Here is a 71405-nt window from a genome sequence, read left to right as displayed (position 1 = left end):
GAATGCATGTATGGCACACACTGACCAGTTGCGGGGGCGCCTGCAACCCCAACGGCTGCAGGGGGCGCCCTTCCTTACCTGCCTGCATAGCGACACGTGGCTCCCACTTCCGCCCAGTGCCGGAAGTCGCCGTGGTCATAAGGCCCGCCAGGAGTTCTAAGCGTCGTCGCTCTAGCTTTCGGCACTCTATGGCGGAACCGCTTCCTTCCTTCCTTCTTTCCTTCCGAAGCCAGGAGATTCCGTGCTCGGTTCGCTCGTTATTCGCCGGATCCTACGCAGAGGTGCTGGACCGTGGCTCCGGTCTCTGCACTGAGGCTGTTTCCATCCACCTTGCGCGTTCGAAGCCGAGCCGGAACGGTCGGAGTGGGCACCTGAGGCTCACCGGAAGGCGTTGGGAGCCGGACCGGAAGGGGGAGCGGATTCGTTGGGGGAGCCCCTCCCGCTTGACTTGAGGGCCGATCGGCTTCTGACGGTCCTTGGGGGCGGCCGCCCGGGGGAGACGCCGCCGGCATGTCCGCCTTCGTGGTAAGAGAAGCCCGGGCGCCGCACTACGATGCCCATCTTCCCCGGGGGGGCGGAGGCGGAGGATGGGGCTTGTGATCCGAAGTGGCGGGGGAAAGCGCGAAAGTCGGGAGGAGCGAAATGGGGGTTTTCATTGATGAAATGTCTTCCGTATATTATGTTCATTATCTATCTACGTGTCTCCCAAAGGGGCTTTTTTCCAAGAGGCAACTGGACTTTCTGGTTTTTTTCTTTAAAGACGTTTCGCTTCTCCTCCAAAGAAGCTTCTTCAGCTCTCTCTCTCTAGAATGTTTTTTTTAAAAATTTAAATTGTTTTCTTACAAAAAATAAAGATTATTTTTAAAACATTTGTTGTTGTTAGTTGCGAAGGCGTGTCCGACCCATCGCAACCCCATGGACAACGTTCCTCCAGAGTCCAGGCCTTCCTGTCCTCTCCCATCCTCTGGAGTCCATTGAAGCTCACGCCGACTGCTTCGGTGACTCCATCCAGCCACCTCATTATCTGCCGTCCCCTTCTTCTTTTGCCCTCCATCGTTCCCAGCATGAGGCTCTTCTCCAGGGAGTCCGTCCTTCTCATTAAGTGGCCAATGTATTTGAGTTTCCTCTTCAGGATCTGACCTTCTGAAGAGCAGTCAGGGTGGATCTTCTCTAGGACTGACTGCTTTGATCACCTTGCAGTCCAAGGGACTCGCAGGAGTCTTCTCCAGCACAAAGAAATATCTGTTTTATGAAGTAATGTATTTTTTCCAGCAAAAATAGAATAGTATTCTTTATTGCCCAAGTGTGATTGGACACACAAGGAATTTGTCTTTGGTCCATATGCTCTCAGTGTACATAAATAAAAATAAAATAGAATACATTCGTCAAAAATCCTAAGGTACAATACTTACTGATAGGCATAGGTTACTAATAAGCAATCTAATAAGCTGGTGTGTGTGTGTGTTGTACTGAGCCACAAAATTATGGTGAGTTCAGAAAATGATGGAATTATATAACAATGTTGGATTTTGTGTGAAAAGAATCAGAATGTTTCTCTACTACTTTTATATGGTGCTGGAGCTAAAAATGAAGGAGGAGACTGTTGAAATTATAAATATTTACATTGCAGTTTTTCTTTTCATTGATTGGGAATGTAGTAAAGAAGCAAAGGATGGCTAAAGGAGAGAGGAAAATGGATTGTGGTATTAAAAAAAAAAGGATATCAAAAACAGTTAATGATGTGAGGAATGTACAGTAGAACCTTGGTCACGAACGCTTCTGACCACAACCAAATCGGGTGTGACCAAAAAACCATTAAATTTTTCACTCTGGTCACAAACACATCCTCAGGTGGCGATCAAACACAGCCCCGTCAATTTCCCCTGCCATGACATTTTTTTGTACGCACATGCGCAGTTAGTCTTGCTCCCGGTCACGACCAAATTGAGTTGCAACAGAAGTCCTGGAATGGATTACGGTCGTGACCGGAGGTTCCAGTGTTGTTGGTTATGTCTCATCCATGTTAAACTTTCAAACGGTTTTTGTTAAGGGTTTCCCTAGGTGGCAGCATCTGCCTAACCTTCGGCAGGTTCAAAAGTTTAAAAAGACTGCCTCACAAGTGGCTAGAAGGGACACTGCAAGGGAATCCCTTGACTTTCACCCAGCAATGTCTATAATAATCTATGGTGACCTCAAACTAACCTTATTGGTAGGAGTTACCATTCTCTCTCCACCAAGGCCCGCTTTGGAGAACATGATGGAAATTCAGAAACCTCCCAGGAGATGGGATCTAGGAATGCAGTCTGGTTGCATTGAAAACAGTGTTGCCTTGCTTGATTGTCCAGCAATTGTTTAAAGTCGATCTCATATAAAAACCATAATGGGGGGAAAACCCACTAAGAATCACCCAGAAAACCCATTGTGTTGCAATCATTTAATTTTGTTTGATTTGTTTTGTGCTGATTTGTTGTTAGTTACGAAGTCGTGTCCGACCCATCGCGACCCCATGGACAACGTTCCTCCAGGCCTTTTTGCCTTTTGATACTGTCCATGAGGTTTTCATGGCAAAGATACTGGAGTGGGTTGCCATTTCCTTCTCCAGTGGATCACGTTTTGTCAGAGATCTCTGCTATGACCTTCTCTGTCTAGGGTGGCCCTGCACAGCATAGCTTATAGCTTCACTGAGCTACACAAGGCCCTTCGCCACAAGAAGGCAGCAATCCATGAAGGGGTTTTATTGATTATATGCCATCAAGTTGGTGTAAATTTTCGGCGCCCACATAAATAGGTTTTCTCCATGATGATGTGTCCCTAATTTGCTCTTTTAAAGGTGTGTGCATGGCAACTGTACCCGAGTCAATCCCACCTGCTGCTGATTGTCGTTTTCCCTTTCCTTCCATCTTTCCCACCAGGAGAACCAGTTCCATAATAGGATAATTTGACTCTGGTTATTTTCCTGTTAATGCACTTTTTACTGGTTTTAATATACATATGTATGTATGTATTGTGTCACAACCCCTGGTATGCCCAAACATGGCAGGGAACACACTGTTTCCCTTTGTCTGTCTTTCGGCTCACTCCGGGAGACCATCCAGGCAGAAAACCATATTTTTAATGTTGCCTTTGTTATATTTGTGTTGTATTTGTGCTGATAAATAATAAAGTGTGTGTGTGTGTGTGTGTGTGTGTGTGTGTTTTACAGGGTTGTAAAATGGGAGTTTTCTCTCTCTCCTAGTAGCAGAAAACGAGGTCACAATCTGTACCAGGTTCAGTATATTTGGAACCCATTTTAAGATCTAGATCAGCGATGACGAACCTTTTTTGGCTTGCGTGCCACAAGTGGGGGGAGCGCAGGGGGGTTGTGTGCAGGCGTGCCGCACCCATAATGCAATGCGTGACCCCCCCAGTGCGCATGCGCACACAAAAGGTACCCCCCCATTTTACATGCTTTTTTCGCCCTCCCCAGGCTCCAGAGGCTTTATAGGAGCCTGGGAAGGGGAGAAGAGCCCCCCCCCCCCCCCGGAGGCCCTCCGGAGGCTTCAGGGACCGTCCGGAGGCGCTCCGAAGGCTTCAGGGAAGCCTCCGGATGGTCCCTGAAGCCTCCGGAGGGGCGGGGGAGGCTCTTTTCGCCCTCCCCAGGCTCCTATAAAGCCTCTGGAGCCTGGGGAAGGCGAAAAATAGCTTTTAAAAATGGTGAACTCAGCTGGCCAGCGCGCGCATGCGCGCTGGCCAGCTGACAGGACAGCGCCTTGCGTGCCCTGACAAATGGCTCCACGTGCCATAGGTTCGCCATCACTGATCTAGATAATTTCCAGGACAGTTGCAATGGCCTTTTTGTGGCAACAGAGCAGCCTATGTTGGCTCCAAGTTAGTAAGTGACGGGGTTTCTGTACCCATGCGAGTCAAATTGTGACACAAAGGCCCACATGCCCTCTGACAGTTGAACATGGGTCAGGTAGCACTTGGCAGAGTAGAATGGCTAAATCTGACTAGCATACTATTGATGTCCCTGGAGGATAATTTCATTTCACTATGTGGGTTTATTTTAGGACTTCAAAGTCTACGTGGATCAAGCATGTAGAGCAGCAGAAGAATTTGCAAATATTTATTATGAAACCATGGATAAAAGAAGACGGGTATGTAGATTTCTAATAGCCATTTTGTTAGTTAGGAATGCATGGATCCACATGTTTTTATCTTTCCTTTATTACTTTTAGGAATACCTCACTGTTTATATTAAATTAAGAGTCAACTAGAGCCAGTTTAATATAGTGGTTAAGGCATTAGGCTAGAAATTGGGAGACCGTGAATTGTAGTCCCACCTTGGGCACTAAGTCAGCTGGGTGACTTGCACCAGTCACTTTCTGTCAACCCTAAGAAGGGGACCATAGCAAAACCCTGCCAAGAAAAATGCAGAGACTCATCCAAGCCATCTCTAAGAATCGGTTGAAGTGTCCTAGGTTCTCTCTTTACTGGAGATGTTCTGAAATTGAAACAACCTGTTCTAATTTAGAAACATTTTGCGCACTTCCTCTCTTTAGTTTCATAGTTCTTATCTATCAGTTTATTGGGAGCAGATGTTCAACTGAGCGGAGTTTTCCCTGAGAACCTCTTTAAGAATTCTTTGAATGTTTTTTTTTTTAAAAAAGCAACAGGTTGACTGTGGGACAAAGTAGATTTTTCAATGAGGGTTTGCAACTGGAAAAGACAAATCCAGCTGGCATTTCACACAATGTTTTCTAATGTTCTGCAGGTATTAACCAGACTGTACACTGATGATGCAACTTTAGTTTGGAATGGGAATGCTATATCTGGCCAAGAAGCCCTTGCTAAATTCTTTGAGATGTTACCATCTAGTGACTTTCAACTGAACACATTTGATTGCCAGCCTGTTCATGGTAAGATAACTTAAGAAGAGAGTGCCACTATCCACAAAGTTACAAATACGCAGTACCGTGGGTAATCTTTTCCATAATATGAAGGACAAACGGCTCTACTCTGAAATGCAATTAAAACATTTGAATTTGTATAGCTGGGAGCTGTATGAATGTTTCCACATCATTAGCGTGATTCTTACTTATTCTTTTAGATTTTAGAAAGTAGCGTAGTAGACTACCATCCTGCTTAGTCCTTTTGAACGCACCCTCCAATTCTGCATTTCGCTCCAACTGAGGAACAAACTTTCTCATAGCGCAGAGTGAGACGAGCGGCATATAAATTAAATAAGTCTTCATCCGCAGTGGAAATCCTCTTTTCCTCAGTTTGCCTGAAGGTTAATAGCATGTGGTTTGAACGATTGGCTCCCAAGAATGTGTCACAAAATGCTTGCAGTTGCAGAATAGAATTGCTAGCTTCGACGTACTTTGATGGGTTTGAACGAAAGAGGCAAGGGGATACCAGCAGCATCTATGGCTGGGAATGCATTTTTTAAGAAGGCAGGCGGTTGGGTTGGTGCATCCCTATGTACGCTGCAATGTAGATATCTCTTTGCTCAGATGAATAATGTGATAAAAAAAGCTGCTGAATTTTCTTCTAAGTAGGTAGGGTAAAGATAAGGGAGTCCCTGCAGATTTTACTCCGCTGGTCATTGCCAACTACCCTGTTTCCCTGAAAATAAGACCTCCCCGGATAATACGCATGCGCTAAAATAAACCGTCCCCCCAAAATTAAGCCCTCACCGAAAATATTTAAATACATGTGCAGCTGGTCCCGGCCATTTCCTCTGGTTGCTTGCCGCAGAAACAACACAAGGTGAGGCAGCGAGGCCCAGAGTAGAGGGGAACATGCTCCATGCACCCCACATACCCTTACCTAATGGCCACTCCCACAACCCTGGCCTCTTCTGCCACGTTAATGGCTGCTGCAAAAAGAGTGGCAGGTCCAGCCACGTGCAACACAGCAGCAGCCATGAGGTGACCACGCTCGCCGCCTCCTGCACCGCAAAAATAATAAGACCTCCCCCCAAAATAAGACCCAAGCGCTTATTTTCGGGATCCAAAGAAAATAAGACCCTGTCTTATTTTCGGGGAAACACAGGATAGGAGGCAGTAGTCATCTGTGTTTCCAGGCCAACATTTCCGCGGTCATGTAGTCAGCATGACATTACGCAGCACTGTTACCTTCCCACCAAAGTTGGTGCCTATTTATCTACTCGCATTTGCATGCATTTGAACTGCTAAATAGATGACTTCTAAGTGCCGGGAAAGAATTGGAATGAGATTGAATGCCTTTAAAGAAGACTTTTTCTTAGAAAGGTCCATGCTTGTGTTTAAAAGTAGACTTCTGAGGAGCGATTGTGTTTTAGCATCTTTCTCTTTCTCTTTCCTTTTTCAAGAGCAAGCGACCCAGAATCAAACGACTGTTCTTGTTGTGACCAGCGGGACTGTCAAATTTGATGGCAACAAGCAACATTACTTCAACCAGAACTTCTTGCTAACGGAACAGACCACAAATAATAACACCGTCTGGAAAGTCATGAGTGATTGTTTCCGTTTCCAAGAAGCCCCTCATTAGAAAGAGGAGCAAGATATTTTCTTCTGGATTATTATTATTATTTTAATAGCCTTGGTTTTGGGGGATGAGCCTGTTGAGTATGGAAATTCACTCGTCCCTCCACACCTCTTTGTACATTTCATAGTTATAGCATATGTTGTTTATTAATGAAAGAACTTTCCTGTTTTCAAGATTTCATCGCAGCCACGTTTAACTCTACTTGATTACCTCTTTGGGTGGCAATGGACGCATTTTTATAAGCGTTCTGTGCACTTTCCGACTTTAACAGATTTCAGATTTAACACATGACGGACCTTTCTCCTCCTCTGAATAATATTTTGGGAGAAATGCTATTAGGCACAAGTTTTGTTTACTTCAGTGAGAATTAAAATGATGGTGGGAAAGGGACCAAGATTGTATCTGTGATTCATGAGAACTTCTGGAATTTGTGGGCCTCGTTGAAACAAGTACAAGAATTTTGCTACAGGTTGGGTGAAACCTGAGCATGTGGCTGATTTATTCCTGTGGAATTTCCCCATGTGTTTATGCTGTTTTTATACATGTTTGCATTTTTCACCTATTCCATAGCAGCAATTGCTTCAGGTTTCAATATTCGGAGAGAGAGAGATTAAAGGTTTTATTAAAAGGGGAAATCCATCTAAGGGAATATTTTTTCTTTGTCGTTTTTCACAGTGAAAACATTTCTGAGCAGTTAGGGATAAATCAATTTAATGGGATAGAAAATACCCCACGTTACTCTGTTCAATCTTGCATTGGTTCCCCAGTTTTTCCCAATCTGTAGGAAAAGTGCCCAATACTTGTTTTGCTGCTTTCCCATGCCACAACATTGTTATGACCAAATCTAGCCGTGGATTTGAATCTTGGTCATGCTTGTCCCAAAATGTGGCTTTTCAACTGGAATTTTTTTTCTCCTTGAAAATGTTTCTTTTGGCATCCCAGAATCTTCTTCAGCTCTCTTTGACAATCTTGGTTAAGAGATTCCTGTATCATGTTTTGAAATGTCAAACATTATATTCTCCCCCTTCTTCCGTGCCACAAATTTGAATGGTAAGAAGCATTACAGGAAGAAAATTAACACTGAAAGCTTTCCACTAGAATCTGTTAGGCATCTGTGATTTTATCCGCTAAGACTCTTCATTCATGCCTATGTACTACAAGTGGCCCTCGACTTCAAACATTCATTGGGCAACTATCCGAAGTTACGACAGCACTGAAAAACGCAATTTAGGACCACTCCTCGCATTTATGACCTCTGCAGCATCCATCCCTATGGTCACGTGTTTGAAATTTGGGCACTTGGCAACTGGGGATGTATTTGCAACTGTTATAGCATCCCGGGGTCATGTGACCGTCATCTGTGATCTTCCAACAAATGGCGGAGGCTATATTCACTTAACAACTGCGTGATTCGCTTAACTGGCGTTTCCTGTAGCCCCACCCCCCAAAAAAGTGGCATGAGCGCAACTCACATAACAACCATCTTGCTTAGCAATGGAAAGTTCTGGTCCCTGTTGTGGTTATAAGTCAAGGACTACCTGTAGTGCAAAGGTCATTACTGGGAAATAAGATCCAGGTTGTTTTGGTGGTTGACAATATGCCCATGGATCTTATTCAGACGCACTGGTGCTTTTCTGAAGGGGATGCTGGACTGTTTCCATGGCACTTATAAACCTGCAGTTATAAAGTGCCTTTTCCCAAAATGCAGTCCTGAATTAATCTGATTAGTGCCATAGAAACGTGTTTCGCCTAAGGCTGTGTCTACTCCTTCATAGTTGCAGGACCTATCTTTTATATGCCTCCCAATTCAACAGAATCTTGGGAAGTTATTATTTAAAGGGGCTTGGTACTCTGTCCAACCAGTGAGCAATTCATCCAAAACACAATGGGGACAGAATCAAATTGGGTGTGGGAGGAAAGCCATCAAAATACAATACAATAAAATACAATAGCAAAGTTGGAAGGGACCTTGGAGGTCTTCTAGTCCAACCCCCTGCCTAGGCAGGAAACCCTATACAGTTTCAGAGAAATGGCTATCCAACATCTTCTTAAAGGCTTCCAGTGTTGGGGCATTCACAACTTCTGGAGGCAAGCTGTTCCACTGATTAATTGTTCTTACTGTCAGGAAATTTCTCCTCTGTTCTAAGTGGCTTCTCTCCTTGATTGGTTTCCACCCATTGCTTCTTGTTCTGCCCTCAGGGGACAAGATAATGCCTTGGAGAATAGTTTGACTCCCTCTTCTTTGTGGCAACCTCTGAGATATTGGAAGACTGCTATCATGTCTCCCCTGGTCCTTCTTTTCATTAAACTAGACATACCCAGTTCCTGCAACCCTTCTTCATATGTTTTAGCCTCCAGTCCCCTAATCATCTTTGTTGCTCTTCTCTGCACTCTTTCTAGAATCTTCATATCTTTTCTACATCATGGGGACCAAAACTGGATACAGTATTACCAAGGCCTTATAAAGTGGTATTAACACTTTAGGAAAGGAAACACTTTAAGGAAAGTCCCAGTCTGAAACTGGTAGGGGGCTATGCACAGGGGTGAGATTCTACCGGTTCTGGCGAACTGGTAGCTCTGCCGATCAACTGGGAGCAAACCAGTTTCCTCTGACGATCAAGTGGGCCCTCCTGCTTGTCCCTGAGCTTTATTGACCTTTATCTTCTCAGCCGAGTGGCGCAACAGAGTAGATTGCCGCGCCTCCAGTTTCCCTGCCCAGCATTAATGCGGAAGGTAAGTCTTCTCAAAACTGCACACGGATATGCAGCGAACCAGTTGTTAAACTGGTGGGATCCCACCCCTGGCTGTACAGGAAGTAGAGTGGGCTGTTTGTGCAGCAGCTTGGGATATTGCTGGACTGTGATGGCAAACCTGTGGCACGTGTGCCCGAAGTGGCAGGCAGAGCCATGTCAGCTGGCACGCACGGCGTCGCCCGCTCCTCTTCCATATTTCTGCCGCACGTGTGAGCGATGATCAGCTGTTTTTTATGGCAGTGCCAGAAACCGGAAGAGCTGCTCTTCCGATTTCCCTTGTGCGCATGCCAGCTGATCGTCGCACACGCATGCGTGCCAGTAACCAGAAGACTGGCTGGTGCACATGCGTGTGCCGGAAACTGGAAGTTCATTTCCCACTCATCCCTGACGAGTGTACATGTGCACAATCCCTTTTTGGCACTCAGTGCCAAAAAAGGTTCATCATTTTCTAAGCCCTGGCCCCATGACCCAGGGCAGCGCATCTGACAATTACCGTATTTTTCAGAGGATAAGACGCAGCTTTTTCCCTCAAAAAAGAGGCTGAAAATCTGGGTGTGTCTTATACACTGAATACAGCATTTTTTTGCCTCCCGAAACCCCGTCCCCTTCAGCAAAATGGCCGTGCATAACCTTTAGGAGGCTTTCAGAGTGCTCCTGTGGGCTGGGGAGGGCAGAAATGAGCAAATCGGCAATGAGGGGCTGATTTGTGCCCCTCCAGCCCCCAGGAGTACTCTATAAGCCCCCTAAAGGCTATGTATGCCCTTTTTTGACAAAAAAATGGGCCCGTTGTCACAAAAAACGGGTTGTTTTTTGCTCCCCCCCCCCAGGTGCACTCTACAAGACTCCTAAAGGCTATTCATGCCCTTTTTTTGACAAAAAATGGGCCAGTTTTCATGAAAAATAGGTTGTTTTGGGGAGGTCTGCAATTTGCCTCTTCAAAATCTTGGTGCGTCTTATACTCCGAAAAATACGCTAGTGCTTCCTGGCATGTACAATCTTCAGAGACCCACATACCACATAAAAGGAAAGCAGGCATGCAGAAAGACAGCAGAAGAGACACCTGCTCTGATTAGTCCATGGAGTGGAAGGGCACGTAATAAAGAGAGATAGTTAAATAGAAACTCCATCCCTGACCTCAGCTGCATTCCAAGCAGAGGCTCAAGTTCTTGCTACTCTTAACAGGAAAAAAAAGATCTAAGGGCAATAAATACCTAAATATCATTTCATATCCTATCCTTACTCCACAGCAGCAAAGCTTTATTGGTAATGGGCTGCATTGAAAGCTTTCTGAAATCAGCCAGTATGAGCTTTGGGAGACTTGCGCATACCCTGGGCGTTGGTAGAATTCCCAGCAACTATAAACCACTCAGGTATTTATTACCAGTGGATTCCACTCAGTCCATGAAGAGATCTTTGCAGGCACCTTTTAAGGTTTTATTTTCAGTGTGTAACTATTACAATCTATAACCACTGCCACCACTCCGCCATATGTTCATATACCCTACTCAGTGGTGGGATTCATCCAGTTCGCACCACATTGGGAGAACCAGTTGTTAACTTTCTGAGCAGTTGTGTGTACTGGTTGTTGGAAGAAACCATTAGGGAAGAGAACCGGTTGTTAAATTATTTGAATCCCACCACTGACGGCGCTTATGTAGAAATTGTACTGTGTCCTTCTGAATGCCTTTGAAGGTGCAAGAAGAAATCATCCTTACTAAGATGAAAACAAAATAGGTCTAAAGAAGGCAAAAGTTGTAATGTTTTAAGAAAAAATTTGGGGGGAAAACAAAACATGTTCTCAGCCATCTGCTCAACTGTGAAGGAGCCTCTTTCCACTCCGGTCGAAATTTATTCTGTAATATTTGGGATTAATCAATGCTGAAGGGAAACATTTAGAAGGGAGAACAGCCTATTAAATGTTGCTGCCCGAGTTACGATGGAAGAAGTACCATTGCAATAAATATTCCCACCTAGGGGCATTTGCAAAGGAAGCTTTGTTGGCGGGGTCTGAAATTTGCACAGGGATATTAAGGCCCTTTGTGGATGGATGAAAATGGGACCTGCCTCTCAGAAGACCCTATCTGCTATTCCAGGGGTCGGCAACCTTAAACACTCAAAGAGCCACAAAGGTCCTAACCGAAAGCCCTCTCAACTGTGGAGCCGCAGCAGAGGGATGAAAGAGCCACATGTGGCTCCAGAGCCGCAGGTGGCCAACCCCTGTGCTATTCTAAGAAGGATGGGAAAGCAAGGAGACCTCAGGAAAGCTCCTTAGCGTTCTCTGGAGTTGCTTGTTTTCTGGCAGACATTTCATTACTCAAACTGGGTCACATCATCAGTGCTAGTGATGAGAGGTCACTCGGCACTTGAGCAAGCACCTGGTCACCACAAAAGTGCATAAATATATTTAAGACTGCAAATCACAACTGCCAGTTCTTTAGCTGTTGTTACCTTCATACACATCAAACCCTTCCCAGGAAAGTGGGATGTCGTACCGCAGTGATAGCGAACGGCCACGCGGAAACATTGCTCTCGTGCGCGTCCGCTCGTCAGGGCCACACTCCAGAGAAGCCGAACGTCTGGGTTCTAGTGCGCATGCACGCCCGATAAGCTGGCTGGCATGCATGCATGCGCACCCTGGTTTTCAGCACTGCTGTGTGCTCAAAGGGATCACGCCCCAGAAAAGCCGGACTTCCAGGTTCTGGCACACATGCTCACCCGACAATCAACTGGCTGGCACGCATGCGCACACTGGTTTTTGGCAGTGTTGTACGGGTGAAGGATAGTTCATCATCGCATGCATATGCATGCCAGGAACCCAGAAGATTAACAGGCAAGGCTGCCCGTGCCAGGAGACATGGCTCTGCTTGCCACTTTGGACATGTGTGCCATAGGTTCAACCTCACGGTCCTATCGGCATAAGATTCATCGCACCCTAGAAACAAGAATTGTTCATTTAAACGTTATTTCATTTATACTGGAAATCTACCTCTCAAAAATCATTAAAAGATGGACATCGTTTTCATGAGCTCTACTTCTCTGTTAACAAAGTGATAGCATTTATTTTATTTGAGACAACATCTAGGCAACATTAGGCAAAGACAACACCTTTGCTAAATTAAACAAGAGGTTTCTATTTGATTAAAATTGGTTCATTACAGAAATGGCCTCTCCGCCGAAATACTGCTTATGGGATTTGATGATCATCTGAAAAGTGTTGTTTTTTTTTTAAGTAAGAAAACAGGTAAGGCACTGCCAACGACACAAAATCCTAAATGTTCGGCTTTGGATCAGCCCTACTTTTCAAACAGATCCTTCCATCTTCTCATACCTGGGTTTGTCCTCCCCTACCTATATTTTTCCTCTTAAAAACAATGAGAAGCCAACTGGATCCATTAGGGGAATCGTGGATGGGGCTTGAGGCAGTTCTTAAGAGCAGGCGTAAGAGTCCTGCTTTAGTCTTATCCTGAGATCTTGAGATTGTCCTTTTCTGATGATTTGGGAGCATTCGCACGCTTGAGTTTTCTGAAAGCCAGCATCACAGCGTTCTGAAATCCTCAGCACTGGAGTTGGCCCACTCTTGCCTTAAATAGATGCTGCCCTGCATCCTGTGACGGAGGCGCACTGATTTGCGATTGTGAAAGCAGAAAAAAACAATGGGCACCCTTTGGAACTGTAAGGCTCTGAGCTCTCTTGCAAGACGAAGCTTTGCATTCTCACCCAGTTCCTGGATGCAGCCGTGGCCTCTTTCTGCCTCCTTTGACAAAATCCAGCCCTGGCAGCTGCCAGGAGGGATGAAGAAGAGCGAGAGCCTCCACTGCGTCAGTCCTCCACTTTCATGCTGTTTCTCCTCCTTCTTCCAAAATCCATTGCAGAATACACATTTGGCAGACAAGGTGCCTTAAAAACCCAACGGGATGGATGAGCAAGGCGCTAGTTAGAGAACTCACCTATTTTGCAGAGCAGAGCCAGATGAAGCAAGCAGGTTGGGTGGGAAGCAGTCAGAATGGGGGGGGGGTTCCTCTTCTTTCAAAGCCACCCATGATTTTTGGGGTGGAGGTGTTTGTATGTGTGTGTGTGTGTGCAAGAGCCATATTCAACCCAACCTGTTGTCCTCCTTTACGCACAATCTGTCTAATGCTGCAATTCCTGGGTGGGGGGCTTCGAAAGCCAGTGAGCCGCCTTCCCCACGCCGAGGAGTCGTCCTGTTGAACCCTGAAGCCCCGCACCCTTTGCAAGGGGTCTTACCCAGGAAGGCTGGCCCCCTTCGGCCGGGATGGTGGGTGGTGGGCAGTGGGGCTGGGCTGCCTGCTTCCCCCAAGCCCTCTCACTGGGGGTCGCTCTCTCCGCTGCTGCTCCGCTCGCCCGGGCTGGCAGGGACCCCCTTCCCGGCCGCCTCCCAGTCGCGCTCGATGTAGAGATGGTAGGGGTCGTGCTTGGACTCCAGCTTGCGCGAGCGCGTGTAAGCCAGGATCAGCCCGCCCGCCAGGCAGCCGTAGAAGATCATGATCAGCAGGATGTACAGGTAGGCGTCGTCCTCGCCCGGGGCCCGCGCGGCGGGGCTGGAAGGGGCGCTGGTGGCGGGTCCCGGACCCCCGGCGCGCAGCTCCTGCCACAGGCGGCTCAGGAGGCGCTGCAGCCGCCGGCTCTCGCTGCAGTTGGCCTCCGGTTCCTCTTGCATGGCTCCCGCAGCGCCTGGGGCTTCCTCCTCCTCCGTCGGAGACAAAGGCTGCAGATGCTGCGCTTGCCGGCTTGCAAGGAGCCGGGGGCGCGCCCCCTCCTTCCCCCGGGTTTGGAGGGTGGGAGGTGGGTCGAGACGGAGTTTCTCCGCCTCCCGGAGGCGCCTTTGTTCCTTAATGGGAAATCCTGAAACCTGAGCTGCTTTGGGAGGGATTCTGACCCCCTCCTCAAGGAGGAATTGGAAGAAAAGCTGGGGGGGGGGATGCCATCTGGGCTTTGTCTGTCCTGGAGGGGGGGTGTCTTGGGGGGAGCCTGAAGCAGCGCTGCAGTTGGAGTTTCTCCTGGTTTGGGTTCGAATGAGAGGAAAAATTCAGCAAGTTCTGACAGGTTCTGGAGAACCGGTGGCGGAAATTTTTGAGTAGTTGGGAGAACCAGAAAATGCCACCTCTGGCTGGCCCTGGAGTGGGATGGGAATGGAGACTGTAGTATCCTTTTCCTACCACGCCCACCAAGCCACACCCACAGAACCAGTAGTAAAAAAAAATGAATTTCACCATTGGTTTGAATCCCTAGCGTCGCATAATGAAGCGAGCTCCTGTTACTAGTCCCAGCTTCTGCCAACCTAGCAGTTTGAAAGCACGTTAAACATGCAAGTAGAAAAATAGGGACCACTTTGGTGGGAAGGTAACAGCGTTCGGTGCTTGAGTCATGCCGGCCACACGACCACAGAGACGTCTTCAGACAGCGCTGGCTCTTCAGCTTTGAAACGGAGATGAGCAGTGACGGATTAAGGCTCATTGGTGCTCTAAGCACTGACAAATCTTGGGTGTCCCCCTCCCTTGTACAAACTGTACAGATCTTCATTGGCGGTTTTTCTTTTTCTCAACTTTGTGGTTCTCCATTTGGGCCTGGTGCCCTAAGCATGTGCTTCGTCTGCTTAATGGTTAATACGCCACTGGAGATGAGCACCGCCCCCTAGAGTCAGGAACGACTAGCACATATGTGCAAGGGGAACCTTTACCTGGTTTGGGAGCAGCTGTTGGATTGGAATGGCAACTATGATAAAGGATTGTGTTGGAAAACGAGATTTAGTTGATTCTTCAGTACCATGGTTTTTTTTTTAGGAATTCGAACCGCCAAACTGCTGATCTTTCTGATCGACAAGCTCAGCATCTTAGCCACTGAGCCACCATGTCCCCCGACATAACTAGAAGGCAATAAAATTGGAGGGGGCTTCCTGGAGTTGAGAAGCAATGCAGGAAGAGCCACCAAAGTTTCGGATGCCTTTACTTTTCAACAGAAAGTGGTGGCTTCGATTTTACTGGGTAATATCCCCATATTTTTCTTTGGGAAATCTTTTTTTTTTTTTGGTCTGGGTATGTTTGTGGTAGAAGAGAGGTGGGATTTTTAGAGCACATGGTCAAAGAAGAACAGGTCAGCTTGATCTGTTTTCCGTCAACCAATTCAGAGTCGTTCCACTAAAAACAAGTAATCCAGAATGACCAAAAAAGGCTCAGGCTGAAAACATACTAGAATCTGTTTCTTATAAGGAATGACATCTTTCTTGAGCTAAATCCGAATACACAATTGTGGGTTTTTATTTTGTCCGGCTTCCAAAACAGGAACTGAGCCTGAAGTGGCTCCACACTGGACGATGGAGGTAGATGATGGTTTGATGCCACAATCTCAGAAAGGCTCAGCAGTCTTTTAGCGATATTTCAACTCCGGATGATTTAGATATAGATAGGATTGAGTTATTAATTATACATTTTAGAGATGAGACTGACAATCAGCCACCCTGTTTCAGCAAGAGTAAGAGATGTGAGCCAAGGACATGTTGACAAAAGTTGACAGCAAGCAGGAAATCTTACTTTATGGATGCTTCAGGCAAAGTTATTTGGGAGGAGTGAGGCCTCACAAACAGTAACGTAAGGTAAAGGTTCCCCTTGCACATATGTGCTAGTTGTTCCCAACTCTAGGAAGCGGTGCTCATCTCAGTTTCAAAGCCGAAGAGCCAGAGCTGTCCAAAGACATCTCCGTGGTCATGTGGCTGGCATGACTAAACACTGAAGGCGCATGGAACGCTGTTACCTTCCCATCAAAGGTGGTTCCTATTTTTCTATGTGCATTTTTACGTGCTTTCAAACTGCTAGGTTGGCAGAAGCTGGGACAAGTAACGGGAGCTCACTTCGTTATGCGGCACTAGGGATTCGAACCGCTGAACTTTCTGATCGACAAGCTCAGCATTTTAGCCACTGAGCCACCGCATCCCTCACAAACAGTAAATACTCTCATTTCCATCTTTATTTTTATTCCAAAATTGCACTGCTGAAGATTCAAGAGTTTTGCCATTTCCCACAGAACAATTACACAAGAGCTTTAAAAGTCTTCTTTGTGAATCACAAGGTATATGATCTGTCTGTTAGATGTCTCCAGAAAGCAACTTCCAGGCTGCTTTAAGATGATCCTAGATCCATTCTATTTTGTTTTAGTCAAGCTGCAAAGAATACCAGATCTGATTCTGGCCCAACTGTATGTTTTAAAACTTTGCACATGATGAAAATAGCACTTATATACCGCTTCCTAGAAAATAGCACTTATATACTGCTTCCTAGTGCTTTACAGGAGCCCTAAGTGGTTTACAGAGTCAGCATTTTGACCCCAAAAATCTACTCCTCATTTTACCAGCCTCGGAAGGATGGAAGGTTGAGTCAGGATCGAACTGCTGGCAGTGGGCAGAGTTAGCCTGCCATATTGTATTCGAATCATCTGCGCAATCATGGCTCTTATAAAACTGGTGTTTGGGATAAAGGTGGCATTTAAAAAAAAAGTATGGCCAGTGAAGTCACTTCTTGCCGGGCTTAGTGAATTTATGCAAATAGGTTGGTTGCTCATCTTAGAATTGCACACTTGTACATATTATAGTTAGTCCTGCTTGCCTGAGAAACAAGTTCACGAGAGGAGACACACAGGATATTTTCTCAAGATAAGGCACTTTGTTGACTTGTTCTAACTGAAAATGAGGGAGTTCTAACTTAACCTGAAAGTTGAAATCCGTTCCAGCTTTTCTAGAATGGGATGACTTCCTTGTTCTAGTTGTCGCTTAGCATCTCTTGATAGGAGAGTGTGGTATTAATTTGTTCCGATAGGAGAGTGAAAGGCAGGCGTCTTGGTGTGCAGAGATGTGTTTCCCAGTTCTAGAAAACTTCTCCACAGTAAGGAGTATGGTTGTATAACCTAGCTCCGTGATGGCAAACCTATGGCACGTGTGCCAGAAGTGGCATATAGAGCCCTCTCTCTGGGCACATGCGCCAGCCAGTTGGTCTTCGTGGGCGCCGGAGTGCCAGAAAATGGCCTGAAAGCAGCCCCCAAAAATAACCTGACAACAGGTATGCGCTCACCAGCCAGCTGGTCTTCAGGTTTCCGGCATACGCACATGCGCACACTTGCATGTGTGTTCCGGTTTGGGCACTCGGTGCCGAAAAGTTTCGCTATCACTGACTTAGCTTATTTATGGGACAGCAATGTAGTAGACTCTCACTAATGAACTACACATATTTAGACTTGGAAAAATCCTGGAAAATTGCAGCCTTAATGACCATGTGAATAAAGAAAAGAAAGCATGTTTTGTTGACCTGAGTAGGTCATCCGCCATCTTGGAAAGTTTGTTCCATCTGCGCCCCTTCTGAAAATGATGCTAGTTGAGAAACCAGAAGAGAAAGATCTCACAGGGCGGCAGTACCCTGAATGCACACACATAAAAGGAAGAGTGAGCTGCTGAAATCTCCCCTTCGGCATTTCCTCCGCATTTTCTGTTTAACCTTCCGTTATGATTTAAATCGAAATATCTTTCTACCTCAGAGTTTTGTCTCATGTTGAATGAACTTGTTTGGCGGCGGGGGCGGCGGGGGGGGGGGATAAATGGTAGGGAGAGCATTTGTTGCTTCTGTAAATAAGGATCTGTGATTGGGTGAGCTCTTAAGAGGCATTTCTCGGGGACCGTATTTTCTTTGCGGTTGGACTTGTTTTGAATGTTTCCATTTTCAGTCAAAAGGAGAGGAATCAGGTTGCCCAGAAACTACTGTATTTTTCGGAGTATGAGACGCACCTTTTTCCCTCAGAAAAGAGGGTGAAAATCTGGGTGCGTCTTATACACTGAATACAGCATTTTTTGGCCTCCTGAAGCCCCGCCCCCTTTGCAAAAATGGCCGTGCATAGCCTTTAGGAGGCTTCCAGAGTGCTCCTGGGGGCTGGGGAGGGCTAAAATGAGCGAAAAACAGACTGTTGTTTGCTCCTTTTTGCTCCCCGTCCCCAGGAGCACTCTATAAGCCTTCTAAAGGCTATTCATGCCCTTTATTTGACAAAAAGGGGGCCGTTTTCATGAAAAATGGGCCGTTTTTTGCTCGTTTTTGCCCTCCCCCCCAGCCCCAGGAGCACTCTATAAGCCTTCTAAAGGCTATTCATGCCTCTTTTTTTGACAAAAAGGAGGCCGTTTTCATGGAAAATGGGCCGTTTTTTGCTCGTTTTTGCCCTCCCCCAGCCCCCAAGAGCACTCTACAAGTCTCCTCCGTTTTGACAAAAAACGGGCCTGTTTTCATGAAAAACGGTGCAAAAGCTTTTTTTTTTTTTTTTTAATTGCCTCTTCAAAATCTTGGTGCATCTTATAATCCGAAAAATACAGAATCTCAAAAATACTCCTCATGGCTTAAAAATGGGTCCTCATGAACAGCCAATTCTGGTCAGGCAGTAAGATTCACCAGGATTAATGATCTGTTGTTGCTGTAGAAGCTGGCTCCCCCGCATGACTACCTTGCAAAAGGAAAAAAAAAACCGTCTCCAACTCGCGTTTAAAACTGCTGTGTATTGAATAACATCTCATACAAAATTCCTTCATTCTCCAAATAATATCCAATTATTTTTCTTTTTTCAACCATAATATACACATTAAAGTATAATGAATAAAAGAGAATCTATTTTATAAATACTTTAGAGCCACCAAAAGGTAACACAATGCACCCGAGAGCCACATTTGTACAAAAATGGAAGCCACAAACAGAAAAAGATCGAAAGTGCACAGTAGAACAGCGTCCCATCGTTGCCACGCTCTTCTCGTTCTTTGTTTCAAGTGTGAACTACTAGTATGTATAGAGAGGCCCCGTGCACAAGAGACATTCTGTGGAATAATGCACTCAGCAACACAGAGCAGACTGCTGCTCCCTCCCGCTCGCCGTATATCGAGGAGTTCCAGTTTTTAAATAAAAATAGCAGACAAAAAAAAAATCCCTTTGCAAACACTTTAAAACACAAAGTTGCCACGGCTACGTCCATCACTCGCACAGAAGAGAAATTCATTTTAATATAAGATTTTGTTTTATGTGATATAGTCAAAGATAAATTAAAATGCCCCTTTAAAATAGAAAAACAAACAACAATAACCAAATATTTTATCTGTGGTGGGGATGTGCTTAGAGACGCGACGCAAACATCCCAAAAAGCATAACACTCTGCAAAAGCAGACAGTACTTTAGCTACAGGACTTGTTTTGTTCCACTGATTTTTTTTTTTTAAGTAGTGAGTGCGAATAAATAAATGATCGGAAAAGATGCCGGCTTACTGGTGGCAGTAATGCCAGCGCTCTTAGTACAAGCCAAAGTGATGCTAGACACGGCCAAAGTCATCCCCTTGTCTTCTTCCAAAAGACGGCTTGAAATGTTTTGATTGGAATGTCTTAATTTACCTCTGATCGTCTGCGAGAATAGTTTTTTTTTTTTTTTTTTAGGCACTCGAAATGTTGAATACTATCTCTTCCCTCTTTCTGTACGGAACACAACAATTTGAAAGAAATAAAAATAAATACGAGATAATCTGTCTGTGCTAACCAATGGCAGTGAAAGGGTGTTTTTCCCCCTCCCAACGCAGCAGCAAACGTGACTTTTAAAAGTACCGCCAAGTAATCTCTTGAGCAGTGGAAACTATGGCCAAACGGCCTAGGGTGCCTTTTTTTTCTGGAATGAGTAATTTAAAAAAAATATCAGAAATTGCAGGAATAATTTCATGGCAGAGATGGGCAGAATGGTGCTGCAGAAAGCAAGGAAAAACTTGGCACGTGGTTCAAGGACCCGATTGGGCGTTGTTGCGTTGGACTGTCAGTTTTTACGGCTGGGTGAAAGTACCGTTTTTCACAAGAGAAATCCCTCTTCCTCTCTTCGTGCCTCCAACGACAGTCACCTTCAAATGAGCCATTCAAGCAAAGGACCTGAGAGAGCCATTTCCGGAGCAGCGTTTTGGAAAGGGCCCAGTTCAGCCCAACACCTCTTCCAACGCCTCTTCCGTGTCGCCTTTGCAACCGGCTTCTTTAACTCATTTCGAAAACATCGCCCTGGACTCAGCCAAGATGATCTCACTGCTTTCGAATCAGAGAAGAAGACGGAAGAGAAAGGTAGAAATATTGGTTTATCTAGTGAGGGAGTTCCATACGAACTGGAAGTGGTCTAATGAAACCATGGCAGTGGGTCGGTGTTTTTGACAGCATCTTGGAAAACTGCAGGCCAGAAAGCCAGCGCAGCCGTTCCTTCTGGGATAACCGAGAGAACATTTTCAACTGTTTTATGAAAACACAGCTTCTGTTTGGAAATACAACCGCTCTTTGGGAAATTCATTCCTCGTTCAATTCCAGAAGGAAACAACGCAGGGTTTCTGACGCAGGGCGATTGGGAGGCCTTACTTCCCTCCGTACATCCGCTCGATGTCATTGAGGTAATGGTTCTTCAGCTCCTTCCTTTTCAGTTTGAAAGCATCGGTGACCAAGCCTGTTTCGGGAGTCCAGGGCTCCGGACTCAGACGCACCTTGATGGGCACTTCAAATCTTTCCAACTTCACTGGAAGAGCAACAGGGATGGGGGGATGAAGAAGGAAGAAAACAGAAATCAGGATTTGAAGAGAGAGGAGCCAGGCATATGAGCACAACCTACAAATGTTATTCATTTATATACGAATGCAGTAGGCTTGGGGGGTTTTCCTGTTCAAAATCTCTTTTTTTGCCAAAAGGAAGAGGGGGTCAAACCTATTCTCCAAAGCACCTGAGGGAAGGTCAAGAAGCAATGAATGGAGACAAATCAAGGAGAGAAGCAATTTAGAACTAAGGAAACATTTCCTGACAGTGAGAACAATTAACCAGTGGAACAACTTGCCTCCAGAAGTTGTGAATGCTCCAACACTGGAAGTTTTCAAGAAGAGATTTGACAACCATTTGTCTGAAGTGGTGTAGGGTTTCCTGCTTGAGCAGTGGGGTTGGAGTAGAAGACCTCCAAGGTCCAATTCAGCTCTGTTATTCTATGATCTTAAGAACAATTGGACAAGAGCAGTTCTGCAGGACTCCTACTGTCTAGAGACCCTCCAGACCATGCTTGGAAAACCTGACTTATCAACCAATGAAATCCAGAACATCAAGAATGGATTACTTTGATTACTTTTCATTGCGAAATGAAAGGGCTAATTAGCCCCGGTGATCTAAATTCTTCAGAGTCTCACTTTTCCGTTACAGGGATTCTCCAACTTACAGCCATTCGTTTAGGGACTCCTCAAAGTTACCGTGGTGACTTAGGGCTGGGTCCTCGCACTTAACAACCATCAGAGCATCCGTGGGGGTCACATGATTGCCATTCTGGCCTATGGCAACCACCATCCACTTGTGGCGGCTGCAGTGTCCCAAGGCCATGGGATCGCCATCTGCAACCTTCCCGCTGGCTTCCGCCAAGCCAAGGGGGAAGGCGGCAGGGAAGGTCACAGTCATGTGACATCTCGCTTCATGTTCACGGAAAAAAGGGTTCTAAAATTGGGTGTGGTTGTGCGATGCCCCACTTAACAACTGCGCCACTCAATGACAACTCTTTTGGTCCCTACTGTAGTTGTAACTTGGGGACTACCTGTAGGCACACTTCCTCTGTTTAAACCCGCCCCCAACCTCCAAACAGGTTCAGGAGGAATTATCTGAGGCAGTAGAAGGCGCGAAGTCTGTCAAGCGCCGGAAAGTGCCTAAAAAGCCCCATGGCTGCGGCACTACCCACAGCACGAAGAAGCAATTCCTTTGTTAGTGGCAAAATCAATCAGTTCAGGGAATAAAACGAATTTTCTTTCAACACTGAGCTGAGAGCTCAAGAAAACCAGTCCTGCGACTGAACTGAAAGACTGAAGGGCGTTACCAGGGAGGGGTGCCTTCAGAATCTCAATTCGGTCAACGCCGCCCCAACAACCCAACAGAGAAAGTAAATAAGAAAGGGCGACAACAGAAAGGAGGGGTGGGATGAGGAGGGAAAAGAAGAAAGGGTAAAGCAGAGAAAGTAAGAGTGGGGAATTAAAGAGTAGGAGAGAGGGTAAGAAAGAACCCGGTTGCAGGAACTGGGGATGTCTAGTTTAATAGAAAGAAGGACTAGGGGAGACATGATAGCAGTGTTCCAACATCTCAGGGGTTGCCACAAAGAAGAGGGGTCAAGCTATTCTCCAAGGCACCTGAGGGCAGAACAAGAAGCAATGGGTGGAAACTAATCAAGGTGAGAAGCAACTTAGAACTGAGGAGAAATTTCCTGACAGAACAATTAATCAGTGGAACAGAAGTTGCCTCCAGAAGTTGTCAATGCCCCAACACTGGACGTTTTAAAGAAGATGTTGGATAACCATTTGTCTGAAACGGTATAGGGTTTCCAGCCTAGGCAGGGGGTTGGACTAGAAGACCTCCAAGGTCCCTTCCAACTCTACTATTGTATTGTATTGTATTGTATTGTATTGTATTGTATTGTATTGTATTGTATTGTATTGTATTGTATTGTATTGTATTGTAAAGAGAAGGGAAGAGGAGAGGGGAAAGAGAAGGGAAGAAAAAGGAGGAAGGAGAGGAGGAAAGAAGAAGGCAGAGAAGGGAGGTTGAGCAGATGGAAGGAGTAAGGTTGTTGCAAAATAAGATGGAGGCACGGGGTGGCAAGAAAGTGATCCAAACTGATATGTATGTATGTAAAAATAAGTATAGAGATTAATGATGAATAGATAAATGTTAAATAACAATTATAAAAAATGTATATCTATGAATGAATTTGAAAAGGAAAAAATAAAAAACTATCTCCTGAGAATCTCAATTCAGTCAATGAGCTAGCAGGCTAGGATAACCCATCCCTCCTGGACTCGCCCGTCGATACCACGGAGAAAAGGCTATTTTCATGCCTGGCAGAGACCCCTCACGCTTCAAATCGAAATACAGGTAGTCGAGGATCCCAATGCAGCCCCAACGTTTTGTTGTTAGCTGACATTTGTTAAGTGAATTTTGGCCCATTTTATGACCTCCCCCCCGTTGTTAAGCGAATCACTGCAGTTGTTAAGTTAGTGGCACAGTTGCTTAGTGAATCTGGCTTCCCCATTGTCTTTGCTTGTCAGACAGTTGCAGAAGGGGACACGGCAACCACCGTAAGTCTGAACCAGTTGCCAGCTGTCTGAATTCTGATCACATGACTTCAGGGATGCTACAACAGTCATAAGTGTGGGGAAACGGTCGTAAGTCACTTTTTTCAATGCCAGTGTAAGTTTGAAGAGTCCCTAAAGGAAATGTGTTTGTTAATAAGATACCCTTGTGCTCTCAGTCTCTTCTCGAGCGCATTCTTCCCCATGGCCGGCAGGTGGCAGGACAATAACAAATGGAGCTTCACAAGATCATCATCTATCTGGAAATACTTCCCTGAATCTACTCTAAGCACTTGTTGCCTGCCTTTAAATCCTCAGCACGTGGCAAACTTTTCCTTAATACTTGAGGAGAGGAGGGGGGTTTAAAATTGTCAGAATCTATATTTGCATCATTGAACATTTGATGTTTTATGATACTCTTATTTCCTTTTCTTCCACAGTAAAGGTAAAGGTTCCCCTTGCACATATGTGCTAGTTGTTCCCAACTCTAGGGGTCGGTGCTCATCTCTGTTTCAAAGCCAAAGAGCCAAAGCTGTCCAAAGACGTCTCCGTGGTCATGTGGCCGGCATGACTAAATGCCAAAGGCACACAGAGCGCTGTTACCTTCCCACCAAAGGTGGCCCCTATTTTTCTACTTGCATTTTTTACATGCATTCGAACTGCTAGGTTGGCAGAAGCTGGGACAAATAATGGGAGCTCACTTCGTTACGCGGCACTAGGGATTCGAACTGCTAGGTTGGCAGAAGCTGGAACAAGTAACGGGAGATCACTCTGTTATGTGGCGCTAGGCATTCGAACCGCTGAACTGCCAACTTTTCTGATCAACAAGCTCAGCGTGTTAGCCACTGAGCTACTACACCCCCCTCATCCACAGTACCAGAGTTTATACAGAGGTTACATATGAAGATCGGCTAGCTCGCCAAATGATGCTAGCTTGTCAGGCCCAGGTGATACGGCAGGGTTTCCCAGCCCTGGCTACTCTTAAGATGTGTGGACTTCAACTCCCAGCCAGCCAGGGAATTCTAAGGTCGAGTAACCATATGCTACGACATACGATTCCATACGAAGCAGGACGAATCTTTGCATAGACCGTACATCCAAAAAAAAGCCCTTGTCCTGCTTTCTAAGGGAATGGAATGCTGTATGTGCTATCTAAGAGCCCTCTCTGTGGGCATGTCGCCAGCTGCGCACCAGACACGTGGTCCGGCGTGCGCATCAGCCAGCTGCTCTTCTGGGTTCCGGTGCTCTGGTGCTTGCGCTCCGATTTCCGCACTCAGTACCGAAAGCCATCATTGGCCTAGGATCACACGAGCAAAACCAACCCGGGATGGGACTTGGATCATGTGCCTGCAGCCACTTTTTGACAATTCCTCTTGCTTTCCAGGCACTCTTGGAGAAATTGGGGGGGGGGGGGAGTGCAGTCACGGGGAAGTGGGTTGCAGAAGCTCTGAACACTTTCCTCTATCATTAGTGAGATGCTGAATGATACTCGAGCAGAGTACCTGCTGCAAATAAGACCGTGAGTTCAGAGGAACAGCTTCATTTGCTTACTTTTGTTAGCCATGTTCTTAATCTCTTTCAGGACTTCCGATTCCATGACGGGATTGTTACAGATGTTGACCCAGCTGTCAGCCATGCCCCTCTGCTCAGCAAGTGCCACTAGTTTCTTCTGATTGGGAACCACAAAACTGATAACGTAAGACTGGTTGCTAGATTGAAACACAAGAAAACACAAGAAAACACTATTTACTTTTTAGTCACACTTGACTAAGCAAAAAATTTTACCCTGAAAATTACTCTAGCCCAGACTTTTGCAACTGGGGTTCTGTGAGAAATTGCATGTTTTTTGGGTGGGAGTGTACTTAATATGCTAGCTGCAGATGTACCGTATTTTTCAGAGTATAAGAGTCTCCATAGTATAAGACGCACCTAGCTTTTGGGGAGGGGGAAAAAAAAGGGGGGGGGAGGAAATCTGCTTCTTCCTTCCAGCAATTTGCCTCCTTGCAACAAACAATACAAACAATATACACTGTTTGTAGTGTTATATTTCAGACTATACTGGTATAGTTGCTGTTGATGTGCTTTCTTGAAGTATAGTTATTCTCTGCTATTTAAAAGAATATACATTGTATATTTTAAATCAAAAATCTTTATATAGCTTACTATCAACATCCCACAATTCTCATTTGACTATAATTGTTTTAACATCCTTTTGCATGAAATAATCCAAAATTAAAAACACAACCACATGACATTTCATTAATTATTTCTAATATCATCCACTAACATTGCACCTTTATAACATGTTCTAAGTAAGAATTAATTATGATTGATAACAAAATTTCTAATCCTCCATTTCAAGTTGCTGTTTACTATTTATATCCCAATTCCTTTTATTGAGCCAGTACATATATATATTGTTAACTATATCTCTTGTCATTTCATTGTTATTATAATTATTTATTAATAGAAATTCATTCGCTAATTATATCAAGTTTCCTCTCTTCAAACCAACACATGTGTGTACCTTGTTATCATTATCAATTATTTATTTAACATATCACTCTAAAGATAAATTACTAATCACTAATCATATTGTAGAAGTGTGTCGATTGGTTACAAATAACTTTCATGCATCTCTTCCACAGTCATTACTTATAACTCAAATCACATTATGTATTTTAAATCAAAAATCTTTATATATCTTACTATCAACATACCACGCTTCTCATTTGACTGTGGTTGGTTTAACATCCTTTTGCATGAAATAGTCCAAAATTAAAAACACAACCACATAGTAGCATTTCATTAATTATTTCTAATATCATCTAATAACATTACCCCTTTATCGCATGTTCTAAGTAAAAATTAATTATGTTTGATAACAAGGTTTCTAATCCTCCTTTCCAAATCGCTGTAGTTATAATAGCTATAACAAGAACAATGAAATGACAAGGGATATAGTGAACAATATATATATGTACTGGCTTAATAAAAGGAATTGGGATATAAATTATAATTTGAACATTCTATAGGCATTTATAGTTATTGACTTACCTTCTTGCAGCAAACAGTAAATAGTCTGATTAGCACAAGAAAAAAAAATCTGCTTTTGCCTCCCAGCAATGTGGAGCAAACAGCAAGTTTCACTTTCAGTTTAAGCACCCTCCCGATCATCAGCTGTTTCAGGCTGCAGGGATTGCTATATATGTGGTATATAAGAAGCACCCAAATTTTCACACTCTTTTAGAGGGGGGGGGGAGAAGGTGCGTCTTATACTGTGAAAAATACGGTAACTTTTATGCAGAGGTTCCCAGAGACTTGGAACATTATTTCAATTTATTTCCTTCAGAATAAAAACAGAAATGAGAAAGGTTGCTCCAACTACGTATACTTAGATCAGGGGTGTCCAAACTTGGGAACTTTAAGACTTGTGGACTTCAACTCCCAGAATTCCCCAGCCAGCCATGCTGGCTGGGGAATTCTGGGAGTTGAAGTCCACAAGTCTTAAAGTTCCCAAGTTTGGACACCCCTGACTTAGATCATAAGAACCTAAGAATGCCTTGCTGGGTCAGACCTCCAGCCCATCTGTCACACAGTTTGCTTTCACAGTGGCCAACCAATTGCCCAAGGAAGCTCGCCGGTCTCCCCGCGGGGGGATTTCAGCAGCTGATCCCCGGGACTTCCATAAAACCAGGCAAGTTGATAGCCAGCACCATATCTCTATGGTTACTTGATGTGTATATAGATAGATAATAGCTAAGAAGTGAGAAGAAACCAAGAGAATACTGTTGTACTTAGTGTATGAATATTTAGATCTAGAATGAATTTAGCAATGTGGGCATATACCTGTGACCCTTAAAGGGTTTCTGAATGAAATGCCAAGCATCCTTTACTATGACTTTGTTTACTGAGGTACAGAATGCAGTTCAGCACCATCTGAAGTCTGGTCAGCTCCCTCACTCAAGATATATAGCCCAACCTTCTCTTGGGTCCCTTATAGCAGCGGTTACCAACCTTTCGGATCTCATGGACCACTAAATTCATAATTTAAAATCCCGTGGGCTACTAATATAAATTGGGATGGGGTCCTTCAGGCACTTAACTTGGCCGCCTGTTAGCGGAGAGAAGCGTCCAGGGTCAACCTTAGGTTTGCTGTCCATTGCAGCTAGGAATCTCAAATACGGCCAAGAATGAATGTTTGTCTTATAGCCGGGTGCTAAATCGGCCCCCTGCAAACTCTCTTTCAAGGAGCCCGACCAAACTTTCACGCACCGCTCACTGAAGCGCCTGGACTCCCAGGGAGGGAGGCAGGGAGGGAAGGGCTGGAGTTACTAAACAGGCAACCAAGTTAAGTGCCTGAAGGACCCCATCCCATCAGCGAGCGGGAGTAATTGCTTCAGTGGGTCATATCCAGCCCAGGGGCCGTAGTTTGAGGATCCCTGATTTAGTGCAATATAAAAAATGCCATGATTTTTTTGCGGACCACCAAAATTTTCTCATGGACCACCAGTTGGTGACCGTTGCCTTATAGCACCTAATGCTTCCCAACATATGCAACTTTAGGATACATGAATTTCAACTCCCAGAATTCCTCAGCCGCTGAGGTTGGGAAGCACTGAGTTATGCATGTCACACCTGCTGGAATGGGCCTAGATAGTTCCAGCAATTTGAATCCTGCCGGAGCAATGATTTTAGAAAGTGGAGCACGAGGTTCTTGCTTTCCAACCTGTTTGATGTGAATTGGCGTTTTAAAAAAACATCCCATGAAATTTCTATGAAAGATCACATAGATGTAAACTCACCTTTTCGCATATGCACAAATATTGTCAATCAGGGGGCAGTTTTTCAAGGCTGCCTCAACTTTGCCAAGAGACACATATTCTCCAGCTTGCAACTTCACCAAGTCTTTTTTACGATCTGGGGGAAACAATCACACTGTCAGTGTTCCAAATAGCATTCAAAATTAAATCAGAGTCCAAGGCAAAGTATTGCTCAAAGTTCCAATTTATGAAGAGAGCCATGTTGGCACATCTGGGAAAACCCGAATTTGAAAGCTTCCCGGTTTTCCCCACCTAGTTGAAAGTTCAAGATCTTGCATCCCCACACCCACAAGTCCATCCCATGGTCCAATCTCCCACTGCCATGCTGGCAGTTCCACCCATCCAGTTCCGGTCAGGTGCAGAGGTGCAAAGATGAAGGATGACCTTGGCTTTCTAGAAAGGATTTTGTTATGGCTACATAGCATCTAACTCTGTACAATCCCCCCTCCCAATTCCCCACTAATGCAACAGCATTGTAGAATAGAATATTAGTGTGGCAGGCCAAAAATTCAAAAGGAACATGGCTGCAGGTCTAACACACACAATTTGGGGTTTGAGAGACCGTCCCCCTCCTTTCCTCAGCAGGAACCCTCAGTCAGCATTCTCCGGACCTTCTAGTTTAGACACAACAATGCCAGTTTTCATACAAAACCAGTTGCTGAGATAACGTCTTCTACCTTTGCAACTGCTAGAACCAAATTTTTAAAATGCAGTTACAAAAAGTGAAGACTGTTATAAAATAAGGCAACTGTTTTACATGGCTGTCAAGTGTCATGTGCTTGAAAGAGCTTACTCTTATAAAAACAGGGACAGGTTTCTTGGTGAGCAAACCAAAATATTGTGCCAACCTATGATTTGGAGGCAGCCGTCAGAATGAAATTCTCCAATATCTCCAGTGCAAAACCATCGCTGGCCTTTGTCATCGACAATGAAATCTTCGGCTGTTTTCTCGTCATTTCTGAAGTACCCCATGGAGACATTGGGCCCTCCAATTATAATCTCTCCCCTGGGATGGGGCAAGTCTCTTGTTGTGTAGCCTCCTGAAAAAAAAGCAGAAAGAAAGAATCGATTGGCGGCTACAACAATTCCTTTAAATCAAGTCAAAATGGTCATCAAGAAAGAATGGCAGGATCATGTTGATTAATTATGTTGGGTCACTAAGTGAATATGGGCTGTAAAATGGACTGATGCATTAGCTCCAACTAGGACCACAAACTCTGAGGACTTAAACAAAAAACACCTTTGACTCTAAAATGGGTCTGTCCAACCTTGGCAATCTTAAGACTTGTGGACTTCAACTCCCAGAATTCTGTAGCCAGTGTGACAGTTGAAGTCCACAAGCCTTAAAGTTGCCAAGGTTGGACCACGCAGACTTAGAATATTTATATAGGTACTCATGGGACACAAACAACTCTAACTTATTCAGAGGTTCCCCTCGCACATATGTGCTAGTCGTTCCTGACTCTAGGGGGCGGTGTGCTCATCTCTGCTTCATTCGCTTCAGCATTTCAGATAGTAACTTCAGAGTAAATGCTATTAAACGTAGTAGAGATTGTGCTTTACATTTATCCCTATTTTATTGATAGCCATCAAACTTATGTCAGGACTTCATGTACAACAAATCTAGTCATGGCTAGATGAGGACCTACAGACCAGCTCTGGCCCAGGTATATTGAGAGTTGTAGGTCTGACATAACTAAAATATAAAGATTCCCCTTACACATATGTGCTGATCATTCCCGACTCTAGGGGGCGGTGCTCATCTCTGTTTCAAAGCCGAAGAGCCAGCGCTGTCCGAAGACGTCTCCGTGGTCATGTGGCTGGCATGACTAAATACCAAAGGCGCACGGAACGCTATTACCTTCCCACCAAAGGTATTTCCTATTTTTCTACTTGCATTTTTACATGCTTTCGAACTGCTAGGTTGGCAGAAGCTGGGATAAATAACAGGAGCTCACTCTGTTACGCAGCCCTAGGGATTCAAACCGCTGAACTTCCAACCTTTCGATCGACAAGCTCAGCCTCTTAGCCACTGAGCCACCGCGTCCCTTACAGGTAATTCAGAGGTAATACCACTAAATGTAGTGAGCTTCTTCCCAGAGTCAAGCAAATACAGGATTGCTGCTTCTCTCAGCCAATTAATGCAATTTATTAGGAAATGGATTCACCCAACAGATCAGATGAACAGAGTTTTTCAACACTGACAACTGTGTGGACTTCAACTCCCAGACTTCCAATGCTGACTGGGGAATTCTGGGAGTTGAAGTCCACACATCTTAAAGTTGCCAATATTGAAATGCCCTGGTTTAACCAATACAAGTTAAATGTATATATAGCCATTGGCCTCTTAAGCCAACCGATTGAAAAGGTTAATGATTTTCTATGGGATACCATTCGCACCACAAGGGGAAAACAGTTTCGGAACTGGGCACCATGGACCAAAAATAATCAGGTTTCCCAGATGGGTCTGTTTTTCTTACCCTCCAAAAAAGAGAAATGGCTGGAGATGGGTCAAAAGTCTTCTTGAGAAAAACCTAGAGCTGGAATAACTTTCCAACAAGCACATATTTATCTAGTTTGTCAAGGGCATGATACACACTCCTATTTCAGCATGGAAACAGGTTAAAGTATATTGGAATAATGGGATTTTTCTCACCTTCTTGCCAGTCTCTGAGTTTAATCTCACAGCAAATAAGAGGAGCTCCAACTCTCCCAGTACTGTAGTCAGTTACTAGGTGGAAAACATTAGGAAACAAGGAATGAGATAAGAATCAAACTGTAAGAGAAGAGCGGGGAGAGCTGAGGGTGGAATTAAGCATGTCATCAGCTTAGAGTTGTTATGTGGCCACAAATGGTCCAATTCCTCTTGAACTCTGCTGACCCTTATTTGGCACTCATTTAGTATTAAAATTTAGATTATTGTGCATAGGTTTGAGCAACTTAATGTAGCGTCCTGATCTTTGGCGGCTACATTAATGTCAGGCACAAAAGAACAGGATCATACATTAAGCTGCAGTTCAGAAAATTTATCCCTCAATCCTATACACAGGAATCTAGTCAACTAAAGTGTCAGACCTGGAAGCCATCTTTATATTGGGCCTTCAGGCCTGCCACAATTTCTGCTGTGGAAAAATGGGAGGGGAGATTACATGGAGTAGGGGTGATATGCAGTCTAAATAACATTCCTTTCTCAGAGGGCCAAGGATACCTGGCCCTACAGCTGCGATGGTGTGACTAGGAGGCATCTCCAGTTTCGGATGATGCCCGATTGGACCATGGGATGGACATGTGGGTGTTGGGCAGGGACTTGAACTTTCAGTTGGGTGGGAAAACCTGGAAACTTTCAGATTCGGGTTTTCCCAGATGTGCCAATATGACATCCTTAATAAAATGGAACATTGAGGAAACTTAAGCCTGGGAGTCTTCTTTCATTGGGGATCTTACTTGGAACCCTAACATAAAATTCAAGTCGGCGCCAGATCAAAGGTCAATGGAATTCAACGAGGGTTGAACTTGGACTGTTTTTGGCAATGTAACTACTCTAAGCTGATGACATGCTTAACTCCACCGCCCCAGCTTTGCCTACTCTTCTATACAAATGCTTTTAAAGTTCTTTTACTGTTAATTGCAAACTGCATTAAACACAGCACTGCAGGCTGTTTCTCAAGGGCTCCACCCAAAACACCTTTACAATGAAAGGAGCTAACCCCAAATAAGGATTACCTTCAGTAATGGTGCCTGCTCCACAGGTTTCCGTCAGGCCGTAGCCTTGGCCAACAGGGCAGCAGAAGCAGATGTTCATGAACCTCTGTGTTTGAGATGAGAGAGGAGCCCCTCCGGAAAGCATCATACGGACATTCCCTCCCAGCAGGGCCTTCACCTTTTTAAACAGCAGTCTTAAAAGAAAAGAATCCCACAATGACATAATGGAAGGGCACCCTAAGAGGATTTATAAACAGCAGGTGCATGACTCTCTATGGCCCCCTCCCAGACACACCTATTAATCCATCTACTGTGGATTCAGCCCTAGGTTATAGATCTGATAGTCTTTCTGCTCTGTTCAGAAGTGAAAAAGAACCTGGTTTTCAATGTGCGGGTTCTAGATTCAGTTGAAGTTGCAGTAGACTCGTTGAAATGATTGCCCCCCCCCCCCATGATAGATATGGCTCTCCTTCAGATCCGAGAAGTCTAGTTCAAATCCGATTAGGTACAAGTCAGGGAGATCTGAACATATCCATCGGAAGTTCCCTGGAAGTTCAGGAAATTTTTATCTTCTTCTGGTTGTTGTGCCATGTATCCATCATCGGACGCTGGCGATCATGTTGGCAATCCTATTTTTGTCAACAGCCACATGAAAAAGTGCTGCTGAGGTTTGCCCAAACCAATCCCTTAGGTTTTGGAGCCGTGATGATCTTCTTCTGCCTGGGCCTCGTTTGCCTTTAATATTTCCCTGGAGGATTAAATGAAGGATGCTGTATTTTTCTGAGGGTCGCATCCCATGTCCAAAATATTCTACCTTTAGCTTTTTAATGGCCTTGATGATTTCCCTTGGCTTTTCCAGGCGGCTTATCACCTCCTCGTTTCTGATTTTGTCAGCTTATACGTAACAGCCGCCTATAAATCCACATTTCAAATGCTTCTAATTTCTTCAAGTTGCTTTCTGTCAGAGACCAACTCTCTACTCCTTAGAGCAGGATAGAAAAGATTAACATCTGACAATCCTGATTTTCAGTCTTAGGCTCATGTCGTGACTGCAGAAGGCCTTTTTCATTTTGAAGAATGCTGTTCGAGCTTTCCCTATCCTTGTCTTTACTTCAGTGATCATGTCCCAGCTTTCATGCAAATTAAAACCGAGGTACATGATCCTTTCAACTTTTTCTAGTGGCATTCCTTCCGAATTTATCAGTGGTAAATTAATGGGTTGTTTGACCAAGATCTTGGTTTTTGAGATGTTAAGCTTCCAGCCATATTTTTCAGATATTTCTGAGACTCTGTTGATGAGGAGCTGAAATTTTTATAGGATAAAATATTCTATATTAACCCAAGGGTTAGTTGTAGGCAAGATTCAAAGATAAACCCAAGAGCCTCAACCTGGACTGCAACATTCACGATCTCCACCTAGCATGGTAATTGTCTGAATGGCCAGGAATCTTGGGAGCTGGTGCTCAATATATTAACAACAAGCAGTCTGGCAAAGGTTAGTTTAGAAAGCACCCCAAGATAAATGATCTCACTGCAGCCATTTAAAAAGCAGTTTAAAACCTACATTTGAGAACCACTGATTTCCATGAGGAATGAATGTACACCTGAAGGGAAGGTTAGGATTTAGACAAAGAGTCCGCTCAATTCTATTGAACACCTGGGTTTGTTTGTTTTTTACTCAAATGTAATCCCCAATCATATCTGCAACAATTATGAAAATACATCAGCTATACTTACAAGTTACAGAGAGGTGCGTCATAACCTCTTTTTATTTGTTCCAATTTATAGTCATATCCTATCTTGAACAAAGTTTTCTGGAAATAGTTCATCTCCTGAACTTTACTCATAACGTTCTTATAAATTCGATCCATGATTTCCTACAAACGATTTAAAGGAAACATTTTATTCCTGAACCGGTTCATACCAGCCCAGACCTGTGAGTAAGAATAACAGGAAGGAGCAATTCCTTCATTTTAAACAGCTAACTATTTCCTTAGTTATATAACCCTTAATATGTAATCGGGCTAATCTATTGGCGGTCAACTTTAGCTGGGGGTTATTTGGGTAGGCATTCGGCGGAAAGCAATGGAAATATTGAGCCCCCTCTCCTTTTGACCCATTGCAATGTCAGGAAAAAAAATCTGTGGCCACATTTACTCAGTGGAATGAAGATCTGACGCTACTCACAACTTATGCCGAAGTTACTTATAGATTACATATGGATGATTGTAATGTAGTATGGTCACCTTTATTGAAACTATTGCATGAAACTTTATGTACATGTATGAGAGCTCTTGATTTTGCTTTCTTTTCTATTTAATTATACAAATAAAAGCTATTTTTAAAAAAATGATTGTACATTTTTTTAAAAAATTCCCATCATTTGAGCAAAAGGCTAACAGGAATCTATCAAATGAGTCAAAAGTCTGGGAACTCCAGGACAAAACTAAGATGGTCTCAAATGTTCTAAACATCTGTTTTCTTGCCAAATTATATGCTAGATTTCTTTCTCACCCACACACATCAATAAAATTAAATTTTTTGTAGCCAGTTGCATTTTATTTAACTATTGGATTCACTTAGCAGGGTTTGACAAGGGAAGGTGGAAAGAAAAGAAAACAGATTTCCAAAATGTGTATTATGAAACATGAGCATTGACGGCTGTTTCAAGCAAAGCTGTAGATATATGCACACCTGCAATTGGTTTTATAAGATCCCGAATTTCAAAATGTTATTAGTTTCTCAAAACATAATATACAAAAAAACCTAATGGCAAGGAAGGAAAAAGTGTTGACTTCCGACTCCTTTGTGTGCAGTAGAATAAGGTAACAGCATAAAAAAATCAGCTTTTTTACTTTTATATAATAATATATACTATATTTTAAGAAACTAATAAAATTTTGAAATTAGTTATTAAAAGATCCAACATGTAGGGTTTTTTTTTCCACCTGTAGGTCTAAGATGGGTGATCTATGTAAACCTATTGGGAAAAATAAGTTACTGTACTTTTTAAAATTTAAAGTTTAACATTTAAGCCATTTTTAATAAAGTTACAGCATGGAATACGCAGGATTTCACAAGTATCTCATCCTTACTGATACTTACTGGCACAGCCGCCATCAAGGTGGGCTTCAGAACAGTGCAGTCTCCTTTGCTTCCCTTTTTAATTTTGCTGGACTGAAAGAAGGAAGGGGAGGGAGGGAGAACCCAATTTTAATCTCAATTATTTTCACAGAAGAATAAAACTATGGAAAGGTCCTTAGGGCGATTGAATTTTGCAAATTGAAATAATAAGCCGAAGGAATGAAAGGCAGAGCGCTCATCGTATTTCAGTGCTTGAGAGTCAAAGAGCTGATCGGATTCTAAAGCTGATGAGGACACGGAAAGCAATCGAGAAAATTAGAAACGTTTCAGGAATACAGTTTTGAGATGTCCTTATCTGTGCCCATAACTTTGGCTCACATTATTGTAGCGGCAAGCTTACCTCTCACTCTAAGGTTATACAATAATATATTAATCTGTGCGGTTTTCAATGTTTTAATATTTTAATAACCTTTTACTTCTTTTGCAATTTTTAAGCTGCCCAGAGTCACCTTGTAGGGGAGATGGGTGGGATAAAAAATAAACAAAAAAAAAAAATGAGTTTCTATCCAGTGTTTGGCATTAATTGAACACGTTTCCTCCTAAACAATTTACGAAGCATCTCCGTCCATTGACTTACCTGGTCTGACAGGGTGAGTGGTGAGGAATATCCAATCCTACAGCCATAAGTGATGCAGGAAATTTCTGCTGTCAGTTCTAATACATGAGCCAAAGGCAAGTATCCAATGTACGTGTCATTGGGTCTAAGGGAGAAAATGAATGGCGAATTGTTTCAATATGGCAGTCACGGGTTATCTTGGTCTAAACCAGGGGTGTCCAAACTTGGGAACTTTAAGACTTGTGGACTTCAACTCCCAGAATTCCCCAGCCAGCCAAGTTGTGCACAAACACACTAACTCACTCCAGCCTCCAAGTTCTAGCAGTCAAGAGCATCAGTGCTTTCTCTGCTTGACTTTTGGGTAATTAATGGGCCTGGTGAAGCTTGAAAGGCCATCGTGGATTTGCACTGAATCAAACAATAAAAGTAGACTACAGCTTTGAAGAGTTTGTTCCACTGCTTGAGCAATGTAACCACATATTTCTGCTTTTCTTGCAGCAGCAAAAACAGGGGAAGACTTATCTTTACCACTATATAAAGATTAACCTTATTGTTTTTATTGCTCAAAGAGTGGAAAAAGCTCTCCCCGGGAAGCAAATTGTCAAGAAGAGAATAAGCTGTGTCTCCAAAGCAAGTGAACCTTGTTATCTTTTCGAGATAAATATACTTATTTCTGATCTTGATTATTAATCTGTTTAAGTTTATAGATCAATGTTTAAGGTACAGGTCATTGATTAAGTTCTGAACATGCCGAGTAGCATTCTTCATAGCATTAATGAGCACCACAAAGTTTCTTGCATGGGCTGGGCAGGATATAATAGTGGTGTGTAAACAGGGAAGAAAGAGCTAGATGGCAACATGGATCAACGCCAAGGCTCCAATAAAGGAGAATATTTGTAGCTCAGGTTTGAAACGAGGGGGTCCTTGATGCTCTCTGAGTTCGGTTGTTTCCTTGAAGACACTTCATTACCCAGAATAAGTAACTTCACCAGCACAGATAATGTTACCTAGTTTGGGGTAATGAAACATCCGCAAAGAAGCAAACAAGAGCTCCAAGGAGCCCTCAATGCTAAGGCTATTGCAATTACGATCACAAAACCTTAATCCAGTAATACATAACCCTCCTAGTACCAGATGTTATTGTGTCCTAACCACAATCCAAGCCCATTTCCTCAAAATTATGCAAGTTGGTCAAAAATAACAAACGATTTGGCAATTATGTCTTAAGGCCTTGCACGGAACACCAATGTTTGTGACATTATCACACCAAACGAATGGGAAGGGGAGGGCTGCTGGCATTATCATAGGTCCAACAGGTTCGTGGGAACATGGCAATATTCCATCCCTGATTTAATCTCTTCACATATATTGCCGTCACTGCCAAGCATCAAGGAGGATGATAAAAGAATTGGCCCGGCTTAATCTCTAAAACTTCATTCTGTTTACAGGACATGAACACTCGTAGCTGGAAAAGGTAGCGCATGTTTGGGAAGATCCACCAGGGAATGGATGGTCCTGGGTTTCTACCTGTTGGGACTCTCATCTGCTACCCCAAAGGTTCTTTTTCCAACAGGCAACCAGACTTTCTTGGGGTTTTTTTCTTTGAAAACGTTTTGCTTCCCATCCAGCAGCTTCTTCAGTTTTAGCTTCTGGTTCTAACTTCTAAAAGCTTCTTGGATGAGAATCAATACATTTCCAAGACAAAAACTAAGAAAGCCCAGTTGCCTTTTGGAAAAAGCATCTTTGGGACAACCATGACTTGGATGATTGAGAATCTCCATAGACATGTCACCTGCTGCGTCCTCTCTATTTGTATTTATTAGTTTGTCAAACACGTACAAGATAGCAGGTAGAAATATAAACATGGATATGAACGAAAGAAATGAATACAAATAGATGGGGCAGTAGGACAGGGACGGTAGCCACACTGGTGTGCTTATGCACACTCCCCCCTCCCTTATGGACCTCTTAAGAATGGGGTGAGGTCCACGGTAGACAGTTTGAGATTGAAGCTGGGAGGCTGTAACGACGGAGTCAGGTAGAGCATTCCAGGCATTGACCACTCTGTTGCTGAAGATGTATTTTCTGCAATCAAGTTTGGAATGGTTTACTTTGAGTTTGTATCTATTGTTTGCCCATGTATTATTGTGGTTGAAGCTGAAGTAGTCATTGACAAGTAGGATGTTGTAGCAGATAATTTTGTGTACTACACTTAGGTCAGACCTTAGTAGGCGTAGTTCTAGGTTGTCCAAGCCCAAATTTTCGAGCCTGGTGGCATAAGGGATTCTATTGTGAGCAGAGGAGTGGAGGACACTTCTTTTGAAATACCTCTGGACCAGCTCGACTGTATTAAGGTCCAATATACCGTGTGGATTCCAGACAGACAAGCTGTATTCGAGAATTGGTCTAGCAAAGGTTTTGTATGCCCTACTTAGCAATACAATGTTACTGGAGAAGAAGCTATGCAAAATTGGATTAACAACTCTTAATGCCTTTTTTGCAATGCTGTAATAGTGGGCTCTGGCACTTGGATCGTTTGAAATGAGTATTCTCAACCCATCTCCCCGTGTTAGTGGAAAAAATTGAATTATAAACAAATGCATATATTTAATGGCCGGAATCGCTTACCCCAGGCCAGGAATTCGCTCACACTGTCCAGTCATTCCAGCTATGAGGTTTTTATGGACCATCATGACCCCTTTTGGCCTTCCTGTGGAGCCACTGGTATACATCACTAGGGCCATGTCCGTAGGAAGAGGGCGGCAGGGAGGGATGCTTACTAGACAAAGATAAGGAGGCAAAACAGTTAAATTAGAATTTTGAGAAGAAAATAAAACTGAGACTCAAACTAATAAAAAGTTTTATACTGTGGGGGGAAAACAGCTAAGTATAAGTGCTTAGCCATCACTCTCCTAAACAAATTATTCCCTCACCACTGTCAAACCATTCACTAAGGCTGCATTATTATTATTATTCATCTTCTCATCGTTCCTATCACCCATCTCCTCCCACTTATGACTGCAGGACTATAACTTTGTTGCTTGTATCCTCATGATTTATATTGAATGTTTCCTGATTGCTTATTTGTACCCTGTAACTATCATGAAGTGTTGTACCTTAGGATTCTTGATGAATGTATCTTGTCTCTTTACGTACACTGAGAGCATCTGCACCAAAGACACATTCCTTGTGCCCAATCATACTTGGCCAATAAAAAGTTCTGTTCTGTTCTGTTCTGTTCTGTTCTGTTCTATTCTATTCTATTCTATTCTACCCTACCCTACCCTACCCTACCCTACCCTCTTCACTTCTAGTGCTGGCAAATGAGAAGCAGCAGCTCCTGATGGTGGTGGTGCTGATGAGGCACCTCGTAAGAACTCTCTCATTCCAGACAGTCTCAAAACACAAGGATGATGCACACCCTCGTGGCACGGCCTTGGGCACGATTGCAGCTGCTGACAAGCTCTCTCTCTCTTGCTCATCAGTAGCCACACTCCACTTTGTTTCTCCAGGGAGATTAGAGACGGAATCTCAAAAGCCGCAGCTGCTCTTTCCATGGGTTGCGACATCCTCCCCTTGTCTTTGAAGAAGACAGAGAATCCCTTTGACTGGGGTCAGCTCCCTTTCAAATTCAGGGCAAATTTCTAGAGACGCAGACTACAGGAGGTCCTCAGTTTACAGCCTAGTAGTGACCGTTCAGTTACAATGGACACTGAAAAGAGTCACATGGCCGTTTTTCACAGCTACGACCTTAATGAAGCATCCCCATGAATGTGTGATCAAGACTCAGGTGCTTGGTAACTGGTTCATACTTATGACTGTGGCTGTGTCCCAAGGCCATGTGATCCCCTTTTGTGACCTTCTGACAAGTCAACGGGGAAGCCAGATTCACTTAACAACCGCGTGTCAGGCCTGGAAGCCATCTTTTACATTGGGCCTTCAGGCCTACTACAATTTCTGCTGTGGGGAAACGGGAGGGGGAATTATATGGCATATGGGAGATATATAGTCTAAATAACATTCCTTTCTCAGACAGTCAAGGACGTCTTGCCCTGCAGCTGTGATGGTGTGACTGGGAGGCATCTCCAGTTTTGGACGGTGCCTGATTGGACCATGGGATGGGCATGTGGTGCTGGGCAGGGACTTGGACTTTCTTTTGGGTGGGGAAAACTTTCAGATTCGGGTTTTCCCAAATGTACCAATATGACATCTCTAATAAAATGGAACTTTGAGGAAACTCTTCTTTCATTAGGGTTGTTACTTGGAAGCCTGACACCATGTTAGTAACTTAATAATTGCAGTGATTCACTTAACAACTGTGGCAAAAAAGGTGGTAAAAGGGGCAACACTCACTTAACAAATGTCTCACTTAACAACAGACGTTTTGGCCTCAATTATGGTCATTAAGTTGAGGAGTTGGAACCCTGACATAAAGTTCAAGTCGGCGCCAGATAAGGATCAACGGAATTCAACGAGGGTTGAACTTCGACTGTTATCAGTTATCTGTGTGTGTTATCTGGATTGGAATTTATGCAACAAACTCTGACACTACTTACAGTTTTCTGGTTTGGCTCCAAGTTCTTCTACTGCTTGCATGTTATGGATCTCCAGCCCTTTAGGATATTCTGCTTTATTGATAGTCTTATTATCCACATAAATGATGTATTTGAGGCAGGGAATTTTTGAAAGTACATTCTGGGGAACAAAAATAGTTGAGAGTTGATTGTAGGAACCCAAGCAAAAGTGCACACAATACATGGCATATTTACTTCTCATGATTGTGAAAGTTTGTTGTTGTAATAATATATTCTTCCTACTTCTGACTGTTCAAAAACCATCGAAATATGAGGAAATCTTATTTATACAGCTACAGCATTTCCAAGGCAAAGAAGTTTCATGCAAAATAAAATGGCTGGTTTTCAAAGTTAAATATAGAAATTATAGCTGCTGGGCAAGTTATTTGTCTGCGATGATTAATTTCTGACAATTTTCAAATAATTGTTAAGGGTATGACCACACACATTTTACAGTCTCATTGCAAATTACCATTGACTACACCTTTATAGTGTGCTCAGAAATTCAGCCTAATGAACTTTAGAATGTTAATCTTCTTTAGTCTATAGAATGTATGATGTACTATACATAATGCAAACATTACTTTAAAAAAATAAAATGTAGGCTTACTTTACAGATTAAATTATGTTGGGCCCCATTATTCCCTGTATCTTTTAGTAAAAGTCAGCTCTGATCTACTTTTATTTCGATCTAATATTTAATTTTACTATCATGCTTAGAGAAAGATTTACCTTCAGTTTGCCTTCCAAAAGATCTAAGCTAGTGATTAGAAATGACGCTTCAGATTCATTTAATCCATAGGTTACCGCCTCTTCTCCGAGGGTTGCGTATAGTGTAACAACTATTTAAAAAGCAAGAAGTTAGTAAGTAGCTCAAAAACTAATTCAGCTGAAGCATTAAATATTCCATGTTCATTTTACGTTTCGTGTACAGAAGTCCTCAACATACAACAGTTCATTTGTGACTGTCCAAAGTTACAACAGGACTGAAAAAACATTTTTCACACTTACGACCGCTGCAGCATCCCTATGGTCATGTGATCAAAACTTGGATGGCTTGGCATCTGGCATGTATTTATGATGGTTGCAATGTCCTGAGATCATATCAGGGGTGAAATTCAGCAGGTTCTGACAGGTTCTGGAGAACCGGTAGCAGAAATTTTGAGTAGTTTGGAGAACCGGCAAATACCACCTCTGGCTGGCCCCGCCCCCACCTATTCTCTGCCTCCCGAGTCCCAGCTGATTGGGAGGGAATGGGGATTTTGCAGGGACCTTCCCCCAGGAATGGGGTGGGAATGGGGATTTTGCAATATACTTCCCCTGCCATGCCCACCAAGCCACGCACACAGAACGGGTAGTAAAAAAAAATGAATTTCACCACTGGATCAAATGACCACCTTTTGCGACCTTCTGACAAGCGAAGTCAATGGGGAAGCCAGATTCACTTAACAACCGGGTTACTAACTTAACAACTGCAGCGATTCAATTAACAACTGTGGCAGGAAAGATCATAAAATGGGGCAAAGCTCACTTAACAACTTAGCAACAGAAATTATGTCAAGGATTCTCGGTGTACCAACAATTTTAGAAGATGAACAACGTAAGAAGTAGAAGATAGTATATGAAATACTCATTTTTTTAAAAAAAGTATGCAAATACACTGTTACAACTGTAAAGGTATGAAGACTTGTGCCCTAATAAATTCTTTGGTCTTAAAACAAATCATTTTGTTATTTCATGTTGTATATATTTGAACCATTATGTATAAACGTCGTCACTAATTCAACACAGGCAACAGTTTCTAAGATATCTTTGTGCTGGATGACGATATGACGCTGAGGGCAAGCATCTTTTAGGAGTGGTGACCCACTGCAGAGAATCAGGACTTGTTTATGGGGGGGTGAAATGCAGCACGGATACTCACGAGGAAAGTTGTACCGGAAGCAAGACTGGGCGGCAATAAACCATTCCGTTCGCGTCTCGCAGAATACGGCCACGGTGCTCTTGGGCTGCAATCCAAGCGCCGCTAACCCGCTCCCAAAGTGCTTCACCTTCTGGTTGGTCTCTTCATAGTTCAGCCACCTATAGTTCCCTAGGATTAACTGGTCAAGATTAAACAGTTGATCCGTTAGCGTTAAAGGAAGGAGGTCAAAACAAGAAAGACGACTTTAAAAACCAACCATTGCTGATATAAATCAATTTATATTCTGGATCAGTTTTGGTTATTGTTTAAGAAACTGTCCAAGCCACCCTAGATTTCCTTGTTCTGCTCCACTCACTTGGTCCAATAAAAGGAATCCCCCCCCCCCCCGAAGCACTTACCGTATTTTTCAGAGTATAAGACGCACCTTTTTCCCTCAAAAGAAGGTGGAAATCTGGGTGCATCTTATACACTGAATACAGCATTTTTTGCCTCCCGAAACCCCACCCCCTTTGCAAAAATGGCCGTGCATAGCCTTTAGGAGGCTTCCAGAGTGCTCCTGGGGGCTGGGGAGGGCAGAAATGAGTGAAAAACGGCCTTTTTTTTGCTAATTTTTGCCCCTCCCAGGCCCCAGGAGCACTCTACAAGCCTCCTAAAGGCTATGCATGCCTTTTTGGCAAAAAAACGGGCCCATTTTCGCAAAAAAACAGGCTATTTTTGGGAGGTCTGCAGGGTGCAAAACCTTTTTTTTTTAAATTTGCCTCTTCAAAATCTTGGTGCGACTTATACTTCTGTGCGTCTTATACTCCGAAAAATACGGGAAACCTCTTATCATGTAACAACCCATTTCCAATCTAGAGGACAACTACTCTAGAATGTGTAATTGAAAGCACTGTGCCTGTATTAGCAGTGCAAAGTAACAATGAAAGGGAAATCTAAAATCCATATTTTCACGATGGCCACTGTGGAACAGAGAAGAGCTCAAAAGGAAATGGGTCAGCCGCAACTTTCAGCCGTTCACTTAAGAGACCGTCTGAAGTTACAATGGCACTGAAAAAAGTTACTTGTGACTGTGTTTCATCTTACGACTGTTGCAGCAGCCCCATGGTCAGGTGGTCAGATGGATCAAAATTCAGATTCTTGGCAACTGACTCACTGAAGTCACTGACGGTTGCAGTGTCCCGGGGACATGTGATCCCCTTTTGGGACCTTCTGACAAGCAGATTCAATGGGGAAACCAGATTCACTTAACCACCATGTTGCTAACTTTAAAACTGCAGTGATTCTCTTAACAACTGTGGCAAGAAAGATCGTAAAATGGGGCAAAACGTAGCAACCATCTTGTTAAAATATTCATGACTGGGAGAGACATGGGAACAAGGTCAGCCAATGAATAGGCATAGCAACTAAGTCAGCCAATGGGAGCTTAAACAGATCTGAGTCTGTGCAGAGAATTGAAACAGAAACCTAAGCAGTCTGCTGCTCTGAGAAGTAAACTAGCAGTCTATCTATGCTTGTCTGCTGAAATGAAGCTAACTGCTTGTGTTTGCAACTTTCCTGCCTTGTGTTTACTTGGAAGAACCACCTGTTGGTATTGTATATTTATTCATCTATTCTTATGTACATAAAGAAGTTAATGACTCCAGCCGAATCAGTTATGTGTGTGTGCTTCCTAGATTTGAATTTATGCCACAAACTCTGACACATCTCACTTAGCAAAAGAAATTCTGGGCTCAATTGTGGTCGTACCTCTCTTTCAGAACTAATTCTAGCTTTCTTCTTGTCCTGTTGGAAACCAAGGCATTTATCTTTTCATGCTTCCTGAAAATCTTTTGGGAAGGATGATTTACACCTGCTCAAAAGTCACTTACCTTTTTAAACACTTTTCCATTTGGCTGCATTTCATTCTCTTCGCTCAGGACCTCTCTTGTTCCCAGACAGTCTTTCTTCCCAAACTTTGTCACAGCAAGTTCAAACAATTTGTCCAGTGTGTCCACTCCAGGAAAGTCTATATTGGCTAATGATTCCATATGCGAAGTGGACCGATACGGACTTCCGGGGCTGTCGGAGATGGGCTTAGCTTTTAAACGCTTCGCCATAGCTTTTTTCTTCTTAACATTTGTAAGAAAATACCAGGGTATGAATACAAGGGCACTGTACATATTTATCAAAAAATACAGGGGGAACCACACAAGGGTCCACAGTCTTTCTTTAAGATTCATAATGGCCGGTTTTCTTTTTCTTTTAGATCTGCCAACTGTCCTTTTGGGGAATCCAAGTTTCTAAAGGTTTTTTTTTTTCCCCTCAAGGAGGAAACAGCAGCAGCAGCAGCAGACAAAAGCAGAAACGAAGGCTTTAGGTGGTTGAAGATTAGAAGAATCACTAAAGGGTTAGAAACGATCAGCAACAATCAGCAATAAGCAGCAGAAAATTACTTGAAGATCACGGCTAATCAGAGAGCGTTAGAAAAACAGCAATAATTTGTTAGCTTCAGTCTTTGATTGGCTTCATTTCAACATGCAGCTGGACCCTGGACATTCAATGGAGCAGTTCTGACATTTGTAAACAGTGTCATTGAATCTAAATCACTGCATCGGAAGGAAGCATATCTCTTCAATGGATCTTTGCCCCACTCTAAATATTTAGGAGAATTAGGTAAACATTTTGCTCTTAAAATGTTATGCTTTTAATCCAATTTGACAATATGACCATTACATCATTATGGTCAAAAGTCCATGGATTTCCCCCACCCCCACAATGGGCTAACGAAGATTTAGTTAAGGCTGTTTATGATTCTGAACAAACATTCCTCTGTTGTTTATTGGCAGGATTTTTGTTATTGTAAGGGAAATGGTGTGTTGCAAACTTAAGAAATCTGTTAATTATTACACAAATTATTTAGTCAGTTAACTTCAGCCGACTTTTTTTTAAAATTGCACCCTTCCAAGTAAATGTTCAAGGCAGCTCAAACGAAAAGATTAAAGTTAATAAAAAGGCAGGAAGAGAAGACCTTCAGCACGAAGACAAGACAAGGGTTGGATTAGGAGCATTGGAATCAATGTCAAATGTCAAGATGATCTACTTTCAGCCCTCTGCCAATGATCAATGTATTTCATGTTGCCAATATTCAGAAGAGGAAGGCCTCTGAAAAAGAGGACATGTTTTCTAGAACTTTTCCCTAAACTGGATAATCAAATGGACAGGAGGAGGGGAGGGAAATAAGCTATTTGTCAACTATTACTTCAATCTAATACTCTCTAGAGTTTTTGGACTGCAATTTTCATAATTCCCAAGGACAAGGCAAAACATCTGGAGGGCACATATGACAGGAAGGCACTTCCAGGGGGAAACTGCAATGAAGCTCAAGAAATATTTCAAGCACTGTCTTAAAATCTAGGCAACCAGTTCCATTTTAAAATACTTACAGGTTGCAGCCTGGATTCTCCCCATCCCAATAATGAAATATGGTTCGTTTTAGACTTCTTCTGAGTATTGAGGTTGTTAGTTAAAAATAACTAACTTATTTTTGGCACAGCAGCAGATTTATATATTTGGTTATAGTGCCCAAATTATTGCCTTAACCATTAACACCCTGTAAGCTTCCAAGGGGACTTGAGTGATTGGCCTTCACTGAAAATAACGACATGAGATTTAAATCCCAGCTACCGGAATGAAAAGTCTTTATTCTTAATTGTGCTTAATTCTTCATTCCAAGTATTTGTCAGTGAGAGATGGACCGCATGCTAAGTTCCAGTTATGTTGATTTACTGCTTATGCCTATACATAAGAATCTAGTCAACTAAAGGTCAGCCTTAAATTGGCATTAGATAAGAGTTAATGGAATTCAAGAGGGGTTAGATTTAGATCATTTGTGGGAATGTAGGGATTCCAGGATGATTCCTCTCTTGACTCTGGCCCCAGAATCTGCCTGCCGTTCTCTTACAGTAGCTCCTTAAATGCTATTTTGATAATGTTTTCCAGTTTGTTCAACACTCCAGAAGCAGATTCCACATGAAGAACATGCACAGGAAAATGTTAATATTACAATCAACGCTTGACACAACACATAACACAAAGTATTATCTAAGAATGAAGCACTTAAGAGTTTCTGAAAAAGCAAAATATGCAAGGACACAACGATTCACAGAATCAGCTCCAAATCAGCTTCCCTGCCCATTCATTTGGATTGATAAGAAGCAGCCCCCAGACACAGTCTCAAATCCTATTTTAATCTTATTTTAAAAGATCCAATTTTCTTCATTATTTCCCCAAATTAAAAAACACAATATATTACATCGATATATTCTGTAAAAGCAAGACTGCTGAGTTATATGAATAATTAATAGATGAATAAAGACAGACTCCAATTAGAAGGAAAACTGATATTCTACTTACATTGCTTCCAAGAGAACTCGGGTCTTCTAAACAAATCCAATCCACAGCAAGGATGAGGAAATGGGCAGTATCTGTTTCTAGGATAAGAAAAAGTTTTATGTAAAAATTAGTAACTTTGCCTTGACTGTTAGCAAGTTAGTAACTTTCTTGCTTTGCCATCCTGTTCTGAGCATTCATGTTGATTTGGAAAATGTTGGGTCAAGGCAGTTTCAAAATAAAAAAATTATTTCCCTCGAGTCCCAGTGGCGATTCGTGGATAGGAGTTCTTTTACAGCAGGTTAGAAGAGGATTACAACTGTCTTCTTCTGGAATGTTCTTCCACTCCTCCAGGACTAGAAGACCTCCAATGTCCCTTCCAGCCCTATGATTCTATGATATTCTACCCAATAATAATCAATTCACTTGGAGCCATTTGCCCACTATTTTAGATTACTGATTAATGTGAGGGAGACAGCAGACAGGGTTTGTAAGGGCTGCCATGGAATATTTTACACACCTATCAGATCAGTTATACAAATAACTTCAATCAATTATAAGACAGAAACATACTAAAAAACAGAAGTATAGAAAGATATATAAATTAGTTCTTAGTGAAATCGGACCGTATTAAGTGACAAAACTAAAGACTTCTACTTACATCTTTATCCAAGCTTTCTTTGAGCTGAAAATATGCCAATTTATTATTAATGTTGTTGAACAACTGAGAATGCTCACATACTTCTCATCTGAACTAACAACACTAATCACAGTCCTTAGGTTAGAAATGGAAGCTTCTAATCCGTGTTCAGTTTCAAATTTAACACTAAACTCAGAAGGGCAGAGGAAAAGTACACAACCCTAGAGTGTGTTACAGTAAAGGACTACGGTTAATAAAGTAAATCAAATAAAACCAAATCTTGGGGAAAGCAACCTTGGCTATGTTAAAACAATGTCATGGTGACATTTAACCTCACCGCACCATAAAAGAACAGTAACATTCTATTTATCTTCTTCTGTTTGTCAAACACAGAGAGGCACACACTGTATAACGGTTAGCAAAGTTATAAGATATTCAGATTCAGGAAGAAAGGGATGCTAAAATGGTGCGAGAGGTTAATTAGAGGCCCAATCTATAAGAAAAATGAATACATGGACCTGATTATAGGGGGAAAAAAACCCTATGCAATAAAGTTAGATATTGGTAGCATTATTGTGCTATTGTCAAGTGTTAAACTTTGTTTTGTGCGTATAAAACTGGTTCATGAACTATGTATGTGGAATACACACACACACACAACATTTTGGCCTTAGCAAGTTTAACTAGATCAGTCTATGTCAGGGGGTGTCAAACTCAATTTAATTGAGGGCTGCATCAGGGTTGTGGTTGACCTCAGGGGGTCGGCCGGGCATGGCTGACTGGGTGGGCATGGCCAGCTTGATGCTACTCACTGGGCATGGCTGACTGGGTGGGCATGGCCAGCTTGATGCTATTCACTGGGCATGGCTGACTGGGTGGGCGTGGCCAGCTTGATGCTACTCACTGGGCATGGCTGACTGAGTGGGTGTGGCCAACTGCGTGGGCATGGCCAGCTTGGCGCCATTCTCCAAACTGCTGGCATGTTTTCTCTTTGCATTGGATAGACCAGGCTGAAGAGATGTAGACCAGGCTCTTACATTTTCCAGGACGGCCCCGTGGGTCGGATCCAACCACATTGCAGGCCGCATTCGGCCCGCGGGCCTTGAGATTTGACACCCCTGGTCTATGTGGTTAGAGTCTGATTCAATATAGCAGGCAAACATTTGAATAAACCATGCATATAAATGCAGTATTAGACAAACACAGACAATATGATGGGAAAATGAGAATACTGTAATGGAATAGTTACAGTCACTAACTCCTGACAAGTTAAGTTCATTTCAGGATCCCACTGCATTTTTTCCATCTGAGTCGGCACTTTTTACTGCCTTAAGCATGTAATAATCAGAATGTAAGCTGTCTAGACTAGAGTTTATTCACTTTTCAAAAAGCCAATAGTAATATTTCCATGTCTTATTTACCCGTGTAGTTACCCAACTAATTCCATTTCCATTGTGTATTAAAACCGCATGAACATGTTTGTTTGTTAAAAGCCTATGGTACAGGTATTCCTCGACTTATGACTAGTTGCTTAACAACTGTTTGAAGTTCTGATGAGGGCTCCTTGGTGCTCTCTGAGCTTGCTTCTTTCCTTGCAGATGTTTCATTACCCAAACTAGGTAACATCATCAGTATTAGAGTAATAAAATGTCTGCAAGAAAACAAGCAAGCTCAGAGAGCACCAAGGAGTCCTCATTTCAACCCTGGACTACAAATATTCTCCTTTATTAGTTCTAATGGACCTCCCTGGGGGCACTTATGACCCAGTATCCATTTTAATAGCCACCTTCCCCTGCAGTCACATGATTTCACTTTGGGCGCTCGGCAACCAAGACCCCATTTATGGCGGTTTGCAGTGTCCTGCGATCGTATGACTGAATTTTTATGCTGTTAGAAGCGAAGCCACCTTCCGCTGTGGCATGGGAATGACAGGGACCTCGACTTTGACGAAAGCCGGCGGGGCGCGGCAGTCCAAGCGGACCGGAAAGCTGCCCGGATCGCTTCCCAGTGATCGAGGGATTCTCCCACTCTTCTCCTTACTGCCTAGATGGGAGAGAATCCAGGAATCGTTGGATGTCAGAATAGCAGAAATCTCCAAAAATACATCTCGACTGGCTGAAGACTGAGCTGAAACTGGGCGGTCACCAGGCAAAGAAGGCGTCACCCCAAAAAGATGACAGGCTCAGTCTCCAGGCAGAAAACAGAGCAACACCCATTCCTGGATTCTCTTCCCTTCCCCCGATGGAGAACTGGCATTTATTTTGGGGGTTTTTTGGTGGGGGGGAAATGGCCCATAGCAAACCCCCTGTTCGCTTAAGAGCCATGAACTATAGTAGAAAAGGTGGTAAAATCAACAACCATCGTGAGTTACAACCATGGCAGTCATAACTTGAGGACTACCTGTAATAACTTGGTGCCTATGTTTTATATTTCCAGTAGCTAAATATATCTATAAGATATACAAGAATTGGCTAAAAATATGACCTGGAAGGCATAGCATAGCTGCCCAGCAGTATTTTAAAAACAATAACTGCAGAAAAAAATAGAATATTTTAGTGACCCAGACACTTTGCTGCAAAGATGTTTGGGCATCAATGCCAAACTGCGAATGGGTATGAAGACAAAGATCAGCTACTCAAGCAGGGGGGAAATTCCTCCAATGGGTGGCAAGTTACGTGTTTCAGAAGCTACAAAAGCAACAAAAGAGACATGCTTCTTTACACAAGAAGAATTTCAAAAAAGTTCTGTGGGGAATTACAAACATTTTGGGGGAAATGTTTGAGAGTTGACCTACGGATGTGAATTTTTTTACAAGACGTCAAACCAAGATATTTTTTGCACGACTTTAAGTATTATGGAAAAAGGGGAGGAAAACATTTAACTGTCTGCAGAATACGTAAATAACATTTTCCTATTATACTATCAGTTTTTTTAATTATTTTAGAACAAGTTGACCTATGTTTTGGAAATAAAACTCCTAGCCAACTCCTAGCCTGCACCTTTCCTGGCTTCAAAAGTATGAAGAGGGGGAAAAACCTGAGAAATTTCATAGTGGATTGCTAATAAAGGCCAAACACTGCCTGCGTCTTGGCTGTCTATTCGGTGGAAAGTTTGACACACTTATATATCCAGCCAGTTTCCCCATAAGCAATTTTTCTTGTGCCAAGTTTTGTTTCTACTCTGGCTTTTCCTACTTTCTGGTTCAAATAGCGTTGTTCAACATACATTTTATGGCCAAAAAGCTAAAAATATACTACTATGAGCAAAATGAAACCAAGCCATTAGATTGCCATTAAAAAAAAAGGTTTTCCCTGTATTACTAAAATACTATCTCCAGTTCTGGTGCTATCAAAAATTTGTGGACTATGTTCTTGGGTTAAAAGGGTGCTGAGCCCCCAAGTATTTCAATTTGTTTGAGGGATTGGGCTTCATTTCTAGGTGTGTGTGTGTGTGTGTGTGTGTGTTTGTGTGAAACATACATACAAACACATACATACACAGTGAGTTGGAGTCCTCTAAATCTAATGAAATAAATAAATAAATCACCCTCTTCTTTTATAACAGCCTATTGGCTCCAAATGCACCCCCCCAAAGATTGGAGATGCTGAGGGTCAGATATGGTGAGTACAGAGGAAAAAGGAAGGAAGGAAGGAAGGAAGGAAGGAAGGAAAGTTGTTGCTATATATATGGAAGCTCATTCAGTAGCCCTATATCTGTGGTGGCACATAGAGCCTTCTCTGTGGGAATGCGTGCCGTCGCCAGCTGCTCTAGTTTCCAGTCTTCGTGGGTGCCGCACTGCCTGGAAACGGTGTGAAAAATGCCCCCAAAATGGCCTGAAAAACCTCCAAAAACAGGCATGTGCGTGCCGGCCAGCTGGTCTTGGGGTTTCTGGTTTGGGCACTTGGTGCCAAAAAGGTTCACCATCACTACCCTATACTGTTTCTTATTACAGGACCACAGAATCGGTCTATCCAGGTTGTTTTATGCTCTACCAGCACTGAGACTTTGTGAGGACTTATGAGCTGCAATCAATGCTAACCTTTCATTTGTCACGGAATCCAATCTTATCATTTGATTAATCCCTAGAGACAGGGGTTTAGACCCAATTCTGATGTCAAAGTTATATTTAAAACTCAGGGCTTTTCAGAAATTCATCAGAGGTCACTTTAAACCAGGGAGATTGATACCAAAGTAGGTTTCTGTGAAACTGTAGGGCAGCAAAACATAAGCAATTGGCAGGAGGATAAGGCTAAACTGCAATTCCATTTTTTATGAACCAGCCAGTAGCAGCCACTGTGTGAAAAAAATGCAGCTAAGTATTCAGAAGATGTCATAATCTCTTTGCCAGGTTATAGCTTGCCAACTTCTAGTCATGTACATCATTTGGCAAATAAAATCCAGCACATCTTCCCCCAGAATGGACAATTTGCCATGGCCCATTCACTGTAGCCAACTCGCCAGAGGACAATTCAACAAATGCAAAAGTCCATCCAGAAATACAAGAGTTACAATAATTTTGACCAAAATGTGTCAACAATAATAAAAGTAATGTTGAGTTGTCCTAGACCCCATCTGCACCTCCAAAGAACTCTTCTTAAATGGGCTCAAGGTGGAACACAGGGATGTGATGACCATTTTCAAATGAACTTGTTATCTTTAAAATGGTTGGACCATAAGAAAGGCTGAGCGCCAAAGAATGGAGGCCTTTGAATGATGGTGCTGGAGAAGACTCCTGCGAGTCCCTTGGACTGCAAGGTGATCAAACTGGTCAGTCCTAGAGGAGATCAACCTTGACTGCTCTTTAGAAGGCCAGATCCTGAAGAGGAATACTTTGGTCATCTAATGAGAAGGAAGGACTCCCTGGGGAAGAGCCTAATACTGGGAACAACTGAGGGCAAAAGAAGAAGGGAACGCAGCGCTTCTCACTACAGCACTTCAATCCTCTTTCAATTTAAATTAATTTTTGAAGTTTTTCAAAGGAATTATTCAACAATCTTCCAACTTGAGCTGAGAGCTCAAGAAAACCAGTCCTGAGAGCTGAGGCTGAATTGAAAGACTGGAGGACCGTTGGCAAGGAGGCGTGTCTTCAGAATTTCAATTCAGTCGACAAGCTAGCAGGCGAGAATAGCCCATCCTGGACTCTCCCGTCGATACCATGGAGAATGAGGTAGTTGGATGGAGTCACCGAAGCAGTAGGTGTTAACTTAAATTGGCTCCAGAGGATGGTAGAGGACAGGAAGTCCTGGAGGAACGTTGTCCATGGGGTCGCGATGGATCGGACACAACTTTGCAACTAACAGCAACAAAAAAACCAAAAATCCAAGTCAAATGGGGCTTCATGTTTTGAAACTGAGCAGGTGAAGCTAAACGCTCCTTACCTGTCTGTCTGGGCAGACCAGATTCAACTTCCGCCACTTGGCCTGAAGGAGGTTTTAGGTCTCTAATTGGGCACTGAGGTCCCTCTTTCAAAAATCCAGAATCGGCCTGCAAGTTATCCTTTAACAACAACATCCTTAAACTACTAACAACAACAACTAAACAACTAACAACAACATCTTTAAAATCCCCGGAGTCACAGCAACAGTGCACAATCATTAGTATATCATAAACAAACCCATCACTTTCAGGAACAGCTGAACTTAAAGTAGCATAATATTGTACTTACGCAGGCTTCATTATTTTTATAGGGCATTTGATGCTTTGTTCCAGAGTCTAAAATAACACATCTTTAAAATCAACTGCACATTAGTTGCATCTAAATCACATCAGGTGGGCATAAACTAATCAGTCATGTTGATTTAATTTGATAATAAACAGAAGAGTATCCAAATTATACTCAATTTTCACAATCAAAAGCAGAATACATGTTTAATTGTTACCAAAGGATCAAAAAATAGCATCTCTGCCTTTTTGAAGACAATCCAGGATGGTGAACAAGGGGAACAGACTCAAGGTAGGATCCATTCTAATTGCCCCATTCTGGCCCAGCAGGCTGACAGAAGGACATCCAGGGAACTTTCCATCATCCAGACATCAGATTAACAGATTTGGAAGGGATTTTATAGGCCATCTAGTCCAACTTCCCGCTCAAGCAGGAGACCTTACACCATTTCTGACAAATGGCAGTCCAATCTCTTCTTGAAAGTCTCAAGTGATGAAACTCCCACAACTTCTGAAAGTAACTTCTGTCTCATGGGTTGATTGTTCTCACTGTCAGAAAGACCCTCCTTATTTCTAGGTTGAATCTCTCCTTGGCCAGTTTCCATCCATTACTCCTTTTCTGGCCTTCGGGAGCTTTGGAAAATAGCTTGAACCCCCCTCCTCTCTGTGGCAGCCCTCAAATACTGAAAGAATGCAATCATGTCTCCCCTGGTCCTTCTCTTCACTAGACTAGCCATGCCCAGTTCCTATAACTGTCCTTCATATGTTTTAGCTCCCACTCCCCTCATCATCCTGGTTGCTCTTCTCTGCACTTTTTCTAGAGTCGCAACACTTTTTTTATAGTGTGATGACCAAAACTGGATGCTGTACTCTAGGTGTGGTCTTACTACGGGGTGGTGGGGTGGTGGTGGGATACATTAAGCTGTGTATTGAGAAAAATAACACCCTAACCTTGGATTAATGGTATTCTTTTAAATGATCCAGCTGCGATATCATTAAGGCCACTCGAAATAGGCTGCATGTAGATTTCTTTAGAACAGCCCACTGCTGTTCCTAGTAATTTTAGATACTTGTTCCCCGGCAATATGCTGATGATATACTTCCATCTGCACGCTCGCGTCTTAGCAATGTCCTATTGTAACCTTTCAAGCTGAGGAAGTGAGTAAGCAAATTACTCAGATGGAAACGCTATGCTAATACACAGTCAAATAATCAAATGATGTGAAATAGTACAAAATAAAATTTCTGAGAGCGGAGCTTGAGGTCTCTGTTCCGTCCAGAGATATCCACCCACATTTTCTCACGTCGGAGGTTCCCCAATATTGTTGCTCATTAACAGTACAGAACTGCATCTGGCTGGAAACTTAGGGAAACGTAGGGGTGAATTGACAAAACCATCTAATGCAGATTGCGCCACCATTTCTCAATTCACTCTCTGCATTTGCACCCTCTCCTCCCCTCCCACCCCCAGCGCGGCACATAATTGCACATTTCAGTCAAAAACGCATGCTGGGAACATACAAACTGCAAAACCAGTTATGCGGCCTTAAAATGATCAGATCACTTTTTTTTTTCTGAAGCGGTTTCCACATCAGGTGAGACGGCACCACCGTCCTGAAAGCGGAGATGAGTTTCAAAACCTGCTTCTTGGAGGGGAAAGGAGTCAGCGGTTTCACAGAACCCCCATTTGAATAACCCCCATTCGGCTCTTTGGATGAGACGCTGAAAGCGCCTGCATGTCAAGACTGGCTTGGATTTTGGCATTGAGCGACGCGTTACTGTATTTTTCGGACTATAAGACGCACCGGAGTATAAGACACACCAGGATTTCGAAGAGATAAAGGTTTTTGCCCTATCCAGCCCCCCAGGAGCACTCTGCAGGCCTCCCAAACCCCCTGCATATCCTGTTTTTTTTGCAAAAATGAGGTGTGCAGATGGTTTGGGAGGCCTGCAGAGTGCTCCTGGGGGCTGGGGAGAGCAAAAATGGCCCTCCTGGGGGGTTTGAGCGGCCAAACCCGGGCCTTTTTTCACCTCCCAACACCCCTCCGCCCAATGCATCATGGTTTTGCCCTCCCCAGCCCCTAGGAACACTCTGTAGGCCTCCTAAACCCTCTGCGCGCCCCATTTTTGCAAAAAAACCCAAGCCTGTTTTTTGACAAAAACAGGATGTGCGGAGTGAGGTTTTTGGAAGCCAAAAATGGCTGAATTCGTTATGTAAGACGCACCAACATTTCCACCCTCTTTTAGGGGGAGAAAAAGTGCATCTTATACTCCAAAAAGTAGGTAGTCCAAAGTTTGCTACGGCATATGATCATAAATTAGGAATAGGTCTGTTCTTAATAGAATTACAACTGCAATTGAGTGGAATCAATCCAAAATCAACAGTTAAAAACAGAAAATTTAGCATTAATAAGTTAAAGAGCCTGAGATAAAAGGGGAAAAAAACTGAACATAAGGGGGAAAAAATACACAACTTATCCTGCCTTTCCTCGAGCGCACAGATGTTCACACAATCAAGCATCTTGCACAGGGATAAGTTGAAAGAGAGCAACACTAAGCAACTCAATTAAGAGATTGGTGCAGTTCTTAAATATCATGGGGATGGAACAAGATCTAAATGAAGAAGTGCCATTGATCAATTTCCAACTTTCCTTTCCCAATCTAGGAGCCTAAAGATGTTTGAGGACAGGACACCAGCGTCTAGCCAAGGAGGACAAAACATGGGAATTGTTTTTATTAAAATTATTCGAGGTGGGGGAGAGAAAAGATGGGAAGAAGGGCTCCCTGGGAGTCACCATTTTTTAAAAACCTTATCAAACTTCCGCAGGCAAAGAAGTCGTACCAGGAAAACCAGCCTTGTTCATTGTTCCTCTTTTGGCTGCACAAAAGTTTGATAAACTTTATGGCGTGAATATTAAAATCATTCACGTTTGGGGGATTTGGGAATTCCTGGCCAAGATTTTGTGTGGGGCAAATCATTCTCTGAGAAAGGCAAATCACCCACAATGCCTCGGTGGCGCAGTAGTTAGAGTGCACTACTGCAGGCTACTTCAGCTACTGACTGCTAGCCGCAGTTCAGCAGTTCAAATCTCACCGGCTCAAGGTTGACTCAGCCTTCCATCCTTCTGAGGTGGGTAAAATGAGGACCCAGATTGTTGGGGGCAATATGCTGACTCTGTAAACTGCTTAGAGAGGGCTGGAAAGCACTGTAAAACAGTATATAAGTCTAAGTCAGTGTTTCTCAAACTTGGCGACTTTAAGTCCTGTGGACTTCAACTCCCAGAATCCCCCAGCCAGCATAGCTGGCTGGGGAATTCTGGGAGTTGAAGTCCACAGGACTTAAAGTCGCCAAGTTTGAGAAACACTGGTCTAAGTGCTGTTGCTAATGCAAACTTGAACACCCCAATGTTGTGAAAACCAGCCCATACATTGGCACATTGACACACTGACATCAACAAATTAAAGAGAAGAGATACACATGAACAGAGAAAAAGGCTCTGCTTTAAACCAAGAGGAAATTTCACAAACCATTTTTGGGCCCGCCATAGTTCAGAAGAAACCCAGAACATTTCTGTTGTTGCTGGATTTGGAGAAAACAAAACCCAGAGAGGGCAAGTTCGATGCTCCTTCTCCTCCAGCCCAACAAAGCAGCTCTCAGCTCCAAATCCCGCATGTTCTCCTTCTCTTTCTCAGCACTAAGCTACATTGGGTACTGGTTATAGTACCGATCTATACTGCACTGGTGAGGCCACACTTGTGTATCCAGTCCTGGTCACCAAGATAAAAAAAAAGATGCTGAGACTCTAGAAGATGACTGGGAAGAACAAGATATGAGAAAAGGTCTGGAGGCTAAATCGTATGATGAAAGTTCAAGGGAACTAGGTCTGTTTAGCTTAACAAAGAAAAGGCTAAGGAGTGACATGTTAGCCATCTTCCAATATTTGAGGGCTAAGAAGCAAGTAAGAAGGGGTCAAATTATTCTCCATAGCACATGAGGGCAGCAACACGTGAAGCAAAGGTGGAAACTCATCAAAGGGAGAGCCAACCTGGAACTAAGGAGAAATTTCCTGACAGTGAGAAGAGTTAATCAATGGAACAACTTGCCTTCGAATTGTGGATAGAGATTTTCAGAAAAAGAGTGAACAACCATTTGTCCAGGATGATATAAGGAAGGGGTCCCCAAACTTGGCAACTTTAAGACTTGTGGACTTCAACTCCCAGAATTCTGGGAGTTGAAGCCCACAAGTGTTAAAATTGCCAAGTTTGAAGGTCTTCTGCCTGGGGCAAAGGATTGGACTTTGGAAGACCTTCAAGGTCCCTTCCAGCCCTGTGATTCTATGATTCTAGGTCACAGTTAGACATTTCCCATTGGGCCGCCCACCTGCCCCTTGTGCCTTCTCTAGTACAGCCACTTTTGACCCATTCACTCCTCCTTCCTTCCAACAAGCTACTTCTGCTGAACCTTGGAACAAGACAGACTAGTTACTCATTACATAGGATGGTTCACAAACGGTATAGTTTGCAGGGATGAAGCAAAGATCAACTCCCACTCTTCACAAGCACACTGTGACCCACAAAAGTGTATTTGTTTTCAGAGCGAAGTTTCCAGCTCTTTGTGTCAACTTGTTTCAAAATGCAGTTCAACAATACTTATTAGGGTGAAAGAAGAAAAGTTTCTCACTGGTATTTAATAGTGTATGGTACGATACACACAAATTAAAACGGCAATCATATATAGTTTTTTCACCCAGGGAGCTTTTCTTCCAAATAAATATTCAAAGGCAAATTGGACTGTTAACCTGTTGAGAAAATCAATATTAATACGAAGGAAATGCTTTTAAAGAATAACTTTAAATTTGAATTTAAAACTACCAATGTCAGTGATTCTGGCTGCAAAATCTGTAACAGATGTTGCTATAAGAATGATGTAACAGTTGAAAGGAGATTAAGACTAGGTAGGCAATATATGCTTGTATGTTAAAAGCATCCTTTAACTAAAGGAAGGATGCATTTCTTTTTCAGGGCAGAATGCTTTGCCTTCCCTAAAAGGCAGAGTCAAGATAACATGAACATGTCCTAAGCAATATTTGATCAGAATTCTCATATGGTTTAAACCAGTGGCAAGGGATCTTTTTAAACTGTTTGTTTTTAGAGTATTGCTTTTACCCCAGGGCCACCTGTTCACAAACACAACATCTGACTAACCTTTAATTGCTATGCTAATAATCTGTTAGAAATTTTTTCCTCCAGTTCTGATTGGTTTCATATTGCTGAGAATGACTAAAACCACCTTATAGTACACCGAAAGGTGTTTCTGCCACTCAATAAGATTGCGCAACAATTTCATGCCCTTGGGTTTAATTCCTTAGTTCTTCTGAGAAACTCTGGCAACTCTTCTCACATGACGCATTTTAAATAAAACAGCATATTATTTCTCTGATTTTCCCAGAAACTGATCTATGTTCATTCCAGTTCACATTATAACATTTTGCTTTATTATAGCAGTAAAAAAAAAACCTCAAAGAAATCAAGTTGCCATCCTTTCTCTCTTTCAGAATTAGCCTCTTGTGTTTTTATAATTGTATCAATAGCCTCCAAGTTTCATTCTGTTCTCTTTGGCTACTTTGAAGATACAAAATGTTTGTCCCATATAGGAAGTAAGAATAAAGAATCCATTTGGAGATGAGAAAAAAGAATACTTTGAAAGCGAAACTGTCACACCAACCTTTGAACGCTGTAGGAAGGAGTCTTTCCTCTTATTACCAAAATAACTGTACAGATATGTTAAAAATTAGGATAAATGCTCATAACAGAACATTGCCACTGCCATTTAAAATGATGGATACATGAGGGTTTTTTATTATTATAATTTAACGCTGTAGTATGATGGAACTGATGCAAAAACCAAGGGCCCGCTGAGGCTTTTTAAATATTTCTAAAAGGGTTTATCAATTATAATGCTATAATTATTTACAAAATGTAATAAAACAACGACAGTCATTAGATAAAAAGCAATTGATAAGAAAAAAGGGGGTTTTGTTTGGTATACTACTGTTTCCCTGAAAATAAGCCCTCCCCGGATAATAAGCCCAATCGATCTTTTGAGTGCATGCGCTAAAATAAGCCCTCCCCGAAAATATTGCAATGCAGCAGCAGCCATGAGGTGACTACGCTCGCCGTCTCCTGCACGTCAAAAATAAAAAGACCTCCCTGAAAATAAGGCCAAGTGCTTATTTCGGAGGTCAAAAGAAAATAAGACCCTGTCTTATTTTCAGGGAATTACAGTAATACACAATGAAAACCTTCCCATATTTGGAAATACACATCATCATCATGGAGGGAAAGATTCATTTTAAAAAAAGATGAATTCGTTTATCGCTATAATTACAAAACTACGATATCTCCTTAACAGCTGACAACCAAGTAGTTTATTCCAGCAACTTCATAAGCTTCTTGCATCATGGGGCAAACCTGGGGGGAAGGATGTTCTCTCCGCAGGGCGATTGGTGGAGCCAGGCTGCCAAAACAAGTGTGACAGTGCAACAATGCATCAGTGTGTCACCAGTGAAGGAGGCAAAGGTAGAATTACATCAACAGAGCAACACATGCAAAGACACTAACATGCATTTAAAAGGGGAAGACCTCCCTTATAACTGTTCTCTTAAGAGTTTTTTTTTTAACCACAGATTCCTGCAATAGTTCTTCAGTTGGCATAACCACAGTTTGGAACGTTGCCTCCAATTCATTATAACTTAAACACAGATTACATCTGTGTTCCGTAAGTCAGTAACACAATTAGCTCAAATTGGTTTAATAACTCCATTTACAAATCTGCTAAAATCTTATTTGTAAGTGACGTTTGGATGTGGGAACTGCACAAAGAGTCTTTTCCCAGTCTGGTTCCGTATTTTCCCCGAAGAAACTGGTATAAACACAACTGGCCTTAGTAGCTTTGAGTACAGGTAGCCCTCGACTTACAACCAGGGTAGATTTGATTTATGTCAAGTTGATTGAAAGCACGATTGAAATCACGAATGAAGTCACTGGTAAAAAGGCTTGATTTAAATCAACTCGATTTAAATCATTATTTTTAAAGAGCAACAAGTTCCTCTTCTGACCCGCTGTTGACTCACTGACAACCCCATTCACTTTAATGGGACAGCTGGTGATGCGGCAGTGACACAACAAGGTGAGAGACGTGGCAGATAGCAGGTGAGTGGATGCCCCTAACAGGTGCTGTTATGATGGATCTGAAATGACAGGTGCTCTTTAATCTTATACTTATAAGCTGCTCAGAATGTTACGCTTTCGTTTTTACTGCTTGCCCTTCCTCCTCACACTTAGAGCCTGGGTGTACAGATGCATTTCTCTTCAAACAACCGTACAGTTTGTAATGAACATAGATTCGCAAAACAAGGGGATAAAGGAATATTCCTGAATTTTATTTTTTGTCTGTGATTTATCTCATTGTTACTGTGAAATTGTGTGTATGCATCAATGCAGGGCATGTTAGCTTGCAGAGCTTGGATTCATTAAATGAGTTCACCAGAAATGTAAATATTGCAGAATGTACAGCCTCATGCTACGTAACTAAGCTCCATTTCATGCTGAATAAACTAAATTATTAAATAGAAAATTATCTTTAGATAGATTTTTATTCCAAAAGCATTTTATTAAAATAAGTTTGATGAAAGTAAAAAAAAAATCTGATTTCACTTTTAAAAATCTGATTTTTTTCATTAAAAAAACCCCCATTGATTATATCCACCCTGCTTACACCACTTCATTTAGTAACCGTTCAAAGTTACAATAGCACTGAAAAAAGTGTTTTTCACACAGCCATGGCCACGTGATTAAAATTCAGAAACTTGTCAACTGGTTCATATTGATGACAGTTGCGATGTCCTGGGGTTATGTGATCTCTTTTTGCAAACTTCTGACAAGAAAAGTCAATGGGAAAGCCAGATGCACAATAAGCAGGTCATTTAGTCCAACCCCGCTCCCAGGAAGGAGACCCTGCACCATTTCTGACTATCCAGTCTCTTCTTGAAATCTTCCAATGACGAATCACCCACAACTTCTGAAGGCAACTTCTGTTCCATTGTTCCTTGTGGTCAGAAAACTTCTCCTAATTTCTAGGTTGAATTTCTCCTTGGTCAGTTTCCATCCATTGTTTCTTGTTTGGCCTTCGGGTGCCTTGGAAAATAGCTTGACCCCCTCCTCTCTGTGGCAGCCCCTCAAATATTGGGAGACTGCTATCCTGTCTCCCCTGGTCCTTCTCTTCACTAGACTAGCCCTGCCCAGTTCCTGCAACTGTTCTTTGTATGTTTTAGCCTCCAGTCCCCTAATCCTCTTTGTTGCACTTAACACAATGATTCACTTAACAACTGTGGCAAGAAAAGTCATTCAATAGTACAAAACTCACTTAACAAATGTTTCACTTAGTAACATAAATTTTGGGCTCAATTGTGATCGTAACTCAAGTCCTACCTGTACCTCAGCTCAGCTTCAGCATTCTTGGGCCTTTCACAACTCATGGCCCAAGGCAGAGTTCTCAAACATTTCCAGCTTTGAGGACCGGGGTGGGGAGTGGTTCTACATGAGTGCCACACACATGCTCTGACTGCTTCCACAGCCCAGTTCCAAACAAGCCACACACAGCCTGGTAGCATGTTGCAGCCCCAATGAACTTTTGACATGATGTGCTGTAACTCAACCATGGCAGTAGAGTCAGAGGAAACTTGGATTGAGAGCATGGCGACGGAAGACAGATCCACCTCTTTAAGAACATGCTGGATTAAGTTTTTTTTCTCTCTCAAGAGCTCAGTTGCAGCTTACAACACTCTAAAACCCACACTTTTGATGTGTAAGAGTAATTGATAGCTATCATAAATATACCTAAAGGTTTATGGCTTTGTTTTTTTCCTGTTTTAGTTGTGTTGATTAATGGTTTTGTTATCGCTTTAATGCTTTCATTATTATTTACCAAAGCTAGAATGTTAATGCTCCTTTTGCAGTGTAAAACTATAGCTCAAATAATCAAAACTTAAAACATCTATACAAACCTCTGGCCTGTCCCTCCACCTGCAATACTTTCTAAAAAGTAATGACCCAGAGTTGAAAAGGCTCCCATCCTTTCTTAAACACGAATGCAACCCTAACTCAACCAAATATTTACCTGCTGATGAAGGCTGTTCCATAAAAATGTTTCTGAAAAACAGTTGCGCAAAGTCCTCTGTCCGTCAAACACAGAGCAGAAAAAAATATTAATCAACAGAGGAAACAAAAGGACCTGAACGTAGAACATTTGAATATTTCCATTAACAGGTTCAGCGTGTCCTAGGAAAAAACAGGAGTAATCTGTCAACTCACAGTCGAGCTTGTTACAAAACCAGTTAAGGCTACTGAGAACAAGCCAGAAGCAAATCACCTCAGCTATTCAACAACAAGAGAAGGATAATGGCATTGTTACTTCAACTTGCCTACAGGATCTGATACTGAAATTTATTTTACATAAAAATCTAGCAAAACAGGAAACAACATCCTAGATAAACTACATTATGTTTTGGAAAAAGGTTTAGAGAACAGTGGGGTGGTTTTTTTTTTGAAGAATGAAGGCTTACAGCCTGTATGTTTTATAAAAAGAATGTTTCCCTCCATAATTAGCTGCTGTATTATGTCCATATTTTACACATTATCAAAACCGAATTGCTAGCAAAGATAAAAGCTGTAAATGACACAAGAATTCTTGCAAGTAAGTTATTTTCAGTGTATAACTGGTGTATCTATGTGTATATATTAGGATTGAGATTTTCTCAACCTTTTCTTTATAGCCTTATGATGTACCGAAGTGTAAACACACCTCTCCTCAGATAAAATCAGATTAACAGAGTTGGAAGGGACCTTGTAAAGCTAAGGCTTTCTTTACATATTGGGTGCTCCAATTTTTATCAGAGAACCAACTCCTATAAGTACAATACAAGACAGCATTTTTTAAAAGCAATTAATTCCTATGTTCCGAGACCTGTCATACTTGACAGCAACTCCTTCTTTACAACCCTGTAATCTCTTAATTTAGGGTAGAGTCGGGCAACTGGATGAAGCTGAGCATTTACTGGCCGGATGCCCTTCCTGACCCCACACGGAAGTCGCAGCTTCTTTGCCCCTTAGGAAAGAAACATCAGCAGTTACCTAGGATTGAGCTGTCAACCTTCCCAGTGGGAGGCGAGCGCTTCCCCATTAGGCCACCAGGCTGCTCATGTCATACTAGATAGCAACATGGAACCAAACTTGATGAATCCCTCCTAAATGCTAAGAACGGTGAGGTTTAGTTGTTACCTGGACAGGACACACACACACACACACACAAAATCCTATAGATCACTCAAAAGCCGGGGGTGGGGGGAAATCCCAGAAGGAGGCAAGAAAAAAAAATCCATACGGTCATTATGAAAATTATATGATCATCTCCATATTATCTTGGCTTAAGGAGACCATGTTTATCGCAAAGACATGTTCAATTCGCCTGTCTTTACATTGCAATACACCTTTATTTTAATAACCTTTGGATGATGCTTCTTAAAGACAAGATGACAAAGATGAGTAATAAAACACAAAAACATGCATTAGTTATGCAATTTATAAGGTAGTATATTTAATAACATGCTGGCACAAACTAAACTATTGTGCTGCTACCCAGCATGTATGCTAAACTGAAATTTTATATTGCCAGATCCAAAAATATCACTTGAATCTATGAGTTTCCAATGAAAGGTGAAAATATGTTCTTTTATCCTTGGAGAAAGGAAGCTCCTCCCACTTGTTCAATCTGCAGTCTTCTTTCTTATCCTAATTGACAAGATGGAATATACAACCTTGGATTCGCCTAAGAAGTGAATCACATTTTCCAGGTCTTTTTTTTTTCTTCTCCCCCAGCCTGTTACATCAGCATCAGGCCACATCCGGGAGCCCAGCCTCCCGAGTTGCGTCTAGGAAGGGGGAGTGAAAAGGAAGCGATTGCACCATGAGCAACTAAGGACACGAGGGGGGGGGGCTCATCTGAACTGAGACAGATGTGACTCTCTCTAAGGATGACAAAGAATGGGTTCATCCCCTTTGCGAATGAAAAAGCAGAAGTCCAGTTCAGCTCATTTTGGGAGGGGGGGGAGGGTCTAATCTGGAATCTAATTAAGACCCTGCCTCAACGTATAGAAGAAAATATAAGCAACTGAATATAGTCCAGCAAAACAAGGAAAAATAGCTATTGCAGCAAGGCACGGGAATTGATGAATGAGGTCTAAGATAAAAATAGTCCTGCATGCTTCGTGCCATATCTAAAGCGCAAGCAATAGGCAAGATTTCCCAATCAATTTCTATTTTCCATAATGCTGTCATTTCTCTTTCACAAAGAAAACAGCTCAGTTTCATCTGCTCGTGTTCTTCGTAACTGACAAGAATACATTGCTTGTAATAATGTCATTTTGCAAACAAACCAATTTTGTTGTATTTATTTTATACAATGACAATAAAGGCCATATATATGCATATATATGATCAGGATCAGTAAATCACCTGGAAAAGCAGCTGGTGCCAGATCTAGAAATACCAGCACCAATAGCTCTGGAGGAGCATCATAGGCGATCCCCAACAACTAAAATGCAATCCCTACTCCAGCTTTGCTCATTACATGATGCCTACACTCGTCCTCGCTACTTCTCTCAGACGATCAATTATCTATTCCTGCAGTACAAGTAGTCTTTGAGTATTAATGGAGCCTGCTCATTGTGGTCACAAGTTGTGACAGTTATTAAGTGATGCAACCACATGTATGCCTTGCTTAATGAACCCCACAGTGGGGTCGTTAAGCAAAACTGGTGAGGGGGGTGAAAGCAGGGCCCAGGCCTGCAGGGACCTGGGGTGGAGAATATGGGGGAGATAAGCAGGGGTCTATTGCAGCTTCTTCGTAGTCAGTCATAAGGACGAATGGCTGGGGCACTGCAGCACCTGTAAGTTTGAAATGGGGTCATAAATATCTTTTGGAGGGAGGAGGGATCTGTTGTAACTTCGCATGGTTGCTAAGTGACCAATCATGAATTAAGGATTACTTGGGCTTTCTCAGATTTGCTTCTTCCTTTATTTCTCTAGCTTTTCTTGTTCTGTTTTCCCCCTCAAAGAACCGGCCTTCCTCCAGTTTTCACATCTTCAGAGATGGAATTGAATTCTTCGCCTGCCCATTTGTTTCATCTCTCATTTCCCCTCATTGTTTTCTAACTGAACATTCCTATCATTGTTTTTTTTTAACTTCATTATCAAATAATCTAAGAGCCCTTTCGAGAACAAGGGAGTTTATTTTAGTCCCCGAATACTCAATCAGCCATACTGCTGTGAAGGTAGCATATATTTGTTTTCCCTTCTCAAAGCCATAACAAAGCCTGAATAGATTATTAAAATGTAAGAACAACATCAACAAATGACTTTTATGTATTGATTTGGAACTAAAGCTACTTGGCCTAGTGGGGCTTACTCCCAGGTGCACACAAAAATGAAGGTCCCTCAAGCCCAGCACCTGGTGACTCCATGACCATTCAATGGGACCAGGTGCCACTGAACCAGCCAGACCTGCTTTCTAAGTAGGCACCTGCTCAGCTGTTAGTCTCCTGAGTTAAAAGAAAACCTCAGGTGATGAGACATAAAGTAAACAAAACAAAAACAAACAATAAAACATAACTGTGCGGATCTGGATGGGGAGGAACAGGCTCAGGCTCAATCCCTCCAAGGCTGAGTGGTTGTGGTTTCCGTCATCCCGATTTGTACATCTTGTTCCATCTTTGCCGATAGGGGGAGAAATTTTAGCCCCCTCAGAGAAGGCTCGCAACCTGGGAGTCCTCCTGGATACGCGGCTTAGTTTAGAAGAACACCTGACGGCCGTGACCAGGGGGCCTTTTACCTTCCGACGCGCCCTAAAAAGTTGGCTTTTCCAGCAAGCCGGCCTGGCATGTTAATTTTATCTCATTTTTAAATGTTATTGTCCTATTAATTGGGTTTGTTTTTTTGATATGTATCTACTTTTAAACTTTCGTGATAATTTTTTAATGTTGTACGCCGTCCTGAGTCCTTTGGGAGAAGGGCGGCATATAAATCCAATAAAACAAACAAACAAACTCTAACACAATAGCTTTCTCTCGGACATTTAAGTACACTATACAGGTAGTCCTCAAATCACGATCACAAGTGAGAACAAAATTTCTGTTGTTAAGTGAGACATTTGCTAAGTGAATTCCCCCCACCACCATTTTACGACCTTTCTTGCCAAAGTTGTTAAGTGAATCACTACAATTACAAGTTAGTAACTCGGTTGCTAAGTGAATCTGGCTTCCCCATTGATTTTGATTGTCAGAAGGTCACATGATCATATGACTTTGGGACACAGCAACGGTCATAAGGATGAACCAGTTGTTAAGCATCTGAATTTTGATCATGTGATTGCAATGGTTGTAAGTGTGAAAAACGGTCACAACTCACTTTTTTTCACTGCTGTTGTAACTTTGAATGGTCATTAAATGAACTGTTGTAAGTCGAGAACTACCTATACCAGGGGTGTCCAAACTTGGCAACTTTAAGACTTGTGGACTTCAACTCCCAGAATTCCCCAGCCAGCCGAGCTGGCTGGGGAATTCTGGGAGTTGAAGTCCACAAATCTTAAAGTTGCCAAGTTTGGACACCCCTGACCTATACTGTTACTTTAAGAATATGCCCTATTGGAACAGAAAACTTGTCCCCCCCCCCCCCCCAATTCTTCAATTGCAAGACGGAAGAAGAAACCTATTTATTCCCCTCAAGTCTTGTATTGTATTGTACTTTTGGGTATCTTTTTCTTAGTAAGATCGTCAGACTGAATGTACCAGCCATACATCATCTGTGTACATTTTCCAATAACCAATTTGGTTGTATTTAAGTACAATGACAATAAAGATTATACTTATACATATTGCCAAAATCGTACGTGCAAGATCTATTTTATAAGAAGATTACTATGTCAATGACTTGCCTGCAACATGGGCCTTTTAACTTCAAATAAGCATGCAAAGAGAAGAACTGCAGGAACAATTTTGACAAAAAAAAAACCTCCTCAATTTTAAAAACTAGTATAGCATTCTAAATAAAAATATACATAGAATGGCAACTTCCGACACTGTCCGTCCCCTCAAAATGATCAGATATATTTTGATCTGTTGGGATATTAACACATTAGCACATCCTGGATATGAATGCCAAGATGAATTAGCGGTTTAAATTATCACAGTATTTTTTTTAAACATTTATGTTGCAATAAGTCAGTATTTCTCAACCTTGGGAACGGGATGATGTGGGAAATTCCTGAAGCTGAAGTCCACTCATCATCAAGTGGTCAAGGTTAAGAAACCCTGCAGATACCTCAACCCTTTCGAAATTGCTCTCTTAAAAGATTCACTGCGATAGGAAACCGAAGACAGACAGGAACAAGTTCTACAAAGTGATGGCTTATCACAAGTAGGTTCTAACCTTCAAGAGAAGGTTCAGATTCCTCTCAGATACTCTGATGAGAGAAAACTAGTATATCTACAAGGCTGCCACAGATTTGAGCTCTCTGGAAATCCTTTATGAGGGAGAGGTTCTCCACCAGCAAAGCAATAGACCACCAGACAACAGATCCAACATCTGTACCCGATTTGGGAAACATTTAATTTTCGAAAGTTTCTTTCTTCAGGTAATAGTCAAACTCTGGGTGAAATGGACTCTTAGAGGATGGATGGACATCAGTCTATGCCTTTCAGCTCATTAACTATGGATATTTGCCTCAGCACAGCTAGATCTTTTAGCACTAAAGGGGTTAAAAGCCATCCATAAAGTATTATTTTGTACATTAACAATGCATCTTTCTCTCTCCCCCCTCTCCTTCTCTCTCTCCCCTCTCTCTTTCTCTCTCTTTCCCTCTCTCCATCCCCTCTCTCTCCCCTCCCCCAATCTCTATCTATCATCTATCTATCTATCTATCTATCTATCTATCTATCTATCTATCATCATCTATCTATCTACCTATCTACCTACCTACCTACCTACCTACCTACCTCTATATCTATCTTTCTATCTATGCTTATTTAATAGATAAGTCACTTTGGGCACATACAATCAAGATAAAAACAGTATTTACAAGACAATTGATGGTATTAATAATGGCTTTAAAATGATAAAAGACCCAAAATAAACAAATATTGGGAGAAGAGCAGGTATTACTAGGTTTATTTATAAATACACATTATTTGTCAAATTCATATGGCTGCCCATCTCATGAGGTCATGAAAAGCAGCATGCAGGACAGTAAAAAAAAAAGTTAAACCTATAAAAGAGTTTAAATTTTTTAAACAAAACATTACAATGCATCAAGGAGTTTCGACTCCTACACAGGAGAGATAGTTTGTCCATGAATAAATTATATATGTACACTGAGAGCATCTGCACCAAAGACAAATTCCTTGTGTGTGCAATCACACTTGGCCAATAAAGAATTCTATTCTATTCTAGTATATGTATGTGTGTATGTATAGGTGTGTGTGTGTGTGTGTGTGTGTGTGTGTGTGTATGTTGTATTTGTGCTGATAAATAAATAAAGGGAGACTAGTATAGATCTATTTCAAGCTATTTAGCTCTCATCAGCTAGCCATACCCTTACTGGGAATCAAACCTGGGCTGTATTACATATTAGGCAGATGTCTTAGCCACTAAGCCACAGGCTCTCCTCATCAGCTGAGCCAGGGAAATAGGTATGTATTTGTGTTACAACCCCTGCCCAAATATTTGGGCATGCCAGGGGTTGTAACACATACACATACATACATAGATACATACATACATAGATACATATATACACACACACCTTCCCAACAAAGGTAGTTCCTATTTTTCTATTAGCATTTTTTACGTGCTTTCGAACTGCTAGGTTGGCAGAAGCTGGGACAAGGAACGGGAGCTCACTCCATTACAAGGCGCTAGGGATTCGAACCGCTGAACTGCCGACCTTTCTGATCCACAAGCTCAACGTCTTAGCCACTGGGCCACCACGTCCTCTCTCTCCCTCCCTCCCTCCCTCCCTCCCTCCCTCTCTCTCTCTCTCTCTCTGTAATAGAATACACACAAACACACACACCATTGTGCATGCAAATGCCTCCCTTGCCTGGCAATTCACACCCTCTGCTTTACCTCTGCAGCAGGCATTTTGCACCTGTGTGGTCCCTGCCTGTATTTCTATAGCGACCTCGGAGCCTCTACAGGTAGGGAGAAGAGAGGCGGACGCCCATCTGGGGGCATCTGCCCCATGTGAAAGGAGAGAGACGGAGGGAGGAATCTCCCTATTCCTGCCCAGAACGAGGCGGCTCATCTGCCCATGAATAAACACCGACCCTCCCGTGGCCCCCGGGGGGTGGGGAAGGGGGGAAAAGCCGAGTCCCCACGTGCACCCGCTCCAGGACCGGCCATCGCAAGCGAATCAGCTCGGCTTCCCGGAAAAGGAGCCGGTTCCGGGGAAGCTGGAGGCGGAGGGGGAGGAAAAGGAAGCAGCCCTGCCCGGAAAAGGCCTCCAGCCAGGCACCCCAGCAGCCCCACCGAGCTCTTTCCCGACCGACGCAAGACGCGGGGACGAGCGCCGGCTGCCCCATCCCATCCCGACGACCGCGGGAGAAGCGGCGAGGGGAAGGGAAGAGACGGAAACGGCGGGCGGGCGCGACGCTCTCCCGCCACCCGCCCGCCCGCCGCCTTTAAAACCCGGACTCACCGTGAAGGGGAAACGCCGCGTCCCTCGCGCGGTTCTCCGAGCGGCAGTGATGCGAAGCTTCCCTCCCCTCAGCCGCCACCGGCGCCACCTCGCGCCGTTTAAAATGGCTGAGCGAGGGCGCGCGAGGGAGGCAGCGCGCGAGGTGGGGGGTGGGTGGGCGGGGCCAATCGCCGCGGGGCCTCGCGTGATGGACGTTCCCGCCGACCTCTGGGGAGGAGAAAGGGGCGGGGCGGGGCGGGGGCAGGTCCCAGGGCCGGCGCGAGCCAGGAGCCGGCTTAATGCAAACGTGAAAGAATTGAGGTTTGCAGCCGCGGCGATTGGAGGCGCCGGCAGCGAAGCGAGGGGGGGGGGGATGGGGGGGTGTTAAAGGACTTGGGTGTTGGGGAGGAGACCTTGGCTGGGGAGGACCGGCTGTTGCATCTCAAAGGGGGGCGGGAGGGGATGATGGGCTTGCAATCTCCCTCCATGCAAGAAAGGGCCCATTGCAGCATTTATTTTAGTTTATTTCGTTTATTTAGGATCCTCCTTAGGCGACCCCTAAGTGGGCCAGGTGCATCATCGTGCCCCCCACCCCGTGCACCTCCATAACTGTCTGGTTTGGCTCTGCAAACCAACAAGATAAACACAGACTTCAGAGGAGAATCAGAATTGCAGAAAAAGCAATTGCTGCCAATCTGCCTTCCATTGAGGACCTGCACACTGCACGAGTCCAAAAGAAGGCTGGGAAAATATCTACAGATCTCTCACACCCTGGACATAAATTGTTTCAACTCCTACGCTCGAAACGATGTTATAGGGCACTGCACACCAAGACGACTAGATACAAGAACAGTTTTTTTCCCTGAATGCCATCACTCTGCTAAACAAATAATTCCCTCACCACTGTCAAACTATTCACTAAGGCTGCATTATTATTAGACTTCACATCGTTCCTATCATCCACTTATGACTGCTGGACTGTAACTTTGTTGCTTGTATCCTTACAAATTATATTGATATTGTTTCCTGATTGCTTAGTTGTACCCTGTGACTATCATGAAGTGTTGTACCTTAGGATTCTTGAGGAATGTATCTTGTCTTTTTATGTCCACTGAGAGCATCTGCACCAAAGACAAATTCCTTGTGTGTCCAATCACCCTTGGCCAATAAAGAATTCCGTTCTATTCTATTCTATTCTATTCTATTCTATTCTATCCTTTGCCAGCCGCCCCAAAGCCCAGCAGGGAGCTCCAAGCTCGCTGTGGAGGGACCGGAGATGCCGCCGCTGCAAAGCGCAACCCCGCAACCGTTTTGCAACCCCCTCCCCAATCAGGAGAACAGGAAAAGGACGACATGCCCAGGGCGAGGGCCCATCGCCAGGGCTGGATGGCACCCGACTCCTCCTCGCCTCGGTTTCTCCCCCCCCCTCATCTTCCCAGAACACCCCCCCCGTCCTTCGCCTATATTCGGTAGCCTTGAATCACACGCCCACCTTCCGGGGGTGCCGATCCTCCCTTGCATGGATCGACTGGCATTCTCCAATCAAGCCCCGAAGACGGGTGGCGCGAGGCTTAACGATCCGATGAGGCGATCGGGCAGTCCTCTGGGAAAGAAAGGAAAAAAATGAATGTATTTCTTTCTGGAATGTATGGCTTCACCTATAGTAGCAATTCCGGAGCTCTTTCTTTTCACGTTGGAAATGTCTGTCCGTTCTGAGTTCGGTTGAATCAGCTGGAGCTGCATAACAGCCATCTGTCTGTCTGTCTATCATCTATCTATCTAAACTGTTTATCTATATCATTATCTCTCTCTCTCTCTCTCTCTCTCTCTCTCTCTCTCT

The 71405-nt window shown here is 43.0% G+C and overlaps 3 protein-coding genes across 4 annotated transcripts; 1 reads left to right on the top strand and 2 right to left on the bottom strand.

Moving 5' to 3' along the window:
- The first annotated feature begins 159 nt into the window (after positions 1–159).
- On the top strand, positions 160–7154 carry NXT2 (nuclear transport factor 2 like export factor 2). The gene is made up of 4 exons (XM_081964040.1): positions 160–525; positions 4050–4136; positions 4754–4898; positions 6335–7154. The coding sequence occupies exons 1-4, from the start codon at positions 511–513 to the stop codon at positions 6511–6513; spliced, it is 426 nt and encodes a 141-aa protein (XP_081820166.1). The 5' UTR covers positions 160–510; the 3' UTR covers positions 6514–7154.
- Positions 7155–12266: 5112 nt separating this feature from the next.
- On the bottom strand, positions 12267–14286 carry KCNE5 (potassium voltage-gated channel subfamily E regulatory subunit 5). The gene has a single exon (XM_081964043.1). It carries the CDS (start codon positions 13939–13941, stop codon positions 13588–13590), a length of 354 nt encoding a protein of 117 aa, XP_081820169.1. The 5' UTR covers positions 13942–14286; the 3' UTR covers positions 12267–13587.
- Positions 14287–18781: 4495 nt separating this feature from the next.
- Positions 18782–69727, bottom strand: ACSL4 (acyl-CoA synthetase long chain family member 4). Of its 2 annotated transcripts, none has more exons than XM_081963995.1 (16): positions 69587–69727; positions 46503–46579; positions 43979–44489; positions 42111–42288; positions 40919–41028; positions 40169–40307; positions 38241–38391; positions 35634–35757; positions 35018–35089; positions 33650–33789; positions 31934–32106; positions 30867–30941; positions 29059–29250; positions 28193–28307; positions 24939–25096; positions 18782–20818 (listed from the first exon to the last, which is right to left on the bottom strand). In XM_081963995.1, the coding sequence occupies exons 3-16, from the start codon at positions 44327–44329 to the stop codon at positions 20661–20663; spliced, it is 2136 nt and encodes a 711-aa protein (XP_081820121.1). In that variant the 5' UTR covers positions 44330–44489; positions 46503–46579; positions 69587–69727; the 3' UTR covers positions 18782–20660. The 2 variants fall into 2 exon arrangements, with proteins under 2 accessions (XP_081820121.1, XP_081820122.1); XM_081963996.1 differs by having other exon boundaries at positions 43979–44218.
- Between the last annotated feature and the right edge of the window lie 1678 nt (positions 69728–71405).

Source organism: Natrix helvetica (assembly GCF_964273705.1).
Source record: "Natrix helvetica genome assembly, chromosome: 11".
NCBI classification, from domain to species: Eukaryota; Metazoa; Chordata; class Lepidosauria; order Squamata; family Natricidae; genus Natrix; species Natrix helvetica.
The sequence above is the reverse complement of the archived record's forward strand: the minus strand, read 5'-3'. Positions and strand labels throughout refer to the sequence as shown.

Excerpts from the sequence above, each read along its gene's own strand:
- NXT2 (XM_081964040.1), top strand. Across the intron at positions 4,137-4,753 it reads CCATGGATAAAAGAAGACGG|GTATTAACCAGACTGTACAC; the intron begins GTATGTAGATTT and ends AATGTTCTGCAG. Across the intron at positions 4,899-6,334 it reads TGATTGCCAGCCTGTTCATG|AGCAAGCGACCCAGAATCAA; the intron begins GTAAGATAACTT and ends TCCTTTTTCAAG.
- KCNE5 (XM_081964043.1), bottom strand. The coding sequence starts at position 13,941 with ATGCAAGAGGAACCGGAGGCCAACTGCAGCGAGAGCCGGCGGCTGCAG.
- ACSL4 (XM_081963995.1), bottom strand. The coding sequence starts at position 44,329 with ATGAATCTTAAAGAAAGACTGTGGACCCTTGTGTGGTTCCCCCTGTAT. Across the intron at positions 42,289-43,978 it reads ATGGAAAAGTGTTTAAAAAG|TTAATCCTAGGGAACTATAG; the intron begins GTAAGTGACTTT and ends AATCTTGACCAG. Across the intron at positions 40,308-40,918 it reads TTTTGGAAGGCAAACTGAAG|AATGTACTTTCAAAAATTCC; the intron begins GTAAATCTTTCT and ends TTTGTTCCCCAG.